A 70,602-nucleotide genomic window follows, 5' to 3' on the forward strand; every position below is an offset into this window, starting at 1 on the left:
ACAAACCTGCACGTTGTGCACATGTACCCTAGAATTTAAAGTATAATAAAAAATAATAAAAAAAGAAAATGCCCCTGAATGAGAAACTGTGTTTGTGCAATGCACATGACAATTTGTGTTGATGGTGCATCTTTTCCGCTGTTTCCAGTCTCTAGAAACTCCTTTATTACAGAACAGTTGAGAAGAACACAAAACCAGCATCCCTCTGAGGTGACTCACCTTTTCCCCACTGCTCACTCTGTTAGGAACACTGACATTTTTTACACAGAATATTGAACACCTGCCCTGAAAACCTTGCTTTTCTGCCTGCTCTCAGGTACAGGAATAACACTGGGGCTGTCAGGGAGTGTGACCATGAGTCCTGATTCTGCACCCGTGACGGGAAGCGCAATAGGGCTGGATTTCTGCCATCCATTGCTGGCCATGCACCCTGCACCCACTACATGGGGAGAACCACAGGTAGAGTCACTGCATACCTGAATATTAAATGCACGAGGAGATGCACTTAACCATCTAAGAACTGAGGGAGCTGGCCACAAAGACAGGGAAAACGTTTTGACAGTGTTGAAAAGATTTTTCCTCTTGTTTCTGGACATCTTGAAGTCAGAATATCCAATGCTCTTTAAGCATTTTTATGATAAAAAGCAATCACCTTATTAGTGGCTGTGTTTAAAGCTAGCCACACTGAGGGTGGTAAACAGCACTCCATTTATGAATGTGAGGCTGTGAACTTGAGCACCAGCTGGGACCTCCCTGTGTGCACTGGGCCATGGTGAGAGAGAGGCATGGGGCATGGTGCATGGGAGAGACGCCCTTGGGCCAAAGGATGCGTGAGATGATATTAGAACCTCCCATTCCTGCTGCATCAAGACGTCAAAAAAAAAAAGAAGAAAAATAGAGCCTCCCATTTATTCTCAAGTGTTCTGCCTGTCCTCTTAGTCAGATGTCCACATATCCCACCCTCACCATGTGGCTTGAAGGGCTCCCTGACATTGCCTTGGCCAATGAAACGGAATTTGGCATGACATTGCTATATGCAGCAGAATCTTGAGGGCAAATATGTAGTTTCACCATGTCTCACCTTCCTTTGCCATTGACTGAGATGGATTGCTACTCTTGCCTGGGTGCCCAAACACAGCAGGCAAGATGTGGGGTAGTGCCTGGGAGGAAAGCCACCACCAATGTGTGTCATGTTGTTCCTATGAGCTGCTGAGGTCACGGGGATGTCTGTTACTGCAGCATAAATGAGCAAGAGCTAACTAATAAAGAGATTAACATTTAAACATTTAAAAAAAACATAGAGTGGGCCAAAAAAAGCACGCTCTGGGCCAGCATGCTCTTTCACACCTCATGACCACTTCCCACCTTCCAGAGAGGTGCATGGGATCTTCTGCAATGCTAGGCAGGCTGCCCGTTTCCTTTGCTTTTTCCTTTCCTTCCCTTTTTCCTTTCCTTTCCCTCCCTCACTCCCCTCCCCCTCCCCCCTTCCCCCTTCCCTCCCCTTCCCCGCCGCCTTTTTCCAGACAGGGCCTTGCTCTGTTGCCCAGGCTGCAGTGCAGTGGCACCATCATAACTCACCACAGGCTTGACCTCCTGGGCCCAAATGATTCTCCCACTGCAGCCTCCTGATCCTGGGATCGTAGGTGTGCACCACCACACCTGACTAATATTTTTTCTTTATTTTTTTATAGAGATGGGGTCTTCCTATGTTGTCCAGGCTGGTCTCCAACTCCTGGAAAGCATAGGAAGACCCTGTCTCTATTAAAAAAAAAAAAAAAAGAAAAGAAAAAAGAGGTCAGGGGCGGTGGCCCATGCCTGTAATCCCAGCACTTTGGGAGGCTGAGGTGGGCAGATCACCTGAGGTCAGGAGTTTGAGATCAGCCTGGCTAGCATGGTGAAACCCCATCTCTACTAAAAATACAAAAAAATTAGTCAGGAGTGGTGGCACACACCTGTAATCCCAGCTACTCAGGAGGCTGAGGCAGAAGAATCACTTGAACCCAGGAGGAGGGGGTTGCAGTGAGCCGAGATTGTGCCACTGCACTCTAGCCTGGGTGACAGGGTGTGACTCTGTCTCAAAAAAACAAAAACAAAACAAAAAAAGAAAAAAGTGACCCTCCATCTCAGCCTCTGTGCCTGGCCTAAGACAGGCTGCCAAGATCACCACCAGTATGCGCTGTCCTTTCTCAAGGTGTCTTCAAGGAGAAGTTAAGTACACTGTGGACAGCACCCTGGCAGTAACACACCTACTGCAAGCCCCGTTGTGTAGGAGGATTTGTTCTCCCGGCCCCTCCTTCCAATATGAACATCTTGAACTACAACTGTAAACCAGAGTCCGGACCTAGGGTTGAGATCCTCAAATACTCCCATGGAAGAGACCCCGTTCTCCCAGCTGCTTGGAGGCATTTCGCAGCTAAAACCACTCTTCCAATTAAAGGAAGTAAATGAATGGGCAACAGCCATAAATTACGTCCTCTCCTGTATCTTTCCCTAAACATTGGTTTTGTGGTCATGTCTTTGCTGGTGCTGAAACACTTTTTCACAACCAGTGATAATGTATGTGATTAAAACCTCGGAAATGGATTCCCTCAGTCACTCACTCATTTTCAAGGATGCCACTAAGTTTAGAATGTTGCTGTCCCATGCTTCTCCCCAACCTTGCCCATGGCCTTTGTGCTGCTGCGCCCTTTGTGATTTTAGCCATTATCTTTTTAATGGCTAAAATTCAGAAGAAAATGGCTAAAATTCAGAAGGAAAGTGAAATTACAAGCAGCATTTTTCTCAACAAACAGACCACTGGTGACCTAGTGAGGGCACCAGCCATTGCCTACGCCTGTCCTTCTGGTGGCACAGAATTCACTGGAAAGGTCTCGGCCAGTCAGGCTCTGTGTCCAGCCTCTGTCTGTCTCTAAGGGGGGCCTGCGCCTCCCGGGCTGCCTGGCAGGGCCTGTGAGGCTTCACTGTCATAAGAAAAGAATCCACAGGTCTATAAACTTGCTATTTTTAGGCCTCAGTGGACTTGCGCCAGTTTCCTGAGTGTAGTAATTACCCAGATATTTTATTGAACAGGGCCTTGAAAACTTACAACACACACCTCAAACCTACTCAGAAATTTAAACGGGTTTAAAATGCCATGCAGCGAATTCTCAAAGACAAATGACAAGCCCACTAACCCATCCACCTCCCCCCACACCCTCAGGCTGCTCCTATCCTGCTTCTCTGTGCTTGCCACACCCGTCCCCGCCCTGGTGAGCTCACCCCATGCAGCTCTGCTACATGCCAGCCAGGCAGGGCTTGCTCCCTGACGGACCTTTCCAGACTGGCTTCTCTTCTAAATGCAAGCCTCTGTGTCCAACTGTCTCCTGGGGATGTACGAGGGATGCCTCCAACCTAGCGTTTCCTAAAGAGGGATGCTTCCTGCTCCACCCAGTGTCCCCCATCTCAGGAAATAAGACTTGCATCCATGGCTGAGGCCACCGACCCAAACGGATGCTTTGTTCACTCTTCGCCTCCCTCCTCACTCAGTCCCCATGGCTGGCTCTACTTTAAAATCCATGCTGCATCCAAATCCATGCTGCTCCCCATTCGCCCCCCACCTCCAGAATCTCCTGCGGGACTGCCATAGCCTCCTCACTGAGCCCCTGTCCCAATGGGTCCCCTGCTCCGTACTGTTCCACACAGCATGTAATCTTCTAGAGTATGTCAATTTGACCTTGATCGTTTGACTCACAAATCTCCAAGTCTTCACTTTCTTACCATGGGGGAAGGAAGGCCTGGCCTGCGATGAAGGCGCACAGGTCTGTGGGTGGTTTCCTTTCTGAGGCCCACGAGGCTGCGCTTCCCTCTGGTTGTTAAGTGTCATGTATAGAAAATAATGACTCAAGTGCCTGGATTAGCAATTATGGGGACTAGCGATGCCCCTACCCTACCCTCAAAGTCTGGGCTTGAACAATAGAACAAAACAGACACCTAGAGGGTTTGGCAGGGAATAGAGAATGATTAGAGAAATAGAAAAATTAATTAGCTCATTAGAGCGGGAACAGGAGAGCCATACTCTTCCATTAATGGGGAAGTTGGAGACTGAACCAAGAGCAGAAAGCATGGAGCAGAAGCCATGGACTGACTCTTTCTTCAGTTAGAGGAAGCAACAGGAGAAGCAGAAGACTGAAAGAAAACTCCAGTTCCTTTAAGAATCATGGAGAAGTAACAGTGGACAGGTAGGACGCACAGAATAGGTACACCGCACCGGTCACTCTTGTAAGCACTTCATGGACATGCCTGCTTTTCATCTTCACATAATCCCAAGCATGAGTTACAACAATTTTCCCCATTCTGAGGCCAGCAAGTTTAATCAGTTTGCCTGAGGCCACACAGCTAGGAAATGGCAGAAAGATGGCAAAGTCAGGTGAATTGGTTCCACAGCCCCTGTTCTTAACAAAAACAGAAATCTAAATTTGAGAATATGCCCTATTGAAAGACTCTTAAACGGAGAGAAAATCCAGCAAACTTCTCCTGAGATGGATGGTCTGGGTTTCTTTCCATTGCCTAGAACTGCTTACCTGTGTGGAGCCATGCTTACTAACCCATTGCCCTTGGTGCCAGTGAGGCTTGGTGCTGGGCTGCCAATGACCTAAGTTAGGGGGCATGGAAAACTTGGTGACTTTAGCTGCAGGCAGTGTCTGGGGCGGCGGTGCCTGCAGTCTGGTGTGTTGTAATGTAAACACCCAGGAAAGCTTCTTGTTGCTGCTTTAGGTCCAAGGCAGGGAGCCAGGAGAAATAGAGAAGGGAAGGGGTCCTCATTAGATGGGAAAGGAATATTGAAAAGTGAGGATTTTTCTGTTTCACTTTCATGTTATTTGATCTTTTACATTGTAAATTAAATTCATTTAAAAAAATAAAGAAACATTTCTCCAATAAATGGAATGCAGGACGCATATTAAAACAGGCAGTGAGTGTTAAGCTACACAGTGACTTTAAAACGAACGCACCATCTTACTTGCTCAGGCAGTGGCTCCTGTGTTCACAATCTAAGGCATCCTGTTCCGACCTCCTTGGTGGAAACCTGGAAGCTCTATGATCTTTCCTGTCTCCTTTCTCCACATTGAATCAATTACAGAACCCCAAAGATTTTACCTCCTATACATGTTGTGGCAAAGTCAGTGTGGTGTGTTTGCCAGACCCAGTTCCTTTGTGTTCGGGGCTCTCAGCTGGACTATATATTCCAGCCTCCCTCAAGTTAGATGGGGCCACATATCTGAGTTCTGGCCACCAAGATATGCGTGTGAGTGATGTGCTGACCAACCCCCAGACCTGGACCCTAAACCTCCTGCAGTATGCTCCATCCTATTTCTTCCCCTCACCCTTTTGCTGGCCCTCTGCAGAGAACTAGCTGAAAACTCCAGAGCCCAAGGGAACAGCAGAACTTCTGTATGAAAGAGCCAGGATCCCTGAATGACTGTGTGGAGCAGAGTTCTCCTTCCCCATACCCCAGGCTCCATGCGGTGGACTGGGAAGTGAATAAGAAATAAACTTTTAACATGTCATACCGCTCTGATAAACTCTTAACATGTCATGCCACCCTGATTTGAGATCGTTTCTTATAGCAACAATGATTGACCCTCATTTATTTTCTCCTAAACAATCCTTTCCATACCTAATACTGTGCCCATTACTGATTTTCTATTTCTCTCAATAGGCCATCCCCCTAACCTTTACCTCCATCTTCAATCTTGCCCTCTCGTAATTCCATCTGTTAAGACAAAGTGAATGTTTCTTAAAACGCATGTCAGACCATACCCCTCTTTAGGGTACATCTTTTAATGGTACCCCCAAAAGTGCTGTCACATGGCACACCCTTCCTGTGCCTGCCCTTGGCCAATAGCCTCACATTGGATTTCTGCTGCCATGCTCGGGCCCTGGCCACTGAGAGCCCTGGGGAATTTCTGTCCTCAGGGCTGTGTCTCTGGCCATTTCTCATCCTGGAATGTCCTTCCTCTGTTAGGCTAATAATCTGCATCTTCTAGGATCAGTCCGGCAACACCTCTGGGTTCCCTTGCCCTGTCTCCCACTGGTACCCTGCACACATGTGTACATCACACACATCTCCGTTTGTTGAGCTGGGAGCTTCTTTGGGCCCTCACTCAGAGATGGAATTTGTCATCTGTGTGTGCTTGACGCCGGGGCCCAGCAACTACCCCAGTCGTGACAATCCAAAGTGTCTCCAGACATGGCCACATGTCCCCTGGGAGACACAGTCAGCTCTGGTTGACAATCCTCCTCTAGAGTAGTTGGGAAGAAGAGGCATTTCTTGTGGGTTGTATTCTCTTGGGGCTGTTCTACTCAAGGTTGAAAACTGGATTTCATCAGAACATTCAAGTCTCTGTAGTAGGCCAAAAAGTGTCCTCCCCAAATTCACATTCACCCAGAACCTCAGAACAAGACCTTATTTGGAAATAGGGTCTTTGCAGGCTCTCAGAAACAGACTCGTATGGACTGAATTCAGATGAGATTGCGGGTGGCAGACATTGGCTTGATATGAGACCCACTTCCTGCTTCTCTACTAACAGACCCAGTTTCTTTCAACATGGTCATAAGTCCAGCACAAACAATGCTCATGATTGGTTTAGGTCATTCATGATCATTCTGTGTCTCATCCTGTGTCTCAATTTCTCAGACTCTCTTGCAGTCTGGGTGGCCTTATAACCAGTTCTAATCAAGAAGGTTTGAGGACAAATCTAACATGAGGTTTCTTGGAAAAAGTTTGCTTTTCTGATACAAAGGGTCACAGAAAGCAGACACTGTCCTTCTTCCCCCACCTCCTTCCTGTGGACATGAGAGCTGGAGCCAGAGCAGCCATTAGGTAAACGCCCAGGGGAATGTCAGACAGGTCAGCTCAGACATCCTGGGGCACTGGGCCACCATGCCAATGGCCCTCTCTTGCTGGATTTCTTATTACAGGAGCAAAATAACTTTCTTGTTTTAAGTCTCTGGAGTAGATTGCACAGTGGTCTTCCCAAAATTCTGGTTGAATTTTGGAAGGACACTATGCAACCTCCTAGTGTCCTCAGAATGTCAGAACAAGACCTTATTTGGAAATAGGGTCTTTGGAGGTATAATTAGTTAAGAATCTTCAGATGAAATCATCCTGAATTTAGAGTGGGTCCCAAATCCAATAACTGGTGTCCTTATAAGAAGAGAAGGCATAGAGAGATACACAGGGGAGGATGTCATATAACAGAGGTAGAGGTTAGCATAATTCAGCCTCCTCATTCTCCCCCTTCCAGTGCCCCACGCCCCTTGCAATGTGATGCAGCTCCTTCCACCAAGAGGTGGAGGCTTCTTTCCCACTCCTTGACTTGTCAAGGCCTTACCACTTGCTTTGGCTCACAGAATGGTAAGGAAATGATGGCATGCCAGTTCTGAGCCTCATGCATGTCTATTTGCATTCCTGAAACCCTGTTGAGCCACCTGAGAACAAGCCTGAGTCAGCCTGTTGGATAACAAGAGACTGATGGTCCTTGTCAACTCTGTCAACCCTGGTGTCCCAGCTGCCAGCCAGGCTACTCTAGCTCAGCCAGCCTTCAGCTGATCAGCCAGCTGCGTGGAGCAAGATCAGCTGAGTTTGACCCAGAGTAGCAAAACCACTTACTTGATTTGTAGACTTGGGAGCAATACCAAACACTTATCTTAAGCCACTAAGCTTGCGGTGGTTTCTTACCCAGCGGTAGCTGACTAATACCTACACACTTGCAGTTATTTGGCATCTGTGAGCAATTGAATTTGGGCTCCCTGGTTTAGGCAGAGGTTTTCAAACTTCACTGTGTTTTGGAATTACTCAGAAAATTTACTTAAAATAGAGATTCCTGGGCTTGCTCCTAGAGCATTTCAGTAGATTGGGTGGGCTCCAGGTATCTGCATTTTGACTAGCATTGCTAATTCCGGCACGGGTAGTCCACGGAATACACTTTGTAAACCATTTTTTTCATGGGAACAAATCACTAAAACCATTGTGTAATTTCTAATATTATTCTTCCTCCAATATCAGAAGAGAGCAAGGAGAGGGTTTCGGCCCAAAAGGAGAATGGGCTGCGCTTATCTGTAGAAATTGATAGAGAAAGATCTCCCTTGCCCAGCATCTCAAAAACTGCATTTTACGTTCAGTATTGTTTCTTGATTGTATTAAGAAATATACTGCAGCCGCGTACAGTGGCTCGTGACTGTAATCCCAGAATTTTGGGAGGCTGAGGCGGGTGGATCACTGGAGGTCAGGGGTTGAAGACTAGCCTGGCCAACACAGTGAAACCCCATCTCTACTAAAAACACAAACATTAGCCAGCTGCGGTGGCACACACCTGTAACCCCAGCTACTCAGGAGGCTGAGGCACGAGAATCGCTTGAACTCTGGGGGCGAAAGTTGCAGTGAGCCAGGATTGCATTACTGCACTTGAGCCTGGGCGACAGAGTGAGTCTCTCTCTCTCTCTCTTTCTAAATATATATTTAGAAATATACATTTATTTCTAATATATATATGTGTGTGTGTACTGCTTTTAATTTACATAAAAATATTTATGATCATATAAATAAAACCTCGGCTTTAATTACAAAGTGTTGTTTGGTGGCTGGTGAATCAAATTAAGGAGGATTAGCTAGAGGCAAACTGCTACGACAGAGTATGAGGCAATCAAGAAAAACTTAAAAGTACCTAAACAATGACAACCTGTGTAACAGATCCTGGAAGCTGGACAAGGGCAACTGCACGTGTCCATTCCTGCTGGGCCAATCAATCAGCTGCCAGTCATTCTGCCAATGTTCACCGAGGACTGATGTGTCAGACAATCCTTGAGCTGGTGCATAGCAGGGACAGGGCATTCCTATCCTCTCTTCATGGAGCATGCATTCTAATGGGGTGGGAGACACAGATGATAAATGCGATAAAATATAAATGAGGTGGTATAGTGTCCCCCAAAAAGATATGCTCAAGTCCTAACCCTGGGTGCCTGCGAATATGACCTTATTTGGAAACTCTTTGCAGATGTAATCAGGTTAGCAGGAAGACACTAGGGGGACCCTAATCCAATGCCACTGGTGTCTTTCTAGAAGAGACACGGACACAGGGAAAATGCCATGTGATGATGACAGAGAGTGGAATGATGCATCCACGAGCCAATGACACACGGAAACATCATGCGATGACATGTCAAGAGAGTTGGGTGACGCACCAACAAGCCAAGGAATGCCACGGTTTGCCAGCAACACGAGAAGCTGAGAGGAGAGCATGGGACAGACTCCCTTACAACCTTCAGAAGACACACGGCCTCAAACTTGATTTTGGACGTTCAGCCTCTAGGACTGTGAGAGCATGATGCATTTTTTTTTTAAGCCACCCAGTCTGTGGTATTTTGTTACACAGCTCCAGGAAACTAATGGAGAAAAAGCAAATAGGGGACAGGGGCTGCTGAGGGTTATGTTTGCATTTTAGACTAAAGAGCCATTTGGACGTCCTAAGATGGGGAGAGGAGAATGCACGCCAGGCAGATGGAACAGCAAGTTCAAAGGCCCTGAGACAGGAGGGTGCCAGCTGTGCTTTTGGCTGCTATAGTTTGGGTTAGGGAAAGCGCTGGGAGGTGAGGTCGGGGGAAGAAGAGAAGGACCGGGGGATAAGGGACTTGCAGGTCATAGCAAGGTTGTTCCATTTTGCTGAGTGAGAAAGAAAGCCACTGGAGGGTTTTGAGCAGAAGAGTGGCATGAAGTGATTTTTTTTTAAATTTTAAGTTCTGGGATACACATGCAAGACATGCAGGTTTGTTATATAGATAAATGGTGGTTTGCTGCACCTGTCAACCCATCACCTAGGCATTAAGCCCTACATGCATTAACTATTTACCCTGACGCTCTCCCTTCCCCCAACCCCCCCACAGGTCCCAGTGTGTGTTGCTCCCTTCCCTGTGTCCATGCGTTCTCATTGTTCAGCTCCCACGTATTACTAAGAACATGCAGTGTTTGGTTTATTTGTTCCTGTGTTAGTTTGCTGAGAATAGTGGCTTCCAGCTTCATCCATGTCCCAGCAAAGGACATGATCTCATTCCTTTTTATGGCTGCATAGTATTTGAGTAGCATGAGCTGATTTTTAATAGTAACATCTTTTTTCTTTTTTAAAAAGGATCACACAAAGCAGCTGGGCAGAATGTGGGAAACCAGCTAGAAGGTACTGCTTTAACATGGACCGGTGGTGGGAAAGGGAGTAAAGAGGGGTGGAAGGAGGAGGAGGGGTAGCAGTCGGGTTCTGGATGTTTCTGGCAGTGGAGCCAAGAGGATGTGTTCATTGTGGACAACGAGAGGAGTCAGGCATGACCAATGATTTTGGACTGAGCCATTGGGAAGCAAAGAGCTCCAGAATAACGGCTGTTTGACTTGTGTGTGATTTTCTGTAGTTTACTGAATGCACGTTCTAATCCTTCGTCATGATTTCTACATGTACGATACGCAGGTACTTGAAAACGTCTGAAACATTCATTTTTATTATTAAACACCACCACTTGCCCCAAAGCCTTTGTATGCAGCACACGTACCTTTCCTGTTGGAGTGATGTTTTGGAGGGTCAAGTGCTTAGTAATGTCTACTGATCTGTGCTGGAGACGAGGGGGTAACATTTACAACACGCCGGTAGGAAAGCCCGGTACGGTTCTACTTAAAAGGTTTGGAGCCCTGGCGCCACTGGGCTAAGGCGGTTTCAGGGCCCTGGCCCGAGAGTGCATTTGCGGGGACTCCCCCTGAAGACAGGGCGGCAGCCGCGGGGCCTCACGTCGCCCAGGCTCGCGGGGCACCGCGATGATCAACGACACTGGCGTTTGCTTTGGACCTCACAGGATGTGTGGTTGACGCTGTATTCCAAACAGTGCCATTATCAACTCGGCTTCCATCGCGTTCGGGACACCGGGACGACAAACAGCAGGCTGTGGATGGCGGGCGGTTTCCTACGGACTCCTGTCTGCTCCGTGCAGCTGTAAAAATCGAAGCCAGGAGCCGGACGCGCTGCCTACGAGCCATGGCTAGCACTGCCCATTTTGCCCAGGGAATTAACTTGGAAGTTTTCACTTCACTTTTCGCACAGGAAATCATTTAAAAAAGCAAACCAAACGCCTGTAAGCAGACCCGCTAGGGAGCAGGACGCCGCCGCGCGTCCTTCCCGGCTCCGGAGCGGCAGAGGCAGCCACCGGGCACTGCACGCGGGCCGCTCACCCAGCGAGGTGCAGGGAGCACGTGGGCCGGCGCGCGGACCCCGGAGAGCGCAGCGTGAACTGCTGCACGGCCCCTCGGATGAGAGGCCTGGGGGGGGATCTGTGACCCGGACCTGCCCTTGCGTCAGGAGGCAGCGCCGGCCGGCGGGGGAAGCGCCTGCGATGTCGTCCGCGGCCCTCGCCTGGCTGCGCGGAAACTTCCACCGCCGGCGGTGACGGCCACGCGCCCCTGCGCACGCGCAGCGCAGCCCTAGCGGCAGCCCGGAGACACCAGCCCTAGCGCGCATGTCTGCACGCCCCGGACTGCACGCCGCGGCGGGCCGAGGGCGGCGTGCTGGCCTTCCAGCGGCTGCCTGTTCCACCCAACCCCGGCCTAGTCTGGAAGGGCTCAACGCCGCCGCTGCTCCCTCTAGCCCCTCCCAGTCGCGTAGCTTCTGACGCCGACCTCACCCCGCCCGCGGCCGAAGCACCCCAACGCGCAGGCGCGGTAACCACGGCGGCGGTGTCTAGTGAGGATTTGAAATCGGCCGCGCGTGCGCACTGGCGACGCGGCCCGGCGACCGAGGCCGCGCTTCCTCCTGCCGCCCCCGTCCCCGCCCCCTCCCCCGCCCCTCATTGGAGCGGAGGCCGCGGCGGCCCCCTCCTTCCTCCGCGCTGTCGCCGCCGAGAGTGTCTTTTCACCGCCGCCGCCGCCGGAACGCGGAGCCAGTGGCGCGAGCGTGACTGAGGGCTGAGCGCACGGGCGGCGGCGCCTCCCGCGGGTCCCTCAGTCGCGCGGCGCCTGGGCCCGCCCCCTCGGCCCCGCCGCCCGCCCCTCTCCGATGGCCTCTCCCCGCGGCCCGAGTGGAACGCCGCCGCCGCCGCGGCCCCCGCGCCCGCCCCGCGCCGCGTGAAGCGGGAGCCCCGAGACCACAGCCGCCCGCTGGGACGCGCCAAGCGCCGGAGCCGCCTGCCGCGGCCTGCCTGGGCCCATCACCGCCGCCGCCGCCCCACGCCGGAGCCCGACGGGAGCGCGGCTCGAGCAGGAGGCCGGGGGCTCGGCCCGCCCGCCGCCGCCGCCAGCTCAGGCCCGTCCGTCCGTCCGTGCGCGCGCGGCCGGGCCTCGGGGCGCGGCGGGGGCGGGGCCGCGTCGGGGCGGGCGGGCGCGCGGGCCCCGCGGGGGCGGCGAGTGGATGGATCCGCGCGTGGCCTGGATCCAGCCCGAGCAGAAGGGGCCGGCCAATGCCCTGTGGATGCAGATCTGGGAGACCTCGCAGGGCGTGGGCCGCGGCGGCTCGGGCTTCGCGTCCTACTTCTGCCTCAACTCGCCGGCGCTGGACACGGCGGCCGCGGCGGGGGCGGCCGGGCGGGGCGGCGGCGGCCTGGGCCCCGCGCTGCCGGCCGCGTCGCCCCCGCCTCCCGGCCCCGCCGCGCCCGCCGCGCTGCCCCCCGCGTTACTGACGGCGCTGGGGCCCGCGGCCGAGGGCGCGCGGCGCTTGCACAAGTCTCCGTCGCTGTCGTCCTCGTCGTCGTCCTCGTCCAACGCAGAGTCGGGCACCGAGAGCCCCGGCTGCTCGTCGTCGTCTTCCAGCAGCGCCTCGCTGGGCCGGCCGGGCGGCGGCCGCGGCGGCTCCTTCTTCAACTTCGCCGACGGCGCGCCCAGCGCCCCCGGCACAGCCAACGGGCACCCCGGGTCGCGCGGCCCCGCGCCCGCTGGCTCCCCGTCGCAGCACCAGTTCCACCCGGGTCGCCGGAAACGCGAGAACAAGGCCAGCACCTACGGCCTCAACTACCTGCTGTCCGGCAGCCGCGCGGCTGCTCTCAGCGGAGGAGGCGGCCCCGGGGCCCAGGCGCCGCGGCCCGGCACCCCGTGGAAGAGCCGCGCGTACAGCCCGGGCATCCAGGGGTGAGTGCGCGGGGCGGGGGCGGGGGCGGGGACCATGGTCCTGGCCGGCGCCTGCGGTGCAGACACCGGTTACAGGCGCCCAGGCTTCTTTTGGAGGATGCATGTTGAAGGCCAAGGCCCGACTCTGCTTTGAAAGTTTTTTGTTTTTTTTTTCTTGCTAATATGAAACTCCTTTATAATGGAGTGACTTGCCCAGATCCTGCAAGTAACAGTGCAAGAAAGGGGCTGCTGAATAGGACCTGCAGGTATTTTTTTTTTTACTCTTGAGACTGGAAAGGGAAATCGACTCTCCCCCTGCACCCCGCCTCCGGGCAAGTGAGGAACCCCTTGTTAAAGTGGGGCATAGATAAGTGTGGAGTTTCATTAAGTTGCAGAATAATTTAGCATTGCCAGGAGCTCAGATCACGTCGAAGGTAAATATTAACCTTTTTTATTTCATTTAAAACAAAAATTTAACTGTCAACTTAGGTGATTCATTTTGGGGGGGGGTTGTGTACTTTAATTTCGTATTGCGGTTAACAACAGCATAGTATATAAATATTGGCTTAATTCAAAGAAAAAACAGATATGTCATATATATCTATTCTTTGGAAGATGCATTATTATTTTAAATACTTACACATCCGCCTGGAGGGAATTAGAGGCTCTACTTACATTTAGTGCCCCTACAGACGGCAAGGAATGAAAGCAAAGGTGGTGTGTGTGTGGGGTTGGAATTGCCCCAGGTGAGGCTGTTCAGGTGTGATGCTGTTGACGCAGCCCCTTTGCCATTTTGGGCTTTTCTGAGCGTCTGGAAATAATTTATGTGTGGGTTGTATGTCAGTATTTTAAGACTTAAATGATAAATTTTCCTTGCACGATTTTTCCCCCAATTTAAAAAAGAAGGATTTGCCGGGGTATGAGGGTTGTTACACGCAGTAAAGTCCTACAAATAACCACAATTGCTAGATGTTGGGAGTTGTTATAGTACACTTTTTCTTGTAACTCTTTCTCATGTGAAGTATGTTGCGAAACAGTTGATACTTCTTTAAAGCGTGTGATACACCGTAATAGCTGCATGTTCTGTAACTTTTTTCACCTGGCTTGGGCTACAAGTGATACCTTCTAAATTCCCTGAAGTGTAAACATGCATTGCAGACACTGGCGGGAGGGCCGACTCCTCTCCCTCCAGTTCTTACCTGTAGAACTTCCTGAGAGCAGGTGGTTGGAAGCAGTTTCTTCTTGATGTATAGTAATGTATACCTCAGGGCTCGCTTGGGAGGACCTTTAGGCTTCCAGCCTGTTATGGAACTGGAATGGGCTCCGTGTCTCTTAGCACTAGAAAAAACAGATAGACACGTCATCTCTGCAAGTCTTGGGTTGTGTCTCTGCTCTTAGCGGTAGCGCATCAGGCCCCATGCATCTCACTTGGACTCCCCACGCTATTTTCTCCTGGTAACTAGTCAGCCTCAGTAGGTCGTGTTGCTTTTGTTAGTGAATGAGCCCACTAGGGTCAGGTGCTGTGTTAGGATCTGGGGATCTGGTGCAGGGACGATATGGAGACAATCTCATGATCTTGACCCATCCTGAAACCTGCCTACAAGTGCCCCCTGCCTAGAGCACAAGAGTACCCTGCTCAGTTGTGCAGGTCCCCTCTCACGCTGTTCGTCACCCACGCCCAGTCAATCATCAGATGCTGTTCGTTTGGCCCTTTTAATCTCTCCACACCTCATCCTCAGGCAGGCTCTTGTTACCTCTGTGGAGATTGCTCAAGCAGCCGGAGGTGCCTTCAATGCACTCTGGTCCTGCTTGAGTCCTTTCCCATCACTGCTAATGGGGTGATCTTCTCTGCTGGCAGGTCTGGTCAGGTTCCCCTTCACCCTCATGTCACCTCCAATCTCCAATCCCCCACATTAAAGTCTAAAGCCTAAAACTCAGCAACACCTCCAGGGCTCTGCTACTCAGATGGCCCTGGGTCCTGGCCCCTGGCCTCGTGCCCCACCCCTTGCCAACCTGTTAGAACCCAGCTGTAAGGCAGTATGGTGTAGGGCATAAGAGAGGGCTCTGAAGCCCGCCAGGAGGTCTGGTTTGATGCTGCAGTCATGCTCTTGGAACCTTCCTTTTCACCTTTGCTGGAGACCTCTCCTTGCCTGTCTCCGGGTGGTGTGTACCATGCCTCCAATATGGCCCTGGGTGCATCCACTTCCTGCCGTCTCTGCCCAAAGGGGCCTGTGAGGACTACCTGCTATGGGCCTAGAAGGGCACGGTGACCTCTGCTTGGGCTGCTACTCCAGCTGATCTTTCAGAAGTAAACCTAAGCGGTGGTAGAGTTGGGCCTGTGACTAGAGGAGGTAAGGTTCCCCCAGTGATCATTTCCACGTGGCCCGTTGGTCCTACATGAACCAACCTTTTCGTATCAAGAAATAGTTCTGTCTAGAACTTTCTTCTGGCCATCAGCTTACCCAGAGTGTTGAGAAAGGCCACCAAAAAGTCTTTCAATTGTGGCTTAGAGAAGGAAATAACTGAGTTTTAAAGGCACACCTGAGCTGACCAATAGTAAAGGATCTTGTTGCTGGGAAGCTGCTTGGGGTTGTGATCTAGTCCCAGGACATGCACTTCTGAAAATGCAGTGTGCGTTCCTCATGGGAGGATGAGCCTGCTGCGGAGCACTGGCTGAACCCAGTTGGGTCTTTGCCTGGTAGCCCATGTGGCAACCCGCACTATTTGTCCTTTTCTGGGGAGGAGTTTTCTGTCCTTGGACACTTTGCCTGGTGGCTTGGCCTTGTGAGACTGCCAGTCTGCCTTCTGGTAAAGTAGGATGAAGAAAAAGCAGGTGAAAGAGGACAGGGATTGGTGCAAGAACCTTCAGAGGAGAGGAGGTGAAATGCTCCTTTTGGCTCTGGTTCTTATTCCATTGTTTGCTTGAAATCCCAAGCCTTTGTTTTGGGAATGGTGTGCTTAGGGTGAGCTCTGCTGTTGACCTGGGCTTCTGACCTTGAGATGTTGGGCAGGTGTGTGGACAGGCCCTGGGCCCGTTGCATCCCAGCCTCTGGCTGCTGTTGCTTGCACGTGCTCTCATGCCCTGACCCAACAGGGCTTTGGGCTGTTGTTACTTTGCCATGGTCATTCTAGCAGCTTTGGAAACCTCTTCAGGTTAAAAGTCTTGCATAAGTGAGAGTGGGAGCATGGCCTTCAGATATTTGGCCACATCCTGACTGGTGTGTTACAGAGACCCAGGAAGAGTGTAGTTGAACGAAGACATGTGCAGGTGTCCCGGGCTCTGAACAGCTTCTATTCAGAGTTTGGCTTTTCAAAGGCTGTGCCATCTCAGGTGTGCCTGCAGTGTGCAGCAGGTGTATGCACCTTCCTCTCTGCAGGTTTCTTGATACTTAATCTCATCTTTTAATATCTTCTATTAACTCAAAGGAAATTCTTAGTTTGACGTATGAGAGAGACCGACCACTGTCAGCATAGAACATGGTCAGCCGTACCCCACAAGGCCCCTGGTGAGAGTCGTTTCCAACTTGGTGCATGTTTTTTCGATTGTTTCTTGCAAAGGAGTCAGAGCTTGGAGGCGCAACCAGGATCCCCCCTCTCCCTTTAGCCTGACCTCACTGACATAAAGTAGAGCAGGTGTGACCTGTCTGGAACATCCTTGTGATGCTCAGCAGGGCCTGCTGCAGAGCACGGGAGGCATCACTCTAGGGGCTTTTCCCTCCCATACCTTCCTGTGAGTGTCCAGGATACATGAGAAAGGTTGTCGTGAGGCCTGCTGTAAAGGATGGCGGTGGCACGTGTGGACCTTGCTTTCTGAGTTTCACTATCTGAGTCCCAGAGGTATAAGCTTGTGGAGAGAAGTGTGCATGATCACACTAAGCAGATACTTGCTCCTGCACTGTTGGAGGAGGAAGAGGCATTAATTTCATAATTTCATAAATTAACTCTTCCAACACTCCTCCTATTTAGTAATAGCATCACTTGTTCCTGTCTTTTGTTCCATTGCCAAGCTCCACAGGGTGAAATTGAAAATCGAGTGCAAGACACAGGCTGTGCTGGAGTTGAGGAAAGTTTTGCTGGAGAACTGCTTGCACCTCATGTCTGGTCACTGATAGATGAGGACTGGTCAGGACAGCTGACACTTGGAGAAGGGGCTGCCTGGGAGGGCATGACAGACTCTGGAAAAGGAAGGTTGGATTATTAAACTGACTGGGAATGAGAGGCCTCTAATCTTTTCTCCAAAAAAAAGACTTAATGCTCATGCGGTGGAAGTCAGAGTGAAGCAAATTGGGTTTTGTCTGTCTTGCTGCTGTGAGCGTGTGATGGAACAACAGTGTCATTTGCTTTTTCTCAGAAATATTTAATGCATTTTTGTGACATAATTTTTAAAAGTAATTTCAAGTAAATATTTTAAAGTAAAAAGTTCTAAGATTTGTGTCTCAAGGTAAAGTCTCAAACTGTCTTTGGTCACTATTTAATATGAGATTTTGTCTTCATTTTAAATGGATTCATGTAAGTGTCCTATGGGAGAAGAGTTAATGGTTATCCTTGGAAAATAAGAACTTTTTATGCCTCAGGTCATATGGTTTAGGATCTGATTTTGTAGTTGTGGAGTAAAAAAGGTTGTTTAAGGGAAAAAAAAAGAAAAAAAACCTTGATATTCAAATTCAGAAACTTGAGTTTTGAGGATGCAGACAGAATTTGGACTAACGGTGGAGAGAGTTGGCAGAGCCAGACCACCCAGACTCGCAGAAGATTGAAGAAGCTGCAGTGCTGATGTGGAGAGGCCCATTCTAGGAGGTGTGGCTGGCTTGTCAGTGCTTTCTCTTCTCTGCAGTGAATTGGATGGCAAGCCTCGCCCTCTTTGAAAGCTGCCACTCTGAACCTGCCTTGAGAGCATCTCAGGGAGGGCAGGGAGGTGGCCTCAGTCAGCGCTGACAGGTGCCCAAATTACCTGACCTGTTGTGAATGTGTGCCTGAGTGAGGTGGCCAGGATGCCTTTTCTCCCAACACTGGGGATGTACACTCATGCAACATCCTATTTTTGAGATTTCTATGTTGTGGTAGTTCTCTGTTGCTGTGTAGCAAATTAGCATAAACTCAGAGGCGGAGAAGAACACTCATTTATGGTCTTGTGGATTCTGTGTGTCAGATCAGGGATGGCTGGGCTGGGTTCTCTGCTCAGGCTTTTGCAAGGCTGAAGGGTGTTGGCCAGCTGTGTTCTCAGCTGGCACTCAGGGTCCTCTTACCAGCGCATTCCTGTTATTGTTAGAATTCAGCTCTTTGCAGGATCGAAGTCCTTGATTGATTGCTAGCTGCCAGCAGGGGAATTGGGCAGGGCTCTCTCAGCTTCTTAAGGCCACCTGCATTCCATCTGCAAAGCAAGGTACTTTGAATTTCTCTGACGTTTCCCGCCAGCTGGAGGAAGCCCCCTGCTTCTATGGGCTTGTGTGATTGAGTCAGGCTCCTGCAAATAACCTGCCTACCTGAAGGTCATATAGTAATATAACATGATCATGGTGTGATAACCTCATCAGAACCACAGGTTCCAAGGAGTAGGGTGTAGGACCTTGAGGGGAGGAGGTTCTTCTGTGGGTAGACTTCCCCTGGCATGGAATCGGTTGATGAGGAGGTTGTGGTTCTTCTTGTCCAACACTTTTCCCCTGACTGGACTCCAGCCCATCGCAATGACTCTTGTAGATTGCCGGTTCCGTCCTCTGGCTTGGTGGTTACTGCTGAACTCAGGCAGCCACCATAACCAGGAGAACCTTTCTGTGCTGCACTCAGATGGACATTCTTTAAAATACGTCATTTAAGAAAAGTTTGCAGGAAAGCCGTGTGAATATATGAAACTACGGTGATTGAAAAGTCCTGTTTGTGAGGTATCCTGCATTGGCTAGATTAGGAAAAGGGTCATTCCTATGCAGGTGGGGGTTGATGACTTACCCAAGAGTCACCTCTGGAACATGCTCTTAAGTTCGTAGCAGTCCATCTTTGCAGAAGGTGTGGGGGACACTTGTCCTGCAAGCCCAGGTTCGTAGGAATGTTGGCTTCCCCAGGCCCTTGGCTTCAGAGCACCTTGCCTCCTTTAGGAGGGACAAGAAAACTCCCATGTGGTTCTTCCCTCTGTCCCTTCCTGAGCCCCTCTGAGTGTTGGGCTCTTGTGGAGTTACTGCTGCTATAACAAAGCTGACCCCACTGCCCTCCTGAGTCTCCTCAGGGAAGGAGGAGCTGTATTGTAGCCTGCATGCTTAGTGCCAAGCACACGGTAGCCACTAAGTAAGTATCTCCCAAGAAAGAAGAGCAGAAAGAGGATCTGCCAACTCAGGAGGGCAGGTGGAGGATGGCAAGTCTGCGGAGTATTCATAAACCCAAATGCTAAGGGAAACTTTTGTTGTTTGTCTTAGAATTTTAAAAAATAAAGTCTGTTGCAGTTTATCTGCTTTCCTTCCTGGAGGGTGGCTAAACTAATGTTCTGTTTTACAATATAGAATGCAAAAGCAGAAAACATTCAGGAAAATTCCATACTGTATTTGAAAAACATCACCATTTAGTTTTAACTGCTCGCTCTTATTGTAAAAATTAATACCTAACTATGAACAGTTAGAAAGCCTGGAGAAGTATGGAGATGAGTTGTCCACCATTGGGCCACCTAGAGAGTGCACTGTGAGCCTGTCCCTGGTGTCCTGTACTCTGGTGATGTGCACTGCATTTGCTGGCAGTGAGCCAGGGAGTGGACCACATCTGGGCCTGGGCTGGGTGGATCTCTGCAGAAGTTTATCCATCTCTTGGCTGACAGGGTGGGCTAGATGGAAGCAGCTCTGAGGGTCCCTGTTGGCAGAGAATGTCTTTGATTATCAACAACATGCCTTTTTGTTGTGAGCTTGTGATCTTTTTCTTTCCTAAATCAGCTGCTGTGCATAACCAGTTAGGCTTTCCCGTGGCTTAAGATTGGAATTGGTTTCCCAGTGCTAGGATGTGGGCGTTAGGTGGTTTCTATCTTTCCGTTTGAAAAAGATTTCAGATCAGTGTAACATTTCTAGAATCCTGTTGATCTGAAGGAATGGTAGGATGTAGTAGTTTAAGGGAAATGAAAAGTTGAATTATTTTGATATTTCTGCTTTAAACCTGCTGGGTGGAGTCCATTTCTGAGCACTGGGAGCCACGTGCTTGGCTCTTGAGAGCCTAGCTCCATCAGCCCATGTCACACACTCACAGGTCTGGCTTTGCCTGGTTTCGCCACGGTTTCTAACTTGAGCCTCAGTTTCCCCACCTGTGAAGCAGAGCCTGTGGCACCCACCTTAGAGCACATGAAAGACTTGGAAGCACTCTGAGTTGTCATGCAAGAGATTAAAAAGGCCACCGCTGCCCTTTTCTCCTCTCTTTAAGGAAGTTGAAACCAAAAATTAAGTCCTCCTTCTTGCCAGCTGGACGGGAAAAGCCTTTTTCTTGGTTTTTTGAAAATACAACTTTCACTTTCAGATCAAAGTGAAAACTGCTAAACACTGAATGTTCTGAGTCTTGGGAGTCAGGGGCTGGAGGGGTGTTATGAATTGAAAGATACCTTTCTATTTGTAAAACATTTTCACAATGCCTTAATAATGTCTGTTCTAGTTTTGTGTTTTAGTTTTTTTTTTTTTTTTTTTTTTTTTTTTAACCTGTTCTGAAGGTACATCAGCACTCTTCTACAGCTTTAAATAAGAATCTCTTCTCCCTAGAGGCAAGGGTACTCTCGATGTATTTGGTCAGGGGTGAATGTGCTACTCTGTGTAACTCGTTTAAAGTTGGTTAAGGTTTTTTTTTTATTTTGTGCACATAGTAGAAGCAGTGGACTCTTGCAGCTTTTAACATAGTGTTCTGTGTATAGTGAAGGAAAACAAAATTAAGGGCCAGGGAACATTAAGAAGGCAACTAGAGGCCGGGCGCGGTGGCTCAAGCCTGTAATCCCAGCACTTTGGGAGGCCGAGACGGGCGGATCACGAGGTCAGGAGATCAAGACCATCCTGGCTAACATGGTGAAACCCCGTCTCTACTAAAAATACAAAAAACTAGCCGGGCGACCTGGCGGGCGCCTGTAGTCCCAGCTACTCGGGAGGCTGAGGCAGGAGAATGGCGTAAACCCGGGAGGCGGAGCTTGCAGTGAGCTGAGATCCGGCCACTGCACTCCAGCCTGGGCGACAGAGCGAGACTCCGTCTCAAAAAAAAAAAAGAAGGCAACTAGAACAGCGCTGTCCGGTAGAGCTTCCTGTGGAGATGGAATAATTCTAGTTTTGCACTAATACAGTAGTCACTGGCCATATGTGACTTTTGAGCACTTGAAATGTGACAAATGCAACTGAGGAGCTGAATTTTAATTTTATTTACTTTTAATTAAAATTTAAATGGCTATATATTTAGACAGCTCTGAACTGCAGTAAATTTAGACTCTATTTGAAACAGTGTTTGATTCAGTAATTGTTGCTGAAATAAATTGAAACTCATGCAACAGTAAAAGCTGCGTTACTCAGCAAGTTACCACTGTGAAAGCTCTAGAAATTGTTTGAGTTTCCAATGCAAATCCTTTTCAAACAGCCGCTGTTTTAATAGCACATAAAGCATAAAATAGGTTCATAGCAGCGCAACACAGAGCAACATGGAGAAACTACTGTGACCTGGAGTGTCTCCAGTCCAGCATGCAGGCGATAGGTCTCTCAGCGTTTTTGCACGCAGGTTAATGATGGTGCAGACAATCACTTCCTTCTCTGAACATCCTTCCTGGTCACCAGCACCACTGTGGCTCATGTGTGTGGGGCTCTTTTGGCTTAGCTCTCTGTGTGAGTTTGCTCCTTGAGTTCCCAGAGCTGACCCATGAAATGAGTGATATTACTCCTGTTTTGTAGATAGAAAACTGAAGCCTTGACAGGCTGACATGACCTGGCAAAAGGTGCTGCACATGAAAGTGTCAATTCACAGCTGACATCTGGAGACTTTACTCCTAACAGTGTTCAGTGAACAAGACGTCGCTAACGTGGGGGATGGAACCTAGCAACTCATTCTACAAGTATGGTTCAAATATATTGGTACAGGGCCTTTTGCTTTGTGTTCTTAAAGAGATTAGATTCAGATGTGGTGGAGTGCTTTGACAGCCACCGCAGGACAAAGTTGACAGCTCTGGGGTTGGGGAGTGCTGAGGATTTCGGAGGGAAGCCAGTCCTGTGCAGTAGTAGGCTCTGGGTTCATGCTTTCTCGAGGTGTTCCAGAACTGGCCTGGAGGGAGGCTGCAGTGCGGGAGTGGGATTTCTGTCGCCTGTAGTATTCTTAGAAGTTGCATTCTATGGAAAGTGGAGCATCTGATGAGCTGTTTACTCCCTGTTTTATCTGACGGCAGTTGAAAGACAAAGCAGAACTGGCAGCGCAGCAACCTCAGTCAGCACTGCTGCATTGGGGGCTTGACCTGCAATCTCGCAATCCTGGGCAATAACTCATTTTCAAGAAAGAAAAAGTAAGCATTAAGTGATTGAAGCGTCTTGCCCATGGCGCTACTAGAAAATAAAGGCGCTGGTGCCCAGATGCAGGTCTGCATGGTGTGCAAGTCTGGGCTCCTTCCCACGCCCCCACAGAGAGCGCACTGGTATGTTGGAGTGAAGAGCCACGCAAGACCTCTGTGAATGGGCAGAGATGGGCCCGTGGCGCAACACAGTAAACTGTATTTTGGTTATGGGCATTATCTCTAAACTTATGTAAAACATTATAAAAAATGGAAGGACAACGATGAAATGATGGCCAAAAACATAGAAAAGGATACCTTGCATGTCCTGTGAAATGCAAAGAAATTCTAAAGTGTCATTACGAGTTACCTCATGGAAGAAAGCAAAAAGGTGAATCTATCTAGAGTTTGTGGTTCTGACTCACAAGAGACTGATGTTCATGCTGAAGGACAAGTGTGATGGGTGGAAGGATAGAGCGCCAAGACCACACTTTAAAGATGTGAACCTATGGGAACTGTCCAGGGAGATGAAAGCAGGGAATGAGCTGAAGCTTGCGGACTTGTTGAGTAGAAAGAGCCTTTTAGGATTGGTTTTAGAATAAAATAATAAGGCCTGTGGTTGGGGAAGATGACTTGCTGTTCACAGAGCCTCCCTTAACAGGTGGAGACCTCAGCTTTTCCTTTGCTGCCATCAAGTGTGTGGTATACAGTCCTAGCCACGGTAGTAATCTCTGCTGGCCTGACTGAGCCCTCACCCTTTATGCAGTGTCTCCTGCCACCCTCCTGGGAGAGGCTGTTCTCAGCATAGCTGGCCTGGGGTCACACAGCTGGTAGGTGTAAAGCTGGCGTTGGAGTCCAGGTAGTCTCACTCCATAGCCTGCCTCTTTAGCCACCGCAGATGCAGAGCAAAGCGAGAATTGTCCAAAGAGGTAAGCTAATAAAGAGGAAAACAGGCTGGGTGCAGTGGCTCATACCTGTAATCCCAGCACTTTGGGACGCCGAGGGGATTGGATCACGAGTTCAGGAGATCGAGACCATTCTGGCTAACACAGTGAAACCCCATCTCTACTAAAAATACAAAAAATTCTCTGGGCGTGATGGCACGCACTTGTAGTCCCAGTTACTTGGGAGGGTGAGGCAGGAGAATCCCTTGAACTTAGGAGGCGGAGGTTGCAGTGAGCCGGGATCACGCCACTGCACTCCAGCCTGGGTGACAGAGCGAGACTCCATCTCAAAAAAAAAAAAAAAAAAAAAAGGAAAACAATTATGCTGAGTTCCAGTAGTCTCTGGGTCCAGAGAAGTGATGTCTGGTTTCTCAGGAGAGATGCTGATGCTGTCTGAGGGCCTGTCCAGTCTCCGAATGATTCAGAGACTCCAGGGATGGACAGTTAGTGCCCTAATTTTCCCAAGAGGATTCTGAGGGTGACTTCTCTCAACCCAACAGGAGGACCTGGTGCTGTCATCACCAGTTGGAGAGAGGCTGTTTTGTGAGGCTGGGGACCACCTGCTGTGTGTGCCCTCTTACACTGCCATTTGCTGATCGCTTTAGAGCTAGAGGTTGTTTCTAAGAGTGCTTCGTGCTAACTAAAAAATAATGACATTGTTTTTATAAAACTGATTCATGGTTTGTTTTTTAAAGCAGAAAGCTCTGAAGTCACTCAGTCCCACCACCCAGAAGGACAATTAGGTGACTGCCACTATAGGACCTCTCTAGGCTCGTGTAGATGGACCCATGGATTGGTCAGTAGAAATACCTACATTAAAAGTCTTATCTTTACATAAATTTGCCAAATTATTACTTTTGCTTGAAAGGGAAAGATGTCTAACTTCAGTTGGAAATACTGGTTTCTAAGAGATACTGCTGAGGCTAAGAACATAAAACATGAAAACCGTAAGTGGCTAAGTGCAGCAACATCAGAGGAAAATCTTGATGAAGTCTTGGTTTGCTTGGGCTGTGTAGGTTGGAGGCTCAGCCTTTGTTTCTCCCTCCTGTAGTGCCCAGTGGTGGTGTTTCTGTGTCCATGAATTCTCAGCATCTGTGGTTTGTAGTTATGACCACTCTTGCACCTAGCCCTTACTGAGGGCCAGGGCCTGTGCTCAGCACTTCCCAGTGTGGATTCATTAAGTCCTCATAACAGCACCATGTGGGGGCAGCTGCGTCCCTATGTCCTACTTGGGACACGATCTGACCCCAGTCACTTTGGGCTCCTGAAGGGTCTGCAATCTCGCCTCTGCCTGGGAAACCACGATTTGCAGCATATTCCACAGACCTCATGCTCATCACCAGGAGGCTTCCTGGGACTGCTGTCTGAGGTTTCTAAGTTCCTAACGTGGTTCATGCTTCTGGTGAGTTTCTTTGAGGCTACATACCCAGCATTGCCTCTGGTCAGCTCAGCCCTGTGGTCCCGCGTGGCATCCTGCAGCGTCCTCTGGCTGTGACTCGTGCCGCGCCACCTTGACCTGGCATCCGCTGTCCTCCACTGCGTTTGCAGGTGGGAGCCACTGTTGGTGCCTTTTGTCATGTGTGTTGAATGGTCAGGGTCCCAAATAAGAGCTGATTGGGGTCATTCTCCTTGAATCTGCCGTGTGCCTGGGCCACTCTTTGCTTCAGAACCCACGCGTGTTGCCTGTCCTCTCTGGCTTGGAGGGTTGTGTGGAATCAAAGGTGAGACCCAGTCCCCAGGGATGGGTGGTTGCCTTTGATTGCCCAGCTGTCCTGAGCGCCCTCCCTTCTGCACCCAGCTGCTGCCTTGGTTGCTTGCTTGAGGATCCGGATGTAGACTGAGGTCGGCCTTAATGTGGCAGGGAGTTTCTCTTGAGCCTTGGATACTTTGTTACTGGTCCCAACTTCCTGTGAGTGGGAGTGTCCTGCCTGGCTCAGCCTCCCAGGGGTGACCTTAGCTCTCTTAGTATATGGGCTCTGCCTGCCTTGGTCCCCAGCTTGCCACCCTAGTGCAGTTGCTTCTTCCCTCTTGTTCCACTCCTTGTCTCTGTCCACCCTGTGCTTTCTTGGTGTGTCCTTACTCGGTGTTTTCTGTGGAGCGGGGCATCCTGGGCTTCCTCTCTGATCCCTGGCTCCTGTGCTCTTCCGTGCTGGGCTCCCTCTTCCTTTCCCTTTTCTGCTGTATTGCCCTCACACAGCTGGCATGCCACGGATGTCGCTCACCCAAGCCCTTCCTAGTGTTGCTCACCAAAACACCTCCCACCTCGCCCCCGGGACCTTCTCCCCTTCCAGGCTGCAGGCAGGCTGAGGGCCTGGCATCTCAGGAGTGCCAAGGCTCAGCGGGAGGCAGTGGGGCCTTTGCTGGCACCTGGGCTCAGCATCCTGACTTTCTGAGGGCTTACTCCTTTTGGTCCATCTTGAATCTCCTCCAGGCTTCGGACTCTCTGCTCTGTAGCTGGCCCATGGGGACAGGTACACTCAGGCCTGGTCTTAGACTCCGCTGCTTGGGCTGTGCCGGTGCCCTTTGTGTCCTCTTAGTCCGTCCCACCTGAGGGCCCCGTCCTGCTGTCCCTTAGGCCAGAGTGCTGTCCCCTTGTCTTTTCACAACTGGCTGCTCATTGCCTTTCCTGTCTCAGCCTCAATTCCAGCCCCTTGGTATCAGGGAGGCTCTCCTTGACCACCCAACCTAAAGTTCACAGCTGTGGTTACCAGTTTAATTTCTGCATAGCACCTTTTTGTTTTATTTTGGCTACCTATCTCCCCCATCATGCCCCCTGTCCCTCCCATATAAACTCAATGCGAGTAGGGACCGCATCTCATCATCCTGCCCACAGCTCTACTGTCTGTATCAACCGGGTGCGCTACGCAGAGGCTCATGGTAAATAACTGCAGACCATGAATCCCATCTGCTTGCTGTGCTTTAATATTGGCTTACATCTTTGGATCCAGTGAGTTCTTTTCTCTCTCTCCCTCTCTCTTACTCAGTCATACTTACTTTGTGTAATTGGTGATTTCCAGCCTTTTGTATAGTCCTTTCTTGAATAGTAGTTTTCTGTCATCTTGGCGGGGCCTCAGGGGGTTGACTGTGTGGAGGGCGGGGGCTGCAGAGCTGCAGCTGCTGCCTGGGCTCTCACGGCGCCTGCGAGGTGTAGGCAGGTGCTTTGCCTCTGAGCCATCTGTAGAATGGGGTGACGATGGTTTCATCAGACTCAGTGAAGCGTGTCATACAGTGAATGCCTGGTCACAGCAGGCAGATGATGAATGTCAGCTAATGAGTATTCATCACCAATGAATAGTAACAATTTTTTCTACTAAGGATATGTAATGTAGCCTCGGAATCCCACTCAGCACAGCCTCCTGGCAGCAGTGCCTTTGAGAGCTGGCATGGTCGAGAGACCCTGGTTGGCCTTACTAGTATGGTTGGGGTACTTGAGAGAACTCCTTCCTCACATAGCTCTTCTGGTGTTTAGTCTTTGCATCTGGAGGTTTTTCACGGTGGTGGGATAGCTTTTTCAGGGGTCTTGCCTTTGGCAGGGCAGGGACGTGTACTGCTGCAGTCTGGGGTATGGGATAACTTTCTAAACCAGACCCAGAACTTGACGGCCGAAGGGGCCTTTTAGCTATGTGGGTCTAGGAGCTGACACAGGGTCAGCAGCATGAGGTCCTGTGGTGCTGGGTGGCAGAGCCCAGAGGGAGCCCCTGCTGGTGTAACTTCAGTGTAAAGGCTACGGGATCCCAAGTTCTTACAGAAGACTTAAGACGGGCACAGTGATGTCTGCTCTTTGACCCTTGCAGTATGAATTAGTAAAACTGAAATGATTACGCTTCCTTTATTAGGATTATGAAAACAATAATGTACTTATTGAAGAAAATGTGGAAAATACAGAAACTACCTATAAGTATTTTTTTATTGTTAACATTTGAGCATATTTCTTGTCACTTTTAATGCTGCTTTAAATATGTAGCAAATGTATCATTTTGCATTAAAAAATGCTACTGGCATTTCCTCCTGTCCTTAAAAAGCTCTTTTAAACAACTTTAAAATATTGTATAGATAGATGTACACAATTTTCTGAATAATTGGAGGTATAGTTACATCTTTTCACTCTTTAGGAGAGGACTGGCCTATTTCTGTGTTGGGTCCCTTCCTGAGTGTGGTTTCCAGCTCACTGGCTCGGACTTCAAGATGGAGACTTGAGTCCTGGTTGTGTATAGTCTTGGGCCAGTTACCATATGTCTTAGTTTTGTCGTCTGTAAAATGAAAATAGTAGTACTTGCCTCAAAGACTATTTGGGAGGATCTATTGTGAATGTTGGTAATGCGGATATTGTGTAGTGTCCCAGAATATTAATTTTTTTAGCCTCTTGGCTCTTATTCTGTATTGTTGCCCCAAAAGATGATGTTCGCTTATCTTTCATCCAGTGTAAGGATATCTGGAAAGACAAAGTATAGCTGCTTTCATTTCAAAAGTGATCAGCTGCTTGAGCTAGCAAGCAAGGCTTGTGCTAGCTTCCAGGTGCAGTTATGCAGTTTCACAGCAGCCGCGGTTCCCTCGGAGCACCCAGAGGTGCTCTGTGGTCGTCAGCAGTGATGCCGTGGCTGCACTGCCAGACGGGGTGGCAGGTGGACCAGAGCAGATGTGGCTCAGGAAGTGCCTTCTTGGCCTTTCCTTAATCTCTGTCAGAGACTGTGGGTCCTTGATTGCGCTGTGGGTTGCTTCAGACTCCAGTATTAGGAGACTGAACCCCTTGGTTTGTGTGTGTGTGTGTGTGTGTGTGTGTGTGTGCGCGCTGAGCTGGGTTGAGAACATGTTAAGCAGGTGGGGTGCCTCCCCTGGGTTTGCTCCTGGTGGTTCCTGTGGTGTGGGGTGGTTCTGAGTAGTTCTGGCCCCACTGCTGGGGTATCTGCCGACTCAGTTTGTGAGATGTGGAGCTTCATCCTGGTCTGGTGCCTCATTTTCTTCTTTAGCAGTGGGCTTAGAACCAATGCAGATTCCCAAGTTAAGTATTTTTCCTGTGGCTTAATTATTACAAGTTTCTGGTACCTAAGCCCTTTCTTACTTTCTGTTCTGAGGGGAAGAGGAGATTATGGTGTTTCTCCCCACTCCGAGTGGCCCCAGGACCTTTGCATGGCATTTGCAGTGTGCTTGGGTTTGCTCTACCGGGGTAAAAGAGTATCATGCCCCCCAGCACGCACAAAGGCACCTCTGCTCACCCTCCGGTGAGGTTCTGACTGGCCCTGGGACATCACCTGCTCCAGGATCCTATGTGGCTCATCCCAGGAGAGATGTGGGAGGGAAGGGGAAAAAAGGTTTACACTTGTCGAGTGGAATTCCTGTAGATCTGAGTTCCACATTGATTCCTAAGCTGCAGAGCCCTTCTGCCCTGGATGTTTTGTGAATGTTAGTAAGTCTTAACCTTTTTAACCAAGTTAACATTGGCTGTCTCAGGAGGCTCACAGCTCCTGCTCTTCCTCCAGGGGAGTGCGCCCTCCTCTTCTGTTGGTAGCTGTCAGGTGCCCCTTCCCTCTGCAGCAGATTCTCCTGGGTCCTTGCCTGACGTTCTCCTTACATGTGAGCCTGCAGCTTCATTCACAGCCCCTGTGTAGAAAGACAGGCACATCGATAGGTCCCTCCCTGCCCAGAGTGGGTGGAACTGAGGCAGACACTAAAAGCAGCTGACTGGCAGCCCTAGAAACACGAAGGGTTGCATTTATAGTTTCAGTCCTTTTCCTTCTTTTGAGCCTTGATTTAAAAAAGAAAAAAAGCCTTGAAGGCCTGCTTCTGGTTTTTTTTTTTTTTTTTTTTTTTTTTTTTGTGAGACGGAGTCTCGCTCTGTCGCCCAGGCTGGAGTGCAGTGGCGCGATCTCAGCTCACTGCAAGCTCCGCCTCCCGGGTTCACGCCATTCTCCTGCCTCAGCCTCCCGAGTAGCTGGGACTACAGGCGCCTGCCACCTCGCCCGGCTAGTTTTTTTGTATTTTTTAGTAGAGACGGGGTTTCACCGTGTCAGCCAGGGTGGTCTCGATCTCCTGACCTCGTGATCCGCCCGTCTCGGCCTCCCAAAGTGCTGGGATTACAGGCTTGAGCCACCGCGCCCGGCCTGCTTTTGGGTTTTCTAATTTGTGCAGGTATTAGTTGCCTTGTAATGTAATTAAAAATAAATAAAAATGATTTATAATTAGCTCATTAACTGTATCAGTATATGGATGCTTTAAAGAGGATCATTGATCCCTCAAAATAGAAGCAATGCAGTCATTCCCTCATTACACTATACTTGAGATTTGCTCTAGCAACCCACTCTTCCTGAAGTTAAATATTAATCCAGACCCTATCAGTGCAACGTAGTAGTGTCTGAATCAGTTGTGGTTTTGGTGTAATAGCATCAAAGCATGTTACAAAATCTACAAAATTGCAGTGGTTAACTCCAAATATTTTCATTAAGACATTGTTTTTTTGGGCAAAAATGCATAGTGAACATTGTGGTGCTGAGGTAAGGAACTTCAATTTCTGAGAAACCACCCGTTTTAAGGGTTTTGAAGGAAGAGTTGGAGAAGAAGAGGGAGAGAATAAATTAATAGTGAGTTACCAGTATTTTCTGTCGCATTTTACGTTTTAGTGGAAGACTGGGAACTGAACTCACATGCAGTTTGTAAAATCACTTTTTCCCTAGCATTCAGGATTGATGAGATTTAACGGGGTGTTAAAGGTAAACTGAGGCACATAATTAACATGGACAGAACTATATACCTGAGTGTCGAGAGTTGTGAAATTTCAGTGAGTTGGGAAGACTGGAAGCGCCCATTCTTCAGAGTGCAGCTCCTCATATTCAGTGGGTTTAAGGTGCTGAAGCCTTTTTTTGTTTTTTGAAATGGGGTCTTGCACTGTTACCCAGACTGGAGTGCAGTGGTGCAATCACCACTCACTGTAGCTTTGAATCCTGGGTTCAGCCTGTCCTCCCACATCAGTCTCCTGACTAGCTGGGACTGCAGACCTGGGCCAACACTCCTGGCTTGAAACTTCTTGTATCCAGATCGGAGGAGGGCGTGTTCGTTTTTGTGACGTTTCCTCTCCCTTAAACATTGAATGACCTTTGACCATCACTTTGCTTAAAAGAAGCTACTGAATTTAAAGTCTAGGAGAACGTCCTGGGCAAGCAAACCCATAGTATGTTCCTGTATGTTCCCCACCCAGAGACCTGGGTTATGAAGTGTTTGGTGTGCTTCTTCCGGCCCCCACTGTTCTTTCTGAAGTGTTTTATTTTACATAGGCTGTCCTGGCTTCAGGACCTTTGCCTTTGTGCCCCTTAGTTCCTTTGTCCTTTACCTACTGCAGTGCAGCTGCCTGTCCTTGGGTAGACTACAAAGAAGTCACTTTTGAACAACTTAGAAATTGTGCCTTGTGGAGAAGGCAGGGCAGAGCCTTGGGGCTGAGATGGAGGAGGAGCCAGCTCTGCCCTGGGAGGGATATGAAGCGCCCTCTCTGCGTGAGGCAGGGGACTGGTGGAGTTGCTTCACCTCTTTGGCCCCAGCTTCAAAACCAGCCAGTCCTCCCTGGCTTTGGCTTTAATTCAAATTTGGCGAAACTCAAAAACCAGTTAATCCCATTAGCTCAGCTTCTAAAGCCGAAAATCATGCCCTGAAATGGGTCATCTGTTTTCATCAATAGCTTTATTAGCTATGGAATAATACAGTTTTGTTCTCTAACTGTAGGATCCTTCTTTCGCTCTTAAAATAGCTCAGTAAGTTGGGTCTCATAAATACATACAGCAAGCATATACCAGATAACTAAAATACGAAAACCTTGCTGATCTTGCTTTCTAGTACTAAAAGCAGAAAATCGGGAATTTACTAAATGGAGAAGTCAGTCATTACCTTTTGATGGGTTTGGACTCTTGCAAGGTAGTGATTGTAAACAAGAGTGATATTTTGTTGTTTTTCAGTGAACTTTATTCTCTAATTTTTAGTAAAGCACACTAGGAAATAATGCTTCAGAATTCTGTTTTCTAGTAGTTTCCTGATTAAAATGAAAATTCACTAAAAAAAAAAAAACTCTGCTGTCACCGTTTCCTTTTTTCTTAAGATAACCAGGAAATGAATCATTCAGGGTTTGCTCCATGGTGATGGGTCAGGAAGCTGCCCCTGCTCTGTGTGGGGCAGTAGCCTTGCTAATGTCCCAGGATTTCACTTCGCGAAGACAAGCATCAGAGGCTTGCTTCATTTATAGATCCTACTTCTTTTCTACACCACAGCCAACTCAAAATGGTGACAAAATCGCTAAGACGAGGCTAGAAGTCACCACAGAGCAATTGGAAGCTCTGGCCCGGGTTCTGGGGGCAGTGTTCCTGGAGTTGTGTCCTTTGGCCCCACTCAGTTTGTCGGTTCAGCTCCTCAGCTGAGAATGAGATTTGTATCATAAAGGAGTTTCCTGGGCCACTCACAGACCCCAGCTGGAGAGTGCCAGCCTAATGTGTCAGGAGTAGGGGGCGAGGCCAGAGGGCTATGTGCCAGCTCCTTCCCTAAGAAGCCTCCTGGGAAAGCCCTCCCAGGCACTTCCCAGGTCTCACTGGCCGCCTGAAGCTGCAGGGGAGGGTGCGCAGGCCACCTCTCGGCTGGCACTGCTTCCAGCTGACGTGCCGCCAGACTTTCTCATGGGGAGGGGGATGATGGCATGCCGGGGGGGCAGCAGGACCTTGGGGCTGCCTCGGGCTGTCAGTGTGTCCTACTGGTTCTGAGATGCCACCTCTGTGATCCACTGCAGAGGGATATATTCTATTATGGTCGATGCATAGCAATTTCTTCGATTTAGAGACTGAACACTAGTGAGCAGAACTGAAATTGAGCTCTTAAAAGATTTTGATGACTGGTCTGTGGATAGCAGACTTTAGTGTGGTTTTTATGCGGACGTCCTGCCAGTTGTAAATTCCCTGGAGGTTTGGTATGTGAAAACATAAGACTAAACTTATTTCTATTTTTTTGAGAAGAAATGATTAAAACTTTTCATTGATGTACTTCTGTAACAGACTTTTGGAGAATTGAAGCAGTGGGTATATTCAGTGTTTGAAGTCATAGATGAGTAAAGGAGGTATGTCGTAGTTGGCACTGGTGGCATGGCCTGTGGTCAGCAAGGCTTCTCTATGAAGGTATGTGCACAGCTTTCTAAGGCAGTGAAAAGTCCTGGCAATGTTAGTATTGAATGAGATAAGCCAAAACACTTAGTGACTGTTTACATTTTTAAAGGGCTAGTTGGCCATTTAAATGGTTTCTGCTAACAGATCAAATTATTCAGTGCAGAGGTAAAATATTTTCAGAATGTTAATTTTAGATGTCATTTTATAGAGAATGTATATGAGCAATGACAAGGTCAGCAAAATATCTTAGCAAAACTTGATTGATTCATTCCATGCACAGGCAAGCGCTGTTCTGGGCACCGGAGATGGAGCAGTGAGCCATTGCGTCCATCCACAGATGGCCTCCAGGATAGTGAGCTTGCAGGGAGGCCACTGGGTGGGCACGGCTGGGCAGTGCCCTCATGTGGGTTTTGTTGGGCTGCTTCTACTGCGCACTTTTTCTCAGTCTGGTCAGTGTTCCACCTCGCTGCCTGGCCCCCACCCCTCGCCCTCTGAGGGCCTCACAAAGAGCCAAGCGGAAGGCAGGCTGGGGACTTTCCAGGTCAGCCCAGAGGTCTTCATGATGATGGTTGGTACTGTCCCGTGGCCACCATCAGTCTCACACTCTGCCTCGTGGGCAGTCCTGGCGTCGTGCGGCACCTTGCTGGTGCCCGCTCTCGAAGAAGGGCCAGTGGGGCGCTTCGCCAGAGCCTTCTTGTCTGACTCCCTTGTCCAAGAGGCGTGGATGGCCGGGCCCCCGGCTGTGTCCTTTCTGTTCTGAAAAGGCAAAACAAAATTGTTCTTGACTCTTATTAGCTAATATTTGTTACAACAGTTGCTCACTTTTAGGTCCATTTTATTACAGATTTCAGACAGGTGTGGTTATTAGTGCCCCTTATTGTTTAGACACAATGCCAAGGTCAGGAGGCCCCGTGTTCCCCTGAGCCCCCCTTCTGCTAGGAGCATGGGCAGGCCACGCCTCGCCATTAATCTCTCCTGTTTTAGGGGAGGAATACCAGGCCACCCCCTCTTCTCTCTGTGTAAGGGAACAGACATTTGACAAAAACGGATGCCATGTTACGCTGATTTGGTGTGTCTGAGGCAGATTGCAGCAGGTGTTATCTCCGGCTCTTACTTTCCTGGAGTGTTGAGCATGTCCTGATAGTAGGGGATGCCCCTGAGGGTGGTGAATGTGGCTGCACAGGTCCTGAAAGCTATTTGATGTTGCCGTTACTTCAGGTAGAACTTAAAGTTGACAGTACATTCTACTCTGCAGGCAGAAACCTGGAGTGGCATTTGGACAAATTGGAATGCCCTGTTTACAGTATGCTTTAATGAGTTAAATCTGGGGGATGTGGATAGAATTTTAGCAACCTAGCTTTGGCATTCTTCCATGACTTTGGGCCAATTATTTAATAATTCCAAGCCTGCATCTTTGTTAGAATCTCTCTAAATTTCTCCTGTTGTTATCCTCAGAACGGGACTGTGAGGTACAGGAGGCCACATGGTGTAGTGGTTTAGGTCGACAGACTTCCCCGTGCTGTTCTCATGGATAGCCCAGGACTGTGCCTAGCTCTCTGCAGTGACAGTGATAGTGACTGGTGAAGGTGCAGGGATCCACCCAGACGCTCTTGCTGATGGAGAGAGGCTGGCCTGTGGCTTTTCCCTGGGGTGGATATTAACCTGCTAACGTGCCATATCTAGTCCTGCTTACATTACTAAGTGGTAGGAAATTTTAGGTAACACCTCAGACTTTAAAGTGGCCTACTGAGCTGGTAGAAAAGATAGTTAAATGCCTAGTATGTAGTTGGTGCTCAGTAATTGTTGAAAAGATAGAAGCTTTACTTCAAAGCTCTTGTAGTTTGTTCAGTTTGGAAAAAATATTTTAATGTTGGGATCTATTAACAGCTGGACTGGTGGCTATCTGAATTGGGACCATGGTTAGGGTGACGTGTTCTTTTTTGTTTGTTTGTTTTTTTGGGTGAGACAGTCTTGCTCTGTTGCCCAGGCTGGAGTGCAGTGGCGGAATCTCGGCCCACTGCAGCCTCTGCCTCCCGGGTTCAAGTGATTCTCCTGTCTCAGTCTCCCAGGTAGCTGGGACTACAAGCTTGTGCCACCACGCCCAGCTAATTTTTTTTCTATTTTTAGTAGAGACGGGGTTTCACCATTTTAGCCAGGATGGTCTCAATTTCCTGAACTCGTGATCCACCCACCTCAGCCACCCAAAGTGCTGGGATTACAGGCGTGAGCCACCGCATCCAGACACATGTTTTTTAAATTAACTGTGATAAAATTAGGCTGCAGCGATGGCCTGATTTGCAGGTGCTTCATGAGCAAGGGTGCCCAGCATTTATTTGCTGCTACTGGAGTCTCGTGTGTGCTTGCAGCCTAGCCTTAAACCCTCTGTGGGCGGTTTGGAATGCTTACTCCAAATGACTTTTTTGGCAGGGTGGAAAGTGGTGATACTTCAGGTGAGAGACAGTTGAAATCAACTTTACACAAGAACCAAACTGTAGGCTGACGCGGGGCTACTCACCTTTGGACTCACCCCTGGCGGGTCCTGTAAGAGGTGCTACGTGCTTCCACTTTGCCAGCTGTTCGTTGGCCCTGTTTTGTCTTCTGCTGTTTGCCTGATTAGTGAAACTTAGAATGGAAACAGGCGAGTTTGATTTGTTATAATTCCTAGGAGTCATAGAATGGAAGCAGGTGAGTTTGATTTGTTATAATTCCTGGGATTGGATAATTTGCTTTCCCCTCTCTCCATCTTTAATTAATCTCTTAAAGGAAAAGATGACAGCAATTTTCCTGCAGTCATCAGTGTAGGCTTCAGCCTTAACTCATGACATAGGCTGGTGCCACTGACCACAGGGCTGACCTTAGCTCTTGGAGCCCATGGGGTGACAGGACATCAGCACCTTTGAGGTGGCGGCATGAGGCGTCTTCCAGGCCTTGCTCCTAGTGCTTGAAAACACTGCTTTAGTTTTTTGTTAAGAGAGACAGAGGCCCTACTTACTCCTATCCCACATGCATCTGGCTGTTGACCTCCTTGTTGGCCTCTTAAGGAGAGAATATTTGAGTATTGAATTAGATCAGCTTTTCTGCCTCCAGGGACCCTGTTTCTCTCTGCTGAGACTGGCAGATGGAACCTGGATTTAGTGGATGGTCACCAGGTAGCTTGGGCAGACCTGGGCCGCCGGGCCCCTGAGGACTCACATACCTTTTTTCCTGTTCACGTGTTCCTTCCCCACACCTTGGCCCATTCTCAGTCCCTCCCATCCTCCTTAGCTGAAGCACTCAGGGAGGTGCTGATGGGGCCTTGGGACATGCACTGGAGCTGGGTCCCACCCTCAGACCTATGCCTGACTGTGCCACATTCGTTGGAAAGCTGCTTTCACACTTGCTGGATGGAATTCTCTCATTTTTTTCAGTGCAGAGTCACTGAGATTATTTTTTTTTGGATAAGTGTTTAAAGGCCAGTTGTAAATTTATTGATACTTGGAATTGACAAAATTTACTTGTTTAGTGTTGCTAAGTAATACTGTGTAAGTTTGTTGAACACAGAGTTTTCATTTTATACTTTCAGAGGAGAAATGAAACTGAATTTCGTGGCCAGAAATATGTTTGAGTGTCATCCTGATGTAAGAACAGAACAGAACAGAAAGCGTGGTGACGTTTCATTGTAACTCTAGTATGTTTTCTCTTTTGTCCATTAGACTACATGAGGAAATAATTGACTTTTATAACTTCATGTCCCCTTGTCCTGAAGAAGCAGCTATGAGAAGAGAGGTGGTGAAACGGATCGAAACTGTTGTTAAAGACCTTTGGCCGACGGCTGATGTGAGTATGTTCTTTGGGGTTCTGTGCCGCAAGTCATGTGCGAGTGAATTTAAACACTCTGTGGTGATGGGTCGGCTGGATCCACACAGACCTTTTCCCGTTGGCCCGAGGCAGCAGTTCTCCACGTGTGCTTTGAGAAGGCCAGGTCGCCTGGAATGCTAGGAATGCATGGCCCCCGGCCCACCTGCACCTGCTGCCTTGGACACCTGCAGTGGCCGCAGGTCTGTGGGACGCTGGCGCACACTGAAGTGCGAGGACCATCGGCTGAGGGATTTTTTTTTTTTTTTTGGAGCGGGGAGAATGGTGTGATTGTTTCTCTTAAGTTCACCTTAAATTTAGAAATTTCACCCTGTCACCCACCCCTGCTTCCCCACCACCACACATGGTAGCATATAATGTGTTCATTTTTGTAAAACTTGGAAGTGTTCCCTCATCACACACCACTCTTGCGGTGAAGGAACAAGTGTTTTTTGACATGTGGAGAGGGGCCTTCTGGAATGCTTGGTGCAGGCGGTGTGAAGCCTGCCCCTGGCTGGCTCTGCTCAGCAGCATTCCCTGCTGCTGGCTAGGCTCAGTGGACCAGCAGGGCCGGCCGTGCTCTAGCTGTGAGGGGCATGTGTGCTCTTGGTGGGCGGTGGGCAAGGACGACCCAGTTTTCTGCTCCTCTTTAAAAATGATACATATTTTTGGCTTTAAACTTCAGAGCCCTAGGACAAAGCCCTGCCCCAGTGCCTTAGCTGTGGGTTTAAGAAGAGGTTGAAGGGTTCAAAGCTAGCTCTGGAAAGTCCTCAGCTTTGAAGGGTTGTAGGGTGAAGACAAAACTTGTTTCACCTCTTAACTTAATTTTGAGTTTTTAAACGTTCCTTTTTGGGGCACGTCTTTAACTTAAAGGGAATTTTCTGGTTAATTGTTACACAGTCCCCTCTGTCAGTTTCCAAGGTAGTTGTATTTTTTACCCAAGGGTATAGTGAGGGCTTTCTTGTAGGAAGAAGTAATGGTAGTGTGACTGCTTGGTTTGTGGTACACATTTTAAGGCAACCACTCTTTCTTTCAGGTACAGATATTTGGCAGCTTTAGTACAGGTCTCTATCTTCCAACTAGGTGAGTACCAGACTGCATGGCATGGGCTAGTGTCTGTGCTTATTAGGGGCTGGGATGGTGTCTGGGCAATATTAAGGACTACAAATAGATTCTTTGTAATTGAGTCTAAGGGGAGAAAGGCCAGCTGAAGGAAAAGACTGTGGTTACAGAAGGAAATTGGCAGAAAGATTTAATTTAGTGTTATGATGAATTCATTGCTTTGCATTTTTGCCTCACACTTAATTTGTTGGGGTGCAAAAATGCTGGATGCTGGAAATGTGAAGAAGACAGGTGGGAGGACTGTGGGAAGTAAACGCAGTAGAAAACATTCTGCTGATACTTTAGGACATGTGTTTGAAAAATTGATCTTATGTTTCAATGAAAATTCAAGTAAAATTCTCTTTAAATAGTATTTTCTAAGGATTTTTACCTGATAGGAAAATGTCAAACAAGTTTGCATTCTAAAATGTAAACTAGTATTTTCTCATTAAGGATTCTTGATATCCAGATAAATTTCTCGTGCACTGTCTCATTAAAAGTTTACCTTCTATTAACCCACTGCTAGTTAGCATTTGGAGGCTGAAGAGGCTATAATCTCAGGATTTGGGGGTTGATGTTAGCAGGGCCAATGGGTAATTGAACAGGTTCGGGTATCCAGGAATCCGTGAGGTCCACGGGAGTGATCCAGTGTAGGTAGTGCCGGAGTAGGTGCTGGGAGAGCGGGGCCTCAGCCTGGTTTGGGGGCAGGCGTTTTCATCTGAATCCCCTCACATACCTAGTGCTGTTGGGAGAATCATTTAACTTTCTTGCTTTCCATCTTACGGAAGTCTTCCCTTCAGTTCAGCGAGGACTTGCTGTAGTTTATGAACTGCATTTCACTTCCTTAGGGGCCATAGCCTGGTGGGATTGTGTCTTGGCCTTTGGGGGAGATGCGGGCACATGTGCGGTGGTGCTTATCCTCCCCACACGAGTGTGTAGGCTGTGTTAAGGGGAGCAGTGGCTGACGTGCGTTTTCTTCTGTCAGCGACATAGACCTGGTGGTCTTCGGGAAATGGGAGCGTCCTCCTTTACAGCTGCTGGAGCAAGCCCTGCGGAAGCACAACGTGGCTGAGCCGTGTTCCATCAAAGTCCTTGACAAGGCTACGGTGAGTGCCTGGCTTTGGCCCCTCTGACTGGGCAGGAGCCTCGTCACACCCCAGGTGGTTACAGGATACGCCTGCGTCACGAGCTCATGGTATTTTACACAGTTATTGGCTATGGTTTCGAAGATTAATCTGCTTCTGGTATAGACAAGTGTTTTATGTTTCTGTTTTATAGTCATGATCACCAACTGAGAACATGTTTAGTGAGTCTGAACTTTTGGGATTTGTGAGCCCATTAAACTATTCTTAGAATGAAAATATATGATTGTGTCTACTCGTGTTAGGATGAATAGGAAAGGAGAGTCATATCTGAAAGCGGACACTGACATTCAAGTGCTGCCCATTTTGGAGTGTTTGGCTCAATGATTAAACCATGGTTTTTATGATTACCATTTGCTACGTTAAATTCAAGAGGAACAACTTAGCTTTTCCTTTCGTTGTTCCAAAATATATACATATATGAAAAGCCTCTTTGAGGGAAGTGTGAAGATGAGACTGTTCCTGGTGTGTACTTGTTAAAGTTTATGTCAGTTCAAAATTCTAAGTCCCCAGTGACTGTGAGGTACTTGCCTGTCGTATGACAGTTCTTAGCTCACCTGTGCGACTGGCTAGCATTTCATTTTTAAATTTGTGTGTCAACGTATGTGATGTGTGATTCACATCCTCCTAGTGTTTAGCAGAGTGTCAGTTAAGGCGGGAGCTTCTTCCTGCCTGTGCCGTGGTAGGGGAGGGGGCATTCACATGTTTCGCAGGTGATTCATTGTCAGGTGCTTTTGATTGGGGCTGGGGGCAAGTTTTAAAACGTGATATATGCACTGAAAAGTGCACATGTACCAGGTGCACCTCTTGGTGAAAGTTAACAAAGTACATGTGCTCACGTCATTGTCATGTGGACCAGAGAGCGCAGGCAGCACCAGAGGCTCCCTCCAGGCCCAGGTTCCAAAAGGGGCTGTTGGCTCTTCTCATGAGCATGAGACAAGCCCTGGCTGGCCACTTTCTCAAATGCTTACGGGCCTTATTGCACTTAGCATTCCCAGCCACTCTCATCAGCAGACGCTGTTGCTCTTCTCATTTTACAGGTGAGGAAACAGGTGCAGAGAGGTGAGGTAGTTAGCCCAAGGTGGGTTGGTGGCGGTGCGAGGCAGCACCTGCATTTAGCCCAGGCCACTGTTGTCTGCTGCTCCTCTGTGTGTGCCAAGGGGCAGTAGGGAGGTGAATGGGAATCCTGACCGGGCGACCACCTTTGGAGTGGAGAACTAAGGTGCCGTTGTCCTGAGGACGCACAGTAGGTTGAGCAGTTGTTGCAGTAACTGCTTAGTTCCAGTGACCTCATTACTGTCGCATATTGGCTACTAAGTACCTCTTCCTCTGTTGCCTGAAGGCCAGTGTAGACTGTAGGGAGAGCCTGGAGCCTGCCACTGCTCCTTTCCAGGGAAAGTCCTCACCGTGCAGCCGGTCTGTCATGGGCACGAGCGCCCCGGGGCGAGGGCTGAGTTTAAGGTGAAAGCTTGTCTGTTTGGAAGGACAACCCAAAGCTGAATGTTCCAGTGTTACTCCTCACCTCCGGATTTGGGGTTCCTGCGGTGAGTGAGTGTGTGCAAGAGTAGGGCATGAGAGTGCCAGGAGTGATTGTGGGGAGGAGTCCATGAGATGGAAAGGAAGCTGCTTCCTGAACTCTGGGTGTCGGGGATCGCATAGCCATCGAGTGTTGACTTCTTCCAAAGCAGTTTCTGATGAGTTCTTTGGGAAAGTATTTTGTTTCTCTGCCTTCTTAGAATGTACTGGCCCCCAGAGCTTACCCTGTCTGGTGGTTGCAGTGGCGTCCAGGTGACTCTGGACCCACTGGCCTGTCCTCACACGCTGAATCCTTGGTGGTTTGCCCTCAAGTGTAGACATTAAAGCCCAGAATAGGGGTGTACTGAATGCCCTGTCCCTGTGTTGCCTTTCACTGGTGTTTAAACCTTCCATCAGACCTGATGGCTTTGGTTAAAGGAACTCCATTTTTAATGCTTCAAGGCTGAAGGAAACCAAACATTGCCTTTTTTTTTTTTGGAGGAACACAGTTTCACTGGTGGGGTGGGCGGTAGGGCATGAGTATGGCCTGGACAGTTGCTCAGGCAGCTTTTGAGTGCCATTTGGTGACAGTTCTTGTTGGGGAGAGTATTTCTAAAATAGCCCTTTATTTGCTGAATCTTTTAGGCGAAAGTTTTTTTTGGTAAAGTTATCTTAAAGAATGAAAACCCAAAGTAGATAAACAATATCAGTATTGTTTGGAGAAACAATATCAGTATAACGTACAATTTAAAAAATGGCTTTGAAGTTACATTAAATTATTTCAAAAATTCGACCAAATAGAAGTCGGGGGCCAAGCACCTGTCCCCATCCCAGCATATAGGGTGGGCGTGGCAGAGACTAACTCATCGTGTTCCCTGTTGGCTCCCTCCCCTCACTTCTCTTTGATGCTTGGTCACCTCTGGTGCTGATCCAGGGCTGCAGGGGCTGGACAGAACGTGGGCCTTGCTGTGAGGGGCTGGGGCCTGGGAGTTGTCCTGGATTCAGGGACTACTGATGCTGACAGTGTTCTCTGACCCCCTTTCATTGCTAAGAAAAAACACCAAACCTCTATACAGCTTTGGCAGCATTTTGATGCCTGGCTGTGGAGAGTCCTGCATATTAAAGCAGTTTTTAAAATGAAATCTTTACAGGTGCCAATAATAAAGCTCACAGATCAGGAGACTGAAGTGAAAGTTGACATCAGCTTTAACATGGAGACGGGCGTCCGGGCAGCGGAGTTCATCAAGAATTACATGAAGGTACTGTGCTTGGTGACCTAGCGCGGCGAAAGTGCGACTGGAGTGCTTATGCTCAGCGGCATTTCTCCTACAGATGTTTACAGCTGTCAGCTGCACACAGGAGTCTTTCGTAATACAGACTACGCTTACATTATTTCTCCTACAATATTTCCAGAGATACTTTGAAATTACATAGCTGTTTTTAAAATTTGCTTTTCTTGAGTAACCATTTTATAAAGTTGACAATTATTTTAGAGGGCTTTGTTAAAATGTTCTTTCTAGTTATTACAAAGAGACTCTTCTAGCTCAGCGTGCCTCATTCGCAGGTTTTGCTCAAGCATCCAGTGGAAGTTGATAAATCATGAGGTGTCTTAGATATACTCACTTTGGGTGGTCTCTGCCTGAGGATTGGCAGAGAGACTTGGTTGAGCTGACATATTTGGGACTCTGACCATGTTCATGGTCTTAAACGGGTGGTCGTGACCTTCTGTTACAGTAGAGGACGTGCAGTCCTTAGCAGGGGCAGATCCACCCCCGGGTGGTCGTGACTTCCTTCCTGTTACTGTAGAGACTGTGCAGTCCTTAGCAGGGGCAAATCCACCCCCGGGTGGTCGTGACTTCCTTCCTGTTACTGTAGAGACTGTGCAGTCCTTAGCAGGGGCAAATCCTGTTACAGTAAAGGCCATTGCAGTCCTTAGCAGGGGCACATCCACCCCTGCAATCTGGTCCCGTCTCGTTCCATTTTCAAGGGCCTTGCCCTTCAGGTTCCCCCTTCCCCCTTGTCATCTGGTCTGAAGGAGCATGTCTGCCCCTAGAACAACACGGACAGCAGCAGCCAGGCTTTCCCTCCCTCCTGTCATCTCCTGCCGCTCTGCCTTCCTTGCCACCCTCACTCTGCTCTCCTGTTCCGGAGACCCCCACTGTCCTTACGGCCTGCGTAGCAAGCACATAAATACTCCAGCGAATGCGCTGGTCTCTCCTTGAGTTCTTTTGCACCTGTGGACTCTTCATGGTGGGGGTGCACCCCTGCTGAGTCATAACCGAGGGAGAGCTCCACAGTCTCAATTTTCACAAGCCCCTCAGGAAATTAATTCTTAGCGTCTCCCAACCAAAGTTTGAGACTTACTGACTGAGAGTCTTCAGATGGGCAGGAGGATGGAGGAAACTTTCCTTTCTGTCTTGTGTAATTTGCTATGTGAAATCTCTTTGAAAGTATGGTAATTACTTAGTAAATCTTTTTCTTTTGGAATTTACAGAAATATTCGTTGCTGCCTTACTTGATTTTAGTATTGAAACAGTTCCTTCTGCAGAGGGACCTGAATGAAGTTTTTACAGGTGGAATTAGCTCATACAGCCTAATTTTAATGGCCATTAGCTTTCTACAGGTACGTATGCTTTCTTGAGACATGTGTAAGAGTAGACTCTTCCAACCAGTTGTCTTGTGGGTTCCCGGAGCCTTTGCTCTCCTTTTACTATATTGTTTCATTTTGTTAGAGGCTGATTTCTGATTCTTATATTAAAACTCTCTTGATCAATGCACCCTTCTGGAGGCTCCTTTGTAGCTCATTTTGTACTGGGTATAACTGTTAGTGCGGGGGTGCCCATCTGCTTCTGTGAGTCCAGTGCACATCAGTGCAAGCTCAAGGAGTTCTCTGTATTCAGAAATGTCCATTTCATGGTAAACAATAAACATTTCTTGATGCTTGCCTGTGATTTATATTGAAAAAAAATTGTCTCAGAATACAGTTTGGTACCATATATGAGAAAAGGATTTACAAGAGAGCTTTCTCAATTGATGAAACCTCATTATTTTGTCTGAAATTATATGTGGTCCTTATTTTGTTGAGTAACATGGAAAATCTATCAATAGAAAACAGATGTGTTTTAAAAAGTATCGTTAAGTGCTGTGATGTATTGATAAACTGTTCTTACACTTTTTAAACATTTAAAATCATCTCTAATTGAAACAGTATTCTGTTTATATTTTCTTGAGTGAAGAATTCTGTTCTTTACAAAATCTTGCCTATATAATTTAGCTGTACAACTGTATTTGTCCATGTTTACCATTAATGTTGTATTTGTGATTGTGCTGAGCGAGCCGTTTCTGTTCATGATTTGGTAATGTTCTCACTGTCATGAATGCTATGATAGTAGAACCACTGGGTAACCACCTGTGATGATCGCAGCTTCCTTGGTCTGTCTCTGCAGAGATGCTTTAAGAGTAGTGAAAATGGAATTCCATGTCTGTTTTCTTACAGTTCAAGTCACACTGTCCTGTTTTCACTTTCCCCTCTGAGATGTGGCCCTTAGTGTATAGCCTTTCTTCCATAGTCTTTGGACATTATTTTGAACTAAACATGGGCCTCTTTTCTTTACTAATATACTCCTGACTTGCAGTATTTTCATGGCCTTGTAGTAACAACAGCTACTTAATACTTTGATCATGCATGTGCCATATGTGCCTGGGCCCAGGGCCTCCTGCCACCCCCTCAGGGGGTCCTTTCAGTGATCCTGTGACCCCACAGGAGGCCACCATAGCATGAGTGGGATTCCTGTGTTCACTGCCACATCCCTGTGCCTTGTCCAGTGCCCAGAGCTTGTCCTGCCTCAGTGGTGTGACTGTGGCAACATCTGAGTTTCTTGACTGAGTGAGGGGAGGAGGCCCACCCTGCCACTGGCCAGGCTCTTGGATATGTGATTTTGGCTAAAAGACAAGGCATAAGGAAGGGAATAAAGGTGAGGCCAGAATTGGAATCCTCCTCTTGTGTGGTAGAAATATGCAGAGAACTCCGGGGTTCTTCTGAACCTTAAAAACATTTGTATGCTTTCGAGCTGCAGCTCCTCCTGGCACTCTGTGTTATAAATAGTTTCAAGCACCGTGCTTCTCTGAGGGATTTCTCTTATGTGCCCTTGTCCATCTCTTTCTAGTTGGCACTGTCCGATAGAATTCTCTGTGATGGTGACGACCACTTCTGCATGGTCCGGCAAGGGGCTTGGTGCCACATGTGGCTACTGAGTATTGCAGTGTGGCCTGTGAGAGCAACAAGCTGGATTTTTAATTAATTTGTTTTAGTTCATTTGAATAGACATGTGGGCAATGCAGGTCTGGACAGCTGAGAATTATGACCCTCAGGAGGTGTGGTGGACAGTGGTTTAGTTCAGAACAAGCCCAGTGCCTGCTTTTGAAGACGATATGGCACTGAACTGAGAGTGGTGCTCATCTGTGTGCAAGCAGGATAGAAGCTTGCTATAAATATTATGATGTAATACTGATGACCTATACTTAGCTGAAATCAGTCATTTCACTTTCTGGTTTTATGTGATACCACCATACTGTTCAGTCTAACACTGACCCCTGTTGGTTGTACTTGAGCATCAGGAAATTAGGACGATGAGAATCTGAAATTACATCTACCATCCAGGCAACTAAGTTATGCAGAATATAGTCAACTTATTTGCCAATATTTGGTTAATCACTTATCTGTGTTTGCAGGAAGTTTGCTGTATGGATTAACAATTCCAAAAATTAAACGACAAAATTCAGATTAGTACATTTGTATTCCTTTTGAACACTCCTCATTGAAGAGGCTGCTGTTCAGGCTTCCTCGTGGTGCTGGTGAGTGAGCAGGTGCCTCTCACTGGTATTGCCTTGAAGAGGCTGCTAGACGGCAGACTTCGTTGCATCCTGTTTTCTTTAGAACATGCCCTGAATCCATACAAATTGTGGGTGCATTGCTTTTACAGTTGCATCCAAGAATTGATGCCCGGAGAGCTGATGAAAACCTTGGAATGCTTCTTGTAGAATTTTTTGAACTCTATGGGAGAAATTTTAATTACTTGAAAACCGGTATTAGAATCAAAGAAGGAGGTGCCTATATCGCCAAAGAGGAGATCATGAAAGCCATGACCAGCGGGTACAGACCGTCGATGCTGTGCATTGAGGACCCCCTGCTGCCGGGTAAGGGCTCCCCGACCTCCACTGCTGGGAGCTAGGCCAGCCTCGGGGGGTGGGGGGGAGGTGCGGGGACTATGTTGGGGCTCTGAGAGCCTCGGGCAATTCATTTGCTCTTGATACAGATTTCTCTTTTTTTTTTTTTTTTGAGACAGAATCTCGTTCTGTCACCCAGGTTGGAGTGCAGTGGCGTGATCTTGGCTTACTGCAAGCTCCGCCGCCCGGGTTCACGCCATTCTCTTGCCTCAGCCTCCTCAGTAGCTGGGACTACAGGCGCCCGCCACCACGCCCGGCTAAGTTTTTGTATTTTTAGTAGAGGTGGGGTTTCACAGTGTTAGCCAGGATGGTCTCGATCTCCTGACCTTGTGATCCACCTGCCTCGGCCTCCCAGAGTGCTGGGATTACAGGCGTGAGCCACCATGCCTGGCCGCAGGTTTGTCTTACACTAACCAGTTAATAATGACACTTTGAGAAATCCTTATTTAATGCTTCTAATTAACTTTTGTCTTTCCAACTGTTTACATTCTATAATAAAGCAGAATTAAGGAAAATTTTTTTTTCTGATTACAGAAGTATTACATATTCAGCCTAAATCATTTGTTTCCCAGAAGTATGTAATATAGAAAAACAATAGATGCCATAATCCCCTTTTATTTGGACATGTATTTCTCCACTTTTTTTCCTATATGGATATTAATGTTTATTATTGTTATCTTGTTGAACACATCCCACAACGCAAACCTGTTAGTCACTTGGCTTTTGACTTTATTTCCTAAAGATCATCTCAGGGAAAACACATTGGCTGATGTGTTTTGTTGTTGCTTATAGATGGCGTGATTTATGCAGGCTCTTGAGTGGTTTTTTTGGTAACACGGTGTGGCAGTGTATCATCCATCTTTTTGTCTGTTGAATCAGTCACATTGGAGACATTGCCATTGTCTTCAAGTGTCTATGAAATGTACTCAAAAAAACAAAGACCCACATAATCATTGAGATGTAATATAAACCTAGAAAAGATAAAATTCCAGTACTTAGAATATATGTCCTTTAAAAAAAACCTACACTTAACCTGATTGTGAAGAATGAGTCGTATGTAGATTAAAATTCAAAACAGTGCTTTTCTGATGAAAAGTAAGCTCCTCTTGACTGACTTCCTTGGTGACTTCTGTGACAGATTCCTTTGATTTGCTGTCCCAGTTTTCCACACATGAGAATTCACATTCCATTCTAAAGGATTCACTTCCTGCAGGTTCCGTTAGTGTTGACTGAGTTGGGGTGCACTTGGGGCTAGCTGCCCTTCTGCCTGCCCTGTGAGGCCTCCTGATTGTCAGATCGGCGATCACACTGGGTCAGTGCTGCTGGTCTGCACAGTGGTATAGCCTTTGGCTTCCTTGTGTGTCTGCCACCTGGAGAGTGGGCTTTTTGTGAGCTGTCGCTCCATCTGTGAATGGCAGCTGCCTTCATGAGGTGGGCCCTGAGCACGTGGGCACTGATGATGCAGACCAGGCCCCTCGGCACTCACAGACCGTGCCCTGTGCATGGTGATTGACAGGGCCTTTGCTAGTGCTGACTGCCATGCGTGCCCATTGTGTTCGCCTGTCTGGGCCTTGCTGGTGAGGGCCTGCTTCAGAGTCACTCGTATGACAAGATCTGAAATGTGGACGATGGTGTGCATGTGGGGAGAGTCTGACATAGCCTTTTTGCTGCAGGGAATGATGTTGGCCGGAGCTCCTATGGCGCCATGCAGGTGAAGCAGGTCTTCGACTATGCCTACATAGTGCTCAGCCATGCCGTGTCGCCGCTGGCCAGGTCCTATCCAAACAGAGACGCCGAAAGGTAATGGGTTGCGTGTCTGTGTCTGGGCTCAGCATGCCTGTGGGATGGTAGTTACCCGTTTCCTGTGTCATTTACCTCCATGAAATTTATGAAGGGATGTTCTGTCGTATTTTGGTAGAATTTGGATATGTTGGTGAAGGAAGGCCTTCTAGGAATGTGGGATGGCTGTGTGGGATTCATCCATGATTGAGAGTTGAAAATTTCTTTCTTGGAGATTTGACATTTTCTTCAGGGTCTTTTGTTTTGGGGAGGTGAGTTCTAGCTTTCAAAACTTTGGAACATGATGCTTTTTCTCCAGCCTTGAAAGCATAAACATTCACTTTCTAAGTGAATGTATCTGATCACCCAGTCCCTACCATCTTCTCTTAGGTACACTCGTCCCTTGTTCTACATTTTGGGCCATTTTTACAGTCCCAAAATGTAGTCAGAGGTATTTACTTCTGACCCAGATGATGCTGTGGTGGTGGTAGTGGTGGGACTGGAGGGGGTGGGAGATGAGATAGGAATGGGAAGGAAGAGTAACGTGGTCGTCAAGAGTGGAATTTGAAACAGTTTGATAGATCTGTTCCATGGTGGATGATGGAATAAACAGGTTTCGAGGCCTGGCTCGGTAGCTGCTGCAGGCGCTGGTGGTGCTGGAGCTCTGTGTGTTCCTGAGCCGCTGTCTGCTTGGTGTTTTCAGGCGGAGCTCTGGGCCACGTGTAGGGCACTCATCTCGGTACCATCTCCATTCTCGCCTGTGCAGTGGGAAGTGAAATGTCAGCACTGTATGACCATTGAGGGTGGGAAGGCCACGCTCCCCACTTGGAGCTGCATTTCACAGTGGTCTTCTGTAGGTAGATGTACTGCGGTCCAGGGTATGCTGGAGCTGAATCATTAGAAGTCATATATAATTGTAAATGTATTTTAGCTCCCTTCCTACTGTCCTTCACCTAGCGAGATGATCTGTTAGGGGTATAAGGTAGCTGCTCGAGAGGGGTTCTAACTCCCTGATACCTGTTGTACTCTTGATCTCCAACAATGTCCCTTTGCAGTACTTTAGGAAGAATCATCAAAGTAACTCAGGAGGTAATTGACTACCGGAGGTGGATCAAAGAGAAGTGGGGCGGCAAAGCCCACCCGTCGCCAGGGATGGGTGAGAGATTAATTCATTTGTGTTCATCCTAACCACTGGCTGGCGTGTTCATGCAGAAGTGTCTCTATTCCTTTGTGGTAAATTAGTCAAATTAAGAAAATAGCTAGTTTTTCTGATGAGTAGTAATTAAAAACACAATAAGATCTAGAGCAGCACTGTCCAGTAGAAACAATCTAATGCATGCCACACATAGAATTTCAGAGTTTCTAGGGCCGTGTCAAATGTGAAAAGAAACAGGTGAAATAATTTTGGTAGATTTTATTCAACTCAAGTCAAAATATTAACATATCAACATAAAAATGATTGAGATATTTTATAGCCATTTTTTGTACTAAGTCTTTGAAATCCAGTGTGTATTTATTTGTACTTATGGTACATCCTTATATGGGTGCCAAATTTTCATAAAAAATACTTGATCTATAGTTAGATTTTAGAAAGTTCACATTTGAAGATGATTTGCATACCCAAGTTGTTACAAGCATGTTTAATGTTTTCCAATAACTAATTGACTATAATTTTTAAAATTAAGCAAAACCTAGTGTTGGGTTTGTCAGTCTCATTAGCAGTGTTCCCGGCTCAGCAGAACCCATGACTGATACTGCCGGGGCGGCTCCACGCCACAGTTCTCAGGAGTTATTAACCAAGGCTTTTTCCCTCCACAGACAACAGGATCAAGATCAAAGAGCGAATAGCCACATGCAATGGGGAGCAGACGCAGAACCGAGAGCCCGAGTCTCCCTACGGCCAGCGCTTGACTTTGTCGCTGTCCAGCCCCCAGCTCCTGTCTTCAGGCTCCTCAGCCTCTTCTGTGTCTTCACTTTCTGGGAGTGACGTTGTGAGTGCCCTCCCCTCCTCCATGTGTCTGTTGGACAGTTTGTGTCTCTGGTAAATGTCCATAGCTGTGAGCTTAAAATCTCCCCCTTAGTTTTGCTCAGGTTTTGTTTCCTTTTATGTGTGTGGAGTGGGCGGGGGGCAGCCCCGTGATGTTGGCACCCAGCTTCCTTTCCCCCACTGTGAACCTTCTGAACCTGTCTGGCTCATGTGGCTGTCGAGGGCAGTAATCCTCTTCACAGATTTAAAAAAAAAAAAAAAATCCAAGTATCTCTTCTGTATTTCCTTTAACATTCTTTTTCAGTTTTGATGAAATTACTTGAAGGAAGCCTGGGTAGATTTGGGCTGCCCGTTCAGAAGTTAGACTTAATTCGAATAACCTTTCATAGCCAGCCTGGAGGCAGGCGTTTCTTTTCATAGCTTTAAGGAAGTAGTAGTGCACCTTTGTGGTACAGCTGTCCTTGTTATTTTTTGTACCGGGTTCAAGGATTCAGACACACCGCCCTGTACAACGCCTAGTGTTTACCAGTTCAGTCTGCAAGCGCCAGCTCCTCTCATGGCCGGCTTACCCACCGCCTTGCCAATGCCCAGTGGCAAACCTCAGCCCACCACTTCCAGAACACTGATCATGACAACCAACAATCAGGTACGTGGCCCTCTGGTGCCCTTCCCGGTGGTGGCCCCTGGGAAGGACATCCAAGCTGTGATATGCACTAGAGATTCATGGTCCTTTGAATTTGAAGAGTAACTTTCTGAGTCTTTGGCCATTGCTGTCTTGTTCTAGGAAATGCTCTCTTTTTTGTGGTGTTGAGGTCCACCACGTATAGTTTCAGCAGCGAGGAGACTGTGGCTCTTGAGTGCTGCCGTGGCTTTTCACGGGGGCCAGGTCGACTGCCTTCCTGTAAGTTTCCTCACTGCCCCAGCATGAGACTGCTGTCAAGGGTCATCTTGAGAGAGCCACTCAGTCGCGACCCACTTAGCCGGGCACCAGGCAGCACCAGACACGTGTCCCTGCTTCCTCTCAGAATCTCAATGTTGAGACTTTTTAAAAGTTTTAATGTGAACTTATTGGACTTTTTTCATGTTTTACATTAGACATACTTTCTAAGGCTTTTTCTGTTAGAATATACTGTCTGCTTCTAAAATTTAGATAAAATTAGAAATCTAAAGGAGAATTTTATAAATACTAAATTTTGTATCTACTTCCGATTATACATCACTGGAATATGTGTGGGTATAAAACCCAACATGTTAATTGACTTAAAACCATTTTCTGAAATGTGGCGTGTAATTTGAGCATAAAACTATGTAGGTACATGCAAAAGTATTTTGACTCATTTCTTGGAGTTTTGCACTCTGCTCTGGGGAAGACATGCTCACAGGATCCACCCTGATTCTGGCAGAGCTTCTGGAATGCTGGCTCTGTAATGACCCACAGAGTTGATGAGCAGAGCCATGGCCCAGCCAGACACCATAACGTGTCTAATTACTGCATAAATGTAAAATTCTGAGGCAATTATTTACACTCTTAAAATGAATTATACCACAGATAAACTTGGTTGCCTTTTTATGGTCATCAGACTGGCCCTGACGTCCTGGGCCGTGTGTCACAAAGGTGTTTGTTTTAACCACCCACAAGCCTTGGGGCCCTTGAGAGCCCAGTGCGGCTGCTGAGCTCCAGAGCCACGTTCTGCAGCTGCTTGTGTGGTTCGAGCGTGAAGTCTAGGGACGCTGAGGGTTTCTAGGTTCTTATCTAAGAAGACTCTTGGCCACAGTCGATCTCCAGAGGCGGTTGGGGTAAATGCATGGGATGCCAAGATGCAACGAGGTCAGTGTTGCAAGTCTGAGAAAAGGGGTTCTTGTTAGTGTGCTTCTGCTGCTGACAGTAATGGGCGATGCTGACACAGAAGCAGCCCGGGACCTGGACAGCAGGCAAGGATGGAACTGCCGGCCGTCCCACGGCCCCTCAGGCCACCAGTCAGGCCAGCCTCGGTCTGTGACCCCGAGTTCAGTGTGTGAGTCGCAGATTCACCACGGGGGTGACAGTTGTTATTCTGATGATGCTAATGTTTTGAATCGTTTGATCTTCAATGAGTTTTAAACTTTATGACTTGGATTACTGGCCATACTTTATATTCCAGTTGCTGTTTCAGAATATGAGGTATTTCTAATTCAAAGCACAATATTGTTAGGTTATAGTAAAACAAACTGCTTTATGGAGCCCACATGCAACTGTGCCATTTATGAGCTGCCCTTTGGCGATGCTGAGCTTTAGAATCCGAATGGTTTTCCTGTGACTGATTTGGTACCCATGGCTGTCTCTGTCGTTTTCTTCCTAGACCAGGTTTACTATACCTCCACCGACCCTAGGGGTTGCTCCTGTTCCTTGCAGACAAGCTGGTGTAGAAGGAACTGCATCTTTGAAAGCCGTCCACCACATGTCTTCCCCGGCCATTCCCTCAGCGTCCCCCAACCCGCTCTCGAGCCCTCATCTGTATCATAAGGTATAGCTCTTTCCTGGTGCGTTCACCTATTCAAGCTGCCATGTGAGAGGTGGCACTGAATGTTTTCTCCTCCAAAGAGAATTCCAGAGAGATCATTTGAAAACGGAATTTGCTTTCTTGTCATTCAGCCTCATGGTTGCTTGTCTTTCCAAACAAAACTTTAAAGAGTTAAACTATTTTAAGATGTAATATATAGTTTAATTGGTTGCCACAAACATCTCTTAATTCTTCTGTTGAACTGATTAGCATAAAACTAAAAGTTGAAACAAGGCTCAAAATGAAGACTTCTCTTTTCCCATTTATATAATTCATTTGTATGCTACATACCTTGGTTTCCAAGAAGCAAATGATAAAACCAAGAGCAGATCTTGCCATGATGTCCCATGTGTGCTGCTATCATTCCCACGTTGCCTGATCCTCACCTGGGGTGGGAGCAAGCGTCAGGGTGGGCAGAGCTGTGTGCTGGGCCTCAGCAGGGCCCTGGCATGCCTGCCCCTGTGGCTCCTCACAAGTCCAGCTGTGTGCATGGAAAAAACAGGTCACGTTAAGTTCCTATATTCTCCAAGTACCTGAATGATTGGGAGAACCATGACGAGGATCTTCCAGGTCAGCCTCTATCATGCGTGATGTTCCCTTGGGCTGTGCGGATGCTCGGTGCTTTCATCGGTGTCCACACCTCTTACTCTACTCCATTCCTCCTTTGCTTGTCTAATCCTATTTTGCCAATAAGTTTTATTCTTGAGGCTTGGCGTCTTTGGCCCTGTGTTGTATAATGATTGTTTTTAGGAGTTAAGTCATAGAACATTTCCTCTTGGATTTATGCATCCCCGATAGACATATTCAGGGTGAAAGAACAACTTCGCACAACAGCTCCTTCATTGCATTTTGGCTTTGCTTTCCCAGCCTCCTCCTGCTGTTTGTCTTGCTCTGAGACTTTCCTGAAGCCGGCGTGTGTTTCCTCTCAGTCTGCTTGGCCGGGACTTTGCAGTGCAGGGAATGTGCTTTGGGTGCAGGCCAAGCACAGGCTGCTGCATGCCGGGATCGACAGGCTGCTGAGGGCGAGAGCACCAGGCCCTGGCACATGTGACTCGCTTGTTTCTAGAAGGTCACAGTTGGGGGAAGAACATGACCGGGACCTTCTTATTTCTTTTTTTTTGGAGACAGAATCTCACTCCGTCCCCCAGGCTGGAGTGCAGTGGTGTGATCTCAGCTTACTGCAACCTCCGCCTCCCGGGTTCAAGTAATTCTTGGGCCTCAGCCTCTCAAGTAGCTGGAATTATAGGTGTGCGCCGCTACACCCAGCCAATTTTTGTATTTTTAGTAGAGACGGGGTTTCACCGTGTTGGTCAGGTCTCGAGCTCCTGACCTCAAGTGACCTGCCTACTTCGGCCTCCCAAAGTGCTGGAATTACAGGCGCAAGCCACTGGCACCCGGCCAGGGACCTTCTTATTTCTATGGATAAGTAGAACAAGTTAGAAGTGAGGGTCTGCTGAATTTGTGTGGTTTGATCCTGGTACATGGTTCTTGCCTTCAGTCAGTCACGGAATGGGAAGAATACTTTTCTCTCAAATGGAAGAGTTGGAAAGTCCCAGAGGGCAGGTGTCCATCTCTCCTCCCTACGTAACATCACGTCGGTGCTTAGTGTGGTCACTGCCGGAGGACGTGGGCATTGTGCCTGTTGTCTGGCTCCAACACTGCTGTCTCTCTCTTTCTCCAGCAGCACAACGGCATGAAACTGTCCATGAAGGGCTCTCATGGCCACACCCAAGGCGGCGGCTACAGCTCTGTGGGTAGCGGAGGTGTGCGGCCCCCTGTGGGCAACAGGGGACACCACCAGTATAACCGCACCGGATGGAGGAGGAAAAAACACACACACACGCGGGACAGTCTGCCCGTGAGCCTCAGCAGATAATGGCTCCTGGCTGCGTCGGCCTCCCCCACCCCTCCGCAGACTGCCCTGCGGCCTCGGCCACCGGCAGGGGAACCGAGACCAGCACCCCGCACGTCAGCCGGGCTCACAGCACGCCCGCCGCTGATCACTCTGCATGTTTCTTTGTGTGGTGGTCGCGTCCATCTTCAAGAACAGCTCGTTGTGCTCATCTGTGAAGCCTTATTAAACGTGGACGTTGTTTTCTGCCTTCCCAGGATTCTTCCTTCAGTGCTGAGGCAGGTCAGGCTCAGGAACTGCAGGGACGTGAACATGCGCTTGCGGTTTGCGGTGGCCGTCTGTTCCTTCGCGGTTTGCTGTTTTCATTTCCTGTTTGTCAGAGCAGCAGAGGAGATCAAACCCCGTGCGTGTGTCTTTCCTCCATGGATAGGCTTGGGAGGTCATTGTTTTACTGCCCTCACATTTTGTTTGAAATTTCAGAACTGTTTTTCTATGTAAATATTGAAAACTTATGATTTGTGCAATAACTCAGATATTTTTTATTTAATTTCCTATTTTCACATAAGTTATATTTAAGGGAGGAGGGAATTTTTTTTAAACAAGCTTAGGTCCTTTCCCGAGCTGCATTTTCTAAGTTGGGTCATCGTGTCGGCTGGTTGTCTGACGAGCATCGTTACAAACACCGTGATGAGGGGTTTGGGGTTTTATTTTGATGTCTTTTCTTTTGGTCGGAGTGAGTGAAGGAGCCAGGTCGCCCTGACGGTTTTCCAAAGGGCTCGGCTCCAGAGCCACCTGACGAACTGCTCGTGGCCCCTGCTGTGGGGCCCCAGGCCGTTGTCTTGTTCTGACCACAGAGTTTTAATGTTTTGGTTTTCAGTTCTTTTAAACTGGACAACAAATCCAGCATTTCAAGTGCCAGAAGTATAACTTTCTAAGGAGAGAAGGGTTGTCACATTATAAAATCTTTAGGAAAATGTGAACTGGAAAACGCTTCAGTCAGTTTTAGTGACATAGCCTGTGATGATGGGTCTGGTGACTATTATTGCGGACCGTGGTACCCAGTTTTAGGAATGTGGAGAAAGGAATTCTGTTGATTCCATTGAGGAATCTGTAGCGTATGCATTCGTTCTGTTAAGAGCAAATCTAGGAGAAGTGCTTCAGCTGCCCAGTGCGCCGTGGGGAGTGTTTTAATGGATCATGTCGCAGGAGAGCACAGCCCAGCGTTGGGGCCGGGACCGCTGGCGCCCGACGTTGGAAGCATACAGGTATACTATGCAAGTGTATTCTGCCACAACAACCACTGTCTTTGTTACCTTTTTTTGAACAACAATATATCCATCCTGCCTAACCCTGAGTTTTTGGAGCACCACAGTTGTCCTGGGAGTTGGTTGCATCTTGTAGGCCATCTGACTTCCTGTTGTTAAAACAGGGGTCTGGTCTTGCTAAACACTACAGGTAGGTTGGTCTTTGAAGTCCACTAGTGGAGAATGTCGAGACAAGATACTTATTACCATGACATCTGATGGATGTGCAGCAGTGGGGAGTTCTAGATTGATCTCTGAATGTGATGGACGCCCAGCAAGGACAAGCTTTAAAATGTCTGCGGTCTGCCCTTTTGAAGCAGGACTGGCTCACTTTGTCATTGGGAGCTGTCAGCTGCGACTGCAGGTTCTCTAGGAGGCATTCCATAATAGAGTAGCACACTGTGTCTGCAGTTCTCGATGACCGAAAGTTATCAAAAATATTTAAAATATTTAAATCGTGAACCTATTGATAAAGAATATTTATAAAAACTGATCTGTAGGCCTGTACTAATCTCTATGCATTAGCAATATTGACTGTAAACCCACATTAAGGAAACCACTACGGGGCCGGCAGTGAGTGTCCCGTGGGGTGTGCATTTTAAAGCTCGATTCATAGACACAGGTACCATGTTCCATTTCCGTCATGGTGAAGCAGATGAATTGGCCTGGCTACCACTGTGGTCGCGTGCTACAGGTTTGACAAAAGATACCATGTTTCGATTTTTTTGTGTGTGGACAACAATATGGAAGCTAAAATTGACATATTTTTATGTAAAGTTTTTCTATTCTTTGATTTTTAATAAACTTTGGAAACCAGTTTTGTGTTTGTTTTCAAGTGTATGCTTTAAAGGGTAAGAGTGGCTTCCACATTTTCAGTTTTGAATTTCTAAATTAGGGCAATACTTTAAACAGTTATTCTAAATAAGATTCAAAAGAAGGCAGATGATCCCAGTCCTATAAAGCAAGTTGCGGCAGGGAGATTATGTTGTCACTGGTCCGTGAAAGTAGGAGGAGATAAAAATAAAAAAAATTAGCCGGGCGTAGTGGCTCACATCTGTAATCCCAGCTACTCGGGAGAGTGAGGCATGAGAATTGCTTGAACCCGGGAGGCAGAGGTTGCAGTCAATCGAGACTGTGCTCCTGCACTCCAGCCTGGGCGACAGAGTGAGACCCTGTCTAAAAAACAAAGTGAGTGGAGGTTCTAGGCTTTGCACAAGGCCTATATAACAGTAACAGAAACGTGTTCTCTGTGCTCACATTCTGATGCTAACAGGAATTCAGTAAAACTGTATAAATGGTTCTTATATGCAGTTTCTGGCAAGCTGCTATGTGATATTATGTACTTACACTGCCCAGGGGCAACATTTTACTTTCTTCATTTCTGTTAGGTCAACATTGCATCACTTGCAAACAAGACATTACAAACCAAACCATCATAATGTAGCTTAAAATGTAACGGACATTTGGGATTTATTTGAGAACTGTCGTTTGGATTTATTTGAGACGGAGTCTCGGAGTCTCACTCTGTTGCCCAGACTGGAGTACAGTGGTACGATCTCGGCTCACTGCAGGCTCTGCCTTCCAGGTTCAAATGATTCTTCTGCCTCAGCCTGCCGAGTAGCTGGGATTAGAGGCACCCACCACCATGCCCGGCTGATTTTTGTATTTTTAGTAGAGATGGAGTTTCACCATGTCGGCCAGGCTGGTCTTAAACTCCTGACCTCAGGTGATCTGCCCACCTCGGCCTCCCAAAGTGCTGGGATTACAGGTGTGAGCCACCGTGCCCTGCCGACATTTGGAATTTATAAAGAAAGGTACAAGAATTCTTCTAGGCCAGTAAGTGACAGAACTGCATGTCCCAGCCTGTGCAGCCCCTTGAGTGCATGTTCTAGAACCATCAACTCTAGAGTTCTTCCGGTTGTCAAGGTGGGTGTTGTGGGTAAAACACATTCCTTCCACCTGGAGAACAGAGTAGCCCTGTCCTCTTGGCACCTGGTTCCTGAGAGGGTGCAGAAGCTGCTGACAGCACTGCCTAGTGGTGCTGTGGGGAAGATGGCAGGCAGCTGGCTGGGACTTGAAAGCCTTTCCAGGGGGCGGAGCCCTGTGTAGGTTCTGCGTGAGCTGCCGTGGCCAGGGTGGGGCTGGCAGGAGCTGAGCTGGGCCTCCGAGGGAGCTGGAGGGCTTATAGCCAGGGGCGTCTGGAGGAGGAGCCCACGACAGTGCTGAGGTACAGGGCACTGGAGTGGGGAGATGTGGCTGAGTTAGCCTCTGTGTTGGAGGCGGGACTGGTGGGTGTTGTGGGGAGGCACTCTCGGCCTGCCCCGGGTTTGCCCGTGGGTGGTGATGCTGCCTACTGAGCCACTGGTGCCTGCAGGAGAGCTGTCTTGAGGAGGCTTCCAGGAACAGCCACTGGAGCAGCCACGGGAGCCTGAGGCCCCACAGAGGCATCTGAGGTGTCAAATTTGGGTCCCGCTCTCCTTGGAAGCTGGGAGTACTGGAAGGTAAGGGCTTTCTGGGGGCAGCGTGAACCTGTCCAGCCCACTGCGTGAACATCAGTAAGCCCACCATGTCATCTCGGGACCCCATGCGCTGGATTTCGTGGTAACAGGTAACCCCCTCATGACCAGCTTTTGTACATTCCTTTTGATTTGTCTGGGGTCTCGAGTGCCACCTCTTTACCCTGTGAGATACTCAGAGATCTCTGTAAATGCTGTGCCCAGTGTGCCTCGGCCTGGGCATGAACCGTACGCAGGGGAGGTGGCGACATTTGTAATCCAGACATGGTTTCATTGTGACTGGGTCACCTGTGATGCCCTAAGCCTTGAGAACTTGTCAGGGGTGTGTCATTATCCTCTTGCTGTCTAACTTGTGAGGTTCTTGCCAATCCTTAGGTGACTCTGACTACCTTTGGTCCAAGGTAATTGCCTAGAATGGACAGTGGCTCCTGTTAAACACACACACATCCCAGACACCATGCCGGGGGCTACGCCTGTTGTTTAAGAATGGCCCCAAAATACGTTGCCTGCATTGTGTCTCCAGGGCCTGTGTGGGAGGGGTAGCTTGGGAGGGTGGGGTCCTGCCAGCCCTGGGTTGCAAGGGTAAACTGCCTGGTGTCATTCATGGTGAGTCTTACTTACCCCATGACTTGATCCTAGAGAAGGACCAGCTAAGGACTTCAGAGGTCTTGGAGTGAGTTCCAGGCAAAGGCAAGAAACCAAGGATTTTCATGGGATTCTTAGGTAAAGGAAGGGGGTGTGGACCAGTCGCACTGGGAGGTCGAGTCCCTGTCTCCTAGGAAGCCACGTGGCTGTGGGGTGAGCTTGCCCAGGGTTCCTTCCTGCCAGTGTGGATATGGCGCCCTCTGACCAGGCCTCTTGAGATGGGACGCTTGGAGCTCGGCCAATACTCAGGTTGTCATAGGTGCTGTGGGGTCACTCACACTTGGTTGAGAGGTATGTGACTCGAGGCAGATTCCTGTCATTCCTGCTTGTATTTCATCAAGTCCTGAGCGAGGTTTGTGGTAATGGATGCAGGTGGCTGTGACCGAATCCAGGTCTCCTCAACAGACAGGAAGCCTCCGCACGTCCTGCCATGTCACTGTTGGAATTTTCAAGTTGGGAGGAATCTTAATCAGCTAGAGCAGCTCAGCCCCAAAAATGAGACACTGAAGTCCTGTGATGGGAAGGGCTTCTAAAGGTCATGTGGCACATCCGCCAGGCTCCTGAGAGCGTGCTGGGCCTGGCTCCCAAGCCGCTGCTCTTTGCAAAGGCCTGTGGCCCCTTTTTGTTGTCTGACTACATCTAGAGAAATTGCTGTGAGTTTACGCAGAACACGGGTGCTTACGCTATGATTGAGTCCCACCAGGTTCTGAAGATGTGTCTTGTACCCGTGTGGCTCACGTCTGTGGGAGTCTTTCAGGGACGTAGCGGCATCACCAGCCTGGCCCTCTGTGTTGAAATGGTTATGGTGGAACTCCGTGGGCTCATGAAACGTGGGAGGCTTCCAGTTGGACTTTTTGTGGCCAATGTTTATAGGATCCTGCCAGCGGAGAGCCTGGGCCTAGGGCCAAACGGCTGGAGTTAGGAGCTGGGGTGCGCAGAGCCCTGGAAGGGTTTGGCAAGGCAGGGGAGAAGGGAGTAACAGTCTCACTCTGTGCTTCAGGCTTTTTCTTGCTGGTTCAAGTGTCCACTGAAAGCAGCTAACATAATCAGTACAGCTCCTCTGTTTTGGGAAATCAAACCCCAAATCTTTAATTTGATTTAAAAAGCTTTCCAGGATCTTGCCTTTGCCTCCCCTTCCAATCTTGCCGCTCGGCAGTTATTTCTGCTAGAAAATAGGGACTTCCCTCTCAGTGTCCCCAAATGTGAAAGAAAAGTCATCATCATCAATAGTCGAGCATAAGAGAGGCAGCCTTCTCCGGAAGGGGGCCAGTGAGCAGGCAGTTCACAGAGCAAAAGGGAAGATGGATCTCCATGGACGGTCACCAGCTTCAAGTCTCGCTTCTGCTGCTTCCTGGCTGTGTGTCCCTGGGCATGTCACTCAACTCCTGTGCTCCAGTTTCCTCAGCCCCGCAATGGGCCGTTGTACAGACTAAACGAGTAAACACACATAAAGCACCTGGAGCCACACCAGGCCCGATGTGAGCATTTGGGCTGCATCAACTCATGTAATTAGACCTGGTAGGCCCGGCGCAAGGAACCAAGCCTGTCAATTTAAAGGGGAGTGGCAGGAGGAACTCATTTTTAATGACAGGCAAAAAGGGAAAATATTGTAATACATGGCTTCCTGTTTTCCTTTCCCCTTTTTCTTGCCTTTGAATTTATAATGTTGCTTATTTGGTATTTAAGATTCTTGCTCTGGAGCTTCGAACATTTTGAAAGAAAAAGTAGTGACAGAATTTAATAAATTCTGTCATTTGACGTTCTGGTTACTATTTTAGGGTAGCATGGTAGGTAGATACTGCTAGTTACTTACCCAATATCCATCTTCCTTTATTACTTGCAGGATTGCCAGGTTTAGAAAATGAAAACGCAAAACTCCAAGTTAAATTTGAATTTAAGTAGACAATGAATACTTTTTTGGTGGATGTTCCAAATATTGCATGGGCAGTTTAACTGGGTGTCCTGTATTTTATCTGGCTCAACTTTGTTTAGACAGCAGGGTGCACAGCTGAAAAGATAACTTTTATAACATCCTTGCAGCTAGGGGTGGTCGCAACAGAGTGCTTTCCTTTGGAATGAAACTTTTCTGGGAGAAAGTACTTTGCTTCCCTCCTTCTATTCTGGCTGGAATTCAAATGCAATGCCTGGTGACACAGCAGCCATGTGGTAATCATGAAGCGGCTAGCTGTGTAGTAAGGCTGACAGAGCAGGAAGCTGGAAAGGACCTGGAGTCCTGAGGCTTTGGGCCTTCTTTATGTGTTCATATATAACATTTGCATGAAGAAGACACCCACATCTGTTTATGCCACTGATATTCGGGGCTCTCAGCTGAATACAGTTTTAACTGATGTATACAGGAAACACATATTTCAAACAAAATCTCATGTGAAACTCCATATGGGTGGTTCTGGTTAAAGCAGTCTGGTAGGGAGGAAAAAGGGGATATCGCTTCATTGCTTGAATTTCTGCTCCACTCCCTTTCCCTTCTCCCAGATTTTGGGGGATGCCCTGTGGAACCCCTCACTTTCCATGGCACACATCTTTAAGCCAGGAAACCACCCACTCTTTCCCACTCTTATTTTCATTTTTATTTTCTCAACTCTTTTGGGCAGGGGTTGAGGAGGGTGTCCTGCGGCTTGCATAGATGCCTGCTGGACTGATCAGAGCCCTGGATCCCATACCTGGAGTCGGGAGCTTACCCCGGAGCCCTGCAACTCCCACCCTGGTTGCTGTGTACCGCGGAATGGGCCCGTCAGGAAACAGGAAGGGAGCCTGCTCCACTCAGGTCATTTGTCCTAATCCAGCTAAGGCACAGGCTGGAGATCTCAGGGGAGTCCCTTCTCTGCACCCTTGGGAATGCTGGCCCCACCTGGGTGCTGGTTTCACCACTTTGTTACCAGAGTCTTTGTCACAGACAGGCATCGGGTGAGCTTACAGCTCAGCCTGCAGACATAGCCTCAGGGCAGCATGGCTGGACTGGCTGTGCACAGATGCCTGCTGCGTGCTGTGGCTCCCCTGCGGGTGGAAATCTTGGCCCCTGGACCTGGTATTTGAGGTCTTCCAAGACATTCTGCCCTCGGAATGCTTGCCTCTCAATTGATCTGTCCTGAGTGGCTTGTTACTATTTTTTAATATTCAGTCATGTATCAGTAGTTATGTAAAATGTGGCAAAAATGAATGACCAAAGAAAAATGAAAAAGAAAAAATCTGAAAATACACAAAATAAAAGCCCACAGTGTTTTGCTGTTGGATTCAACAGACCTGAAACTATCCTTGCAGGAGCCCCTCGGTGCCCACCCGTAGGCCACACTCACCAACTGCACCCGGGGCTGTGCTTCCAGGACCCAAAAGCTCCCTCCCTGAGCCGCACCCAGGCCTGCTCCCACTCACCTCACCAGCCGCACCCATTTCGCCCAGGGGACCATTGATCCTTTAGTCCTCTTCGGCCAGTGTACCCCCATGGCCCAGGACAGCCCCTAGTGCACAATGGCTGTTTCTTGTGGTCAACGCGTGGAGGCACACGTCAGGGCCCTGCTTTTAAGAAGGAAGTGCTGAGACCTGGGTGCCACCTCTTCCAGGAGCCATGGATGCCGGGGCTCACCTCCAGAGACTCTGAAATGGTCAGGAGGGAGCCTGCACACCGGAGAACTCTGAGCACCAGGCGGGTCTGGCCAGGTTGGGAGCTATCGCTGTTCACGTGGCCAGGGCTGCCTTGCCAGAGGAGCTCATCTTACTTTGCCACTGTGTAACTGTTCGTGTTTATCAAGTCATGACCTCCCTTGCTACAGTCACTCTTGTCTTTCGTGTTCTATTTAATTTTTTAAAATGCTGGTGGCCTCACTCACAAAATTTTTTTCACCATCACTCATGGACAGGACCTGTCACGTGAGACATGCACCAAAGCACGGATAGGGATGGCCACGATCCTGCCCGGAACGGGACTTCAGAACTGGGCAGAGCATGGGTCCTTCTGGTGGGGGCCCCAGAACTCTTTTTCAAAGGCAATGGCAGGACGGGATCCACAGTGCTTGACCCTTTGATAAGGAGACATCCTCTGGCCTAAGGTGACACCACATGGATAAGGTCCATGTGCTGCTTAACACTGTTTTGGGTGCAGAACAAAGGGCGGCTGGGACATTTCTCGTCTGGTCTCCCCCTCTACGTGTCCTGAATTTCTAGCTTGTTCAAAGTGATCAAAGACCCAAGGCTAGTCTGGCACAGAAGGGGTCGTGCCTACATGTAGGGAGGCGCTGACGCTTGTCTCCCCTTGTATGTCCCCAGGGACTGGACAGCCCCCTGCCTGTTGTTCCCAGTGTCCTCTGTGAATGGGGACCATCTGTCCTCCGAGTAACTCCCTCCTCCTCCACCTCTGTCCACCTGCTCTGGTAGCCACCCCTTCCATGTGCAGTGCGGCTCTGCATCCCGGAGAGCCTCGAGGACTCTTTTCTCTTCCCTAGTGTTGGCTCCCGTATCTGTCAGTTAATTACCTATTCATTATATGAACATGTTTCTCTTGGGTCATTATTTAACTTTTCAAATTTATCTTCCTTACTCAATAAATTGTGAGCGTGGATGTCTGTTCCTCATGGGACCACCACTGCCAGGCATGTAGAAATTGCTTGATGATGTTTCATTGGCTTGTGGACAGGCAGTCATGCTTCTCTGTGCTTCTGTGATTCCATGCCAAAGAAAGTCAGTAGCAAGCAAATAGCAGAGCTTTAGTGAATAAGGACAATATTTGACCTTGAAAAAGGCAGCAGGAAAGAGAGTTAAGACTCAAGTTTCCTTTATTAAGGAAAATTGAAATCTAGGTACCTACAGATGCTCTTTGACTTATGGTTAGGTCTCAGTAAACCCATTGTAAGTCAAAAATGCGTTTAATACACCTAACTTACCGAATGTCTATCTTACATGTGCTTAGAGCACTTATATTAGCATACAGTCGGGCAAAATCATCGAACACAAGCCGATTCTATTAATGTTAAAATTGATGTAATATATGTACATATTTTAGTACATGTGGTAGTTTAATATGTTCATATAATGTATACAGGTCAAATCAGAGTAACTGAGAGATCTGTCGCCTTAAATATTTCTTTATGCTAAAAATATTGGAATTATTCTGTTTTGAAATATACAATAGACTGTTGTAAACTTTAGTGTCCCTGCTGATCTAGAACTACCATGTGATCCAGAAATCTCACTATTGGGCATATATCCAAAAGAAAAAATTATTGAAGAGACATCTGCACTCCATGTTTGTTGCAGCACTATTGACAATAGCCAAGATGTGGAATCAACCTAAGCGGCCATCAGTGGATGAATGGATACAGAAAATGTGGTATGAATACACAGTGGAATACTCTTCAGCCAATTGCAACACAGATAGAACTGGAGGCCATTATGTTAAGTGAAAGAAGCCACGCAGAAAGGTAAATATTGTGTGTTCTCGTACGTGGGAGCTAAAGTGGATCTTCTGAAGATAGAGAGTAGACTGGTGTTACCACGGGCTGGGAAGGATTGGGAGTAGGGGGATGAAGAGAGGTTGATTAATGGGTACACAATCTCACATAGTGTGTGCTTTACTGAAATAAAAACAGAATGGTCGTATGGGTACTCTTAAGTATGGTTTCTCCTAAACACATACAGTTTCCACACCATCATAAAGTTGAAAAATCATTAAGTCAAGCACTGTCTGTAATAGAATTTAATACATTGGTAAGGTCCTTCATTTAATTGTAACATAAGTCACTCAAGTGTTGCCATCTTGGATGATTTTCTTTGATTTTTTTTTTTTTTTAAAAGACAGGCTTGCTTTGTCTGGAGTGCAGTGGTGTGATCACAGCTCATGGCAACCTCATACTCATAGTCTCAAGCAATCTTCTCATCTCAGCCTCCAGAGTAGCTGGGACTACTGGCATGTTCCACCATGCCCAGTTAATTATTATTATTATTTTTTGTAGAGACGGGGTTTTGCCATGTTGCCCAGGGTAGTCTCAAACTCTTGGGCTCAAGTAACCCTCCTTCCTCAGCTTCCCAAAGTGCCGTGAGCCACCATTCCCGGCCCCTCTTTGATTTTTAAAAAGTGCCTGCTAGCTCATCAGCACAGGAGAAAGGCACCTTGGAGCCACAATGAGATAGATGATTGCCAACGTTCTGTTTCATTTCAGTTCTTAAGTTCCTGGATGGGGCGCTTACTGATGAGTCTGTCTTGCCTCTCAGGTGAGCCAGGCCTCCATCCACTCCTGCACAGCAGGGAACACTGCACGGTGACCCAGGGTCTGGGGTGGGCATGTTGTGCCCCTCACCCCCTCCACGTGGAGTCTGGCTGAGGGCTCCCTCCCGCCTGTGCAGGGTCCTGGGTCCAGTTTCCTGGTACTTGGGTGCAGGCCCTTGGAGTTCTGGCTGTGCTGCGCAGTCTCACCCTCGAGAAGAAGGGGGCGCTGTTGCCTCAGCCTTGCAGAGTTTCTCTGTGGTCCAACCACCCTGCCAGCCTCCCTGCTGCAGCCGGCAGCACGTCACTCCATGAAGGAGGGGAGCCCCGGCAAAGGTAGACTGTGAATTAATATTTTTTAAAGCCCCAGGTGTTCAGGTTTAAAAAAGGCCCAGGGACATGAGGCTGCAATTTTTCACTCTATTGAAAAAAAGAAAAACCTGTAGAATTTTAACAGTGACAATGAGGTTGAAGCTACAGATGCTGCACCTTGGGAATCTTGGGGTCCCTCCTGCTCCCCAGGGGAGTCTATCGGTTCCCACAGAGGGGCTGCTAGAATTGCTGAAATCAGACTTGTACTCACCCAACAGAACTTGCACCAAGTTCTGCGGCCACATTCTGGTGTGGGCAGGGGGATTGGTGCCCGCTTTGCCATTAGGGTCCCCAATGTGCTGGGAGGGGGACATGAGCTTGATGAGTAGAGGGGCTGGGCCCCCTGAGGATGCTGGTCTGTTCTTCCCTGGAATCTGCCCGTGGCTCAGCCTCAAAATCTCAGGAATGGAAACAGGAGCAGAGAGCCGCCTATGCAGGGTCCTGGGTCCAGTTTCCGTCTCACTCCCCGATGAGCTTGTGAGCTGAGGCAGTGGCATTCTGTGACCTCTGCCTGGGTGGAGAATGAGACTTACTGCCTGGAGCGGTGGGGCCCAGATGCAGGCCTTGGCGCAGGGCACTTTGCAAACTGCCTGGTGCTTTGCCGATGCCTCTCCTTACCCTCCAAGCCCGCAGCCTTTAGGACCTCCTGCTCCTCTGATGCTCCCTCCCTCCTTCTCCCCTCCCTGGCACTCTCTGTCTGGCTGCCTGGGCACTGACTTGCTGGAGGGCCCCTGGCTCACCGCCAGCAGACATTTCCCTGTCACCGCCAAGGGCTGAGGAGGTGACTGAGGCTCTGACTGACCCTGGAGGCTGGAGTCCAGGGCAGATGCAGAGGAGCAGCTGGGTGCCATGAGGGCCTCAGGGAAATGTCCCAAACACCTGCCTCGGAAGCCCTGGGGGCAAAACAACCACTGAACTCTACAGGATCCCCACCCCGAGACCACTTTTCCCTCAGGGAACCAGTGCGCTGTGTGGGGTGGAGCGAGTGAGTCCCGGAAGCCAGGGTCATGCCTGGTGACAAGGAGGATCCCTCCCGGACATGGGAGAGGCTGGGAGTGGGCGGCCAACTAGCCAGCCATGGGTCCTGGGAGCTGGCTTATTTTGGTTGTTAGGTTTATGGCTGTATTAAGAGAACAGCAATTTTGGTGAATGACCTATAAGTAGACACTCAAAACCTACATTGGCGGAGAATAAATATTTCTTATTTTATCAGTGCAAAAGAACACAAAACTGTCTTTTCTCTCTCTCCACTCTTTTTTTAATTTTTTTGAGAGAAGTCTTGCCCTGTCGCCCAGTCTGGATTGCAATGACACCATCTCGACTCACTGCATCCCTGCCTCCCGGGTTCAATCGATTCTCCTGCCTCAGCCTCCCGAGTGGCTGGGATGACAGACGTGCACCACCATGCCTGACTGATTTTTTGTATCTTTAGACAAGGTTTCACCATGTCAGCCAGACTGTTCTCGAACTCCTGACCTCATGATCTGCCCACCTTGGCCTCCCAAAGTGCGGGATTACAGGTGTGAGCCGCCACGCCGGGCCCTCTCTCTCTCTCCACTCTTTGAAATAATCTTTGTCTCCTTTTTGCTGTGATTTCACATCCTGCAGGTGGAGGTACCAGCGGGTCCGGACAGGTGGGACTCGCTTTGTGTCTTCCAGGCTGGGCTGGCTCCATGGCTACCCTTCCCACGAGGCCTCCGCATTGGTGCTGGGGAACGAAGCAGCAACTTGGTCCCCAGGTTGCTCTGATTTGCCCTTACACAGTAGCCCTCTTCTCTAGCGGGCGTGTCAGGGTGGCCAGGAGACAGGAGGCGGGGGCCAGGGAGGGGTCAGGCCTCAGCCCGCATAGGGGGTGTCCTCTGCAGGGAGGTGAGCAGCTTAGCATCTGCCAGCACCAATCATTCGGTGGGCTTCGGGCTGTTGCGGGGCTCTAGTTGCCTGCTTCCTGGCCCTGGAATGACTTGGGTACGGGGAGTGTTGCTGGATGTGTCAGATATGGAGGTGGGGGGGTCATAGGGTTGGGATGTTTTGTCCCCTCCAAATATGTTGCAATGTGGCCGCCTCCAAAAATGTCCCCTCCAAATATGCTGGAGGTGGGCCTGCTGGGAGGTGTTTGGGTCATGAGGGCTGATGCCTCTGCAGTGGTTGCTGCTGTCCTCATGGTAATGAGTTGCCACTATGAGTTCACACAAGTTCTGGTTGTTTAAAGAGCTGGCACCTCCTCCCTCTCTCGGGCTCCTTCTTTCGCCAGATGAGGTGCCTGCTTCCCCTTTGCCTCCTGCCGTGAGTGGAAGCTTCCCAAGGCCTCACCAGATGCAGATGTTGGTGCCATGCTTCCTGTGCAGCCTGCAGAGCTGTGAGCCAAAGAAACCTCTTTTCTTTATAAATTACCCAGTCTCAGGTATTTCTTTGCAGCAACATGAAGGACTAATACAGTGGAGCCCACCAAGCTGCCTCGTAGCAGGAGGGAATCTCTTTGGCCAACAGTTGGCCTTGTGGATGTCAAACAGACATGCAGAATCTAAGAAAACACAGAACGGGCAGACAGAGGGCAGGCTTTTCCTTCATGTTGGGTATTGGAAAAGCGGAGGTTCCAAGTCCTGAGGCTGTGTCAGGGTGTGGGGGTGTGGCCTGCCCTGGCCTGAGGTGTGCTGCTTTTAAGGCTTCTCACCCCACCCGTTGGTCAGAGCGTCCGCCCTGAATGGACCAGGGTGCTGATGGACACTGATCCCTGTGGCCGGGGCCTCCGAGCATTTGGTGTTCAGCTCATCAGGGACTCTGTGGACACCACAGGGCAGAATGGGGTCTGTCTGCCCCAAAGCCCTGTGGGGAGTGAGCTTGAATTACCCCAGAGTCTGTGTAGGGAAGGCTCCTGGAGCCTGGCACTTTCTCCTTTACGGTGGCTTTCAGTTTGTGGATTTTTTTGAAGTTGTTGGCCCTGGGGCTTGTGTCAAGGGTCCTGAAGACCACCCCCAGTGTTGGTGATTTTCCCAGGAGAGCTCACAGCCCTCATCATGCGGTGCTATCCTCACAGCATGGTTCATTACTATGAAAGGATACAGAGCAAGCCAGCAGGGGAAAGGCACATGGGGCAGAGTCTGGGGATCTGGCTGCACGCTCCCAAGAGCCTGTCCCAGTGCAGCAACACAGGACAAGATTATTTTCTCCAGTGTCGGGTTATGACAACACTTGTTCAGAAGGATCCAGATGGTCGCCTGGATTTGCAGCCATGTGGTGTCTTAGGTGGTTAGTCAATCCACATGATGGTGTTAAGTCAAATTTCCAGCTTTGGGACCAATCTATCCCCCATGGCAACCCAAGAAACCCAATCCAGAACTCTTTCCACTGGGAGTTGTCTTCATCCAAGACGATTAGTTTCTCATACTCATACTTAGAGGGAACCCCGGCCCCTTTAAGGTGGGGCTCCCTCAACTTGGGACACCTCACTCCTCAGTTCAGCTCCCCTGCCGTTGCTGGCCTCCTTGACCGAGTTCAGAGGATGCAGCTCCATCCTTCTCCCTCTGTCCCAGCTTCTTGTATGCGAAAACAAACCAGGGAGGCTGGAGGCCCTGAGTCCATATTTTTGAATTCTGGGCAGCAGCATTGGTGGCCTCGGTGGTGCACCGTGTTCAGGCGGTTAACAGTCATGCTGCTCTGTGGTGATAGTGCTTGGTTGGCACCACAGTGAGAGTCGACGCTCTCACATGTTTCAGAGATGGTGGGATGGTGGGGAGTGCCGGTAGGCAGGTGAGGAAACATCCTCCCTGGAGAAAAAGGCAGTAGGAGAGCATCTAGGAAGCTGGCAGAGCTGTCTGCTTCCACTAATCTTTACTGTTGAGAGACTCTGGCTCATTGTACAAATTGGGCACACAGCAAGAGTGCTGGGATCAAAGGCAGTTGCATTCTATCATCCCATGGCATCGCCGGGTACCCTTCGTTTTACTCCTGAGGCTGTGACTTGGACAAAGCTCTTTCTGCTGCTTTGGATTAAAAATTCTTATCCTCCACAGGAAACAGAGCAGATGAAATGCACAGTGTGAAGGACAAGGATTCTGCTGAGAGAATTGCTGCAAGGGTTGCTCAGGTGATCATGGGAAGTAATGCATCAAACTATTCTTTAGGTATTTTTTTAAATTAGGAAGTATTTTTTTGAATTAGGAGGTAAAAATCTGGCTGTTTGCCAAAATGATTCGTACATGGACAAGCTGGGAAAATTGCTCTGAAACATGTCACAGACTCCTGATTTGGCCCAACTGGGGTGTGAAGGATGAAATCCATCCTGAGCCCTTCCTCCTTCTGCTTTTCCTGGTGCAGATGCAGCTCAGGTATGCCTTCTCCTCGCCTGTGCCCATTCGCCTGAGATGGACCATAACCGTGAAAGTCAGAAGGCACTGACCCTTCAGAACTTGACAGGGTTAAAAGATGCTGGAGGGAAAGAGTCTGTAGTTGATTTTTATTCGCTTCCTTTCTCCACTCTGCCATTTGGAAGAAGGTAAGAAACTTAACACTATTTTAGACCACATGTTGTAACTAGCAGGAAAATGCCTTTGAGCTGGTGATGGTGGACCCAACACAGTAAACCTGTCTTAAATCCCTGCTTCAAATCCCTAAGAGTGTCACAGTAGATACTATATGAAGTCTTCCCATGCATGTGTAGGGTGGGGGGAGTACCAACAGCTCATCGAATGGGCTCCATTAGAAAGATCTGGATGGTTGCCTTTATTTGTAATTAGTTTCTTAGATGATAACTCAGTCCACAGGATTGAGTTAAGTCAGATACCCAACTTTGGGGCCAATCCTGTCCTCATGGCAACCTAAGAAAGTCTGTCAAGGATTCTGTCCATTGGAAGTTGTCAAGACTTTGTCTTCATCCAAGACAATTAGCTTCCCATACTTATATAGAGGGGTCCCCCTCCCTACCCCTGAAGTGGCTTCACTCCTCAACTCAGCTGCCTGCCTGGAATGGCAGTTGCTGGCCTCACTGACAGAGTTCAGAGGATGGGGCTGGTTGGCAGTTCTAAAAGCCTGCCCCAATCCTCTGATTGGCTACTCAGATGTAAGAACCAGAGCAGTACCCCAGGCTGATAATCAGGAACCTGGGGGCCTAGAGTTACCTGCTGCTCCTAGTGTCTGCTAGAGCTCCCTAGACATCTTTTTAGATGGAGGTCTGCCACTCAGTGTGCCCTCACACTGTCCTGTTGGCTGCAGTCTCAAGCTGGGACAGAATGATCAGACTGAATGTTTGTGTCTTCCCCAAACTTGTGTGTTGAAACCTAATCGCCAAGATGAGTGTGTTTGGAAGTGCAGCCTTTAGGAGGTGATTAGCTCATGAGGATGGAGTCCTCATGAATGGGATTAGTGTTTTGTTTTTGTTTGTTTGTTGTGAAACAGAGTCTTGCTCTATTGCCAGGCTGGAGTGCAGTGGTGTGATCTCAGCTCACTGCAACTTCTGCCTCCCATGTTCAAGTGAGTCTCCTGCCTCAGTCTCCTGAGTAGCTGGGACTACAGGCGCATGCCATCATACCCAGCTAATTTTTGTATTTTTAGTAGAGACGGGGTTTCACCCTGTTGACCAGGATGGTCTCCATCTCTTGACCTCGTGATCTGCCTGCCTCGGCCTCCCAGAGTGCTGAGATTACAGGCATGAGCCACCGCACCTGACCTTGAATGGGATGAGTGTTTTAAAGAGGCCCGAGAGAGACTCCTGGCCACTTTTGCCGTATGAGGACACAGTGGGAAGGTCCCATCCCTGAACCAGGAAATGGGCACTCACCAGACACCGAATCGGCCTGCAGCTTGACCTTGAACTTCCCAGCCTCCAGAACTCTGAGTAATAAATTTCTGTTATGTGATAAGCCATTCAGTCTGTGGCATTTTGTTATACCAGCCCAAATGGACTAAGACACAGAACATAGATTGTGCCTCTTCCAGTTTCTTCAGG

General features: G+C 48.6%; 1 protein-coding gene across 2 annotated transcripts; it reads left to right on the plus strand.

Annotated features, from left to right (window-relative positions):
- The first annotated feature begins 11,881 nt into the window (after positions 1–11,881).
- TENT4A (terminal nucleotidyltransferase 4A) lies at positions 11,882–55,731 on the plus strand. Of its 2 annotated transcripts, none has more exons than XM_010378283.2 (13): positions 11,882–13,123; positions 36,327–36,450; positions 37,505–37,551; positions 38,555–38,675; positions 41,378–41,485; positions 42,721–42,849; positions 45,209–45,422; positions 47,126–47,252; positions 48,287–48,387; positions 49,050–49,222; positions 49,706–49,864; positions 51,558–51,722; positions 53,443–54,137. In XM_010378283.2, exons 1-13 carry the CDS (start codon positions 12,411–12,413, stop codon positions 53,632–53,634), a joined length of 2,373 nt encoding a protein of 790 aa, XP_010376585.2. In that variant the 5' UTR covers positions 11,882–12,410; the 3' UTR covers positions 53,635–54,137. The 2 variants fall into 2 exon arrangements, with proteins under 2 accessions (XP_010376585.2, XP_010376584.2); XM_010378282.2 differs by having other exon boundaries at positions 11,884–13,123; positions 53,440–55,731.
- The last annotated feature ends 14,871 nt before the right edge of the window (positions 55,732–70,602 follow it).

The sequence above is a fragment of the Rhinopithecus roxellana genome, chromosome 3, assembly GCF_007565055.1.
Source record: "Rhinopithecus roxellana isolate Shanxi Qingling chromosome 3, ASM756505v1, whole genome shotgun sequence".
Lineage (NCBI taxonomy): Eukaryota > Metazoa > Chordata > Mammalia > Primates > Cercopithecidae > Rhinopithecus > Rhinopithecus roxellana.

Excerpts from the sequence above, each read along its gene's own strand:
- TENT4A (XM_010378282.2), top strand. The coding sequence starts at position 12,411 with ATGGATCCGCGCGTGGCCTGGATCCAGCCCGAGCAGAAGGGGCCGGCC. Across the intron at positions 13,124-36,326 it reads TACAGCCCGGGCATCCAGGG|ACTACATGAGGAAATAATTG; the intron begins GTGAGTGCGCGG and ends TTTGTCCATTAG. Across the intron at positions 49,223-49,705 it reads CACTTTCTGGGAGTGACGTT|GATTCAGACACACCGCCCTG; the intron begins GTGAGTGCCCTC and ends ACCGGGTTCAAG.